Source organism: Danio aesculapii, chromosome 7, assembly GCF_903798145.1.
Source record: "Danio aesculapii chromosome 7, fDanAes4.1, whole genome shotgun sequence".
Taxonomy (NCBI): Eukaryota; Metazoa; Chordata; class Actinopteri; order Cypriniformes; family Danionidae; genus Danio; species Danio aesculapii.
The window spans coordinates 73,727,674-73,791,608 of NC_079441.1; the positions used below are offsets into that span (position 1 = coordinate 73,727,674).

General features: G+C 39.4%; 1 long non-coding RNA gene across 1 annotated transcript; it reads left to right on the forward strand.

Moving 5' to 3' along the window:
• Nucleotides 1-56,439: 56,439 nt before the first annotated feature.
• On the forward strand, nucleotides 56,440-59,794 carry LOC130233020 (uncharacterized). Its single transcript, XR_008838163.1, has 3 exons — nucleotides 56,440-56,591; nucleotides 57,946-57,982; nucleotides 59,577-59,794. It is a non-coding gene; the product is annotated as an uncharacterized LOC130233020 (long non-coding RNA).
• The last annotated feature ends 4,141 nt before the right edge of the window (nucleotides 59,795-63,935 follow it).

Consider the following 63,935-nt stretch of genomic DNA (forward strand, 5'->3'; position numbering starts at 1 on the left):
TGTTTCTCGTGACTAAATCACGGTATTTATTCTGTGAAGTCAGTGGAGACCAGGATTAAATCAGAAAGCGCTCGGGAACGTGATCAGACAGTTTTAGTGTATCCACATAATCACAGCACAAAACTCAATGTGGCTGTATACACGGAGCTGCAGGCGCTCCGCAAACTCAAGTGCACGCTGTAAATTCACCTTCAAACCCGAGCCGAGCAGGAATTATGAGGCGGAGAAGTTTATTGCCGCTCGTGTAACCGCCTAGAAATACGAGTCTGCTTTCCAGCGTCAACCTCTGCTTTAAACCGTAATCATAAAATATATATAAAATAATCCGTCGTCTTAGTGAAACATGGAATTATTAATTTATCAGCTTTCTGGACGCGCTGATTGAAACGGTGCGCCCTGAGCTCCGCGCGATGCATATTTTTTTGACATAAATCTGATGAAGAAATAAATAAGTCGGCTGGGATTAGACGCGTTCCCCCTCAGCAGCCCTGAGATACTGATGTTAATTTCATATCTCACAGCACATCATCTGATCCTGATAGAATTTCAGCCCAAAAAAAAAACAGACAGACCCGGAGACAACACACACACACACACACACACACACACACACTCTCTCTTTATTATGAGTCACTTTTGAAAAGGCCTCTGGCTAATAGTTCATCATTCATACAAGCAAATGAATTATTAAATGGCTGAAGCTCGGCAAGGCAAATAAGCTGAAAAACAACTTGTCATCATCTTTGATCCTTTGAGAGTCTGTGTGGATATAGAGACTGAGAGCAGGTGTGGACACACAACAAGACACACACACACACACACATACTTTACTCAAACACACACTCACATGCACACCCACATACTATACACACATATATATATATATATATATATATATATATATATATATATATATATATATATATATATATATATATATATATATACACCAGCAGCAACACGGTGTCTCAGTGGTCAGCACTGTGGCCTCACAGCGAGAAAGTTGCTGGTTCGAGTTTCGGCTGGGTCAGTTGGTGTTTCTGTGTGGAGTTTGCATGTTCTCCTCGTGTTGGCGTGGGTTTCCTCCGGGTGCTCCGGTTTCCCCCACAGTCCAAACACATGCGCTATAGGGGAACTGATGTACTAAATTGGCCGTAGTGTGTGAGAACGAGTGTGTATGGGTGTTTCCCAGTACTGGGTTGCAGCTGGAAGGGTATCCACTGTGTAAAACATATGCTGGAATAGTTGGCGGTTCATTCCGCTGTGGCGACCCCTGATAAATAAGGGACTAAGCCGAATGAAAATGAATGAATGAATGAATGAATATATACATACACCAACACACACAGAGTGCAAACAAACACACAATATAATCATACATACATACTCACATGCACACACACACACATACCAACAAACACTACCCCTCCACACATACAATACTCACACAGCGACACACACACATACTACACTCATATATACTGACACACACACATAGATACTATTCTCATACTGTATAAACAGAGACACAAACTCACAGACTATACTGATACACAGACATAGAGAGAGAGACACACACACACATACACACACACACACACACACACACACACACATACATACACACACACACAATATATATATATATATATACTAATACACTAAAACACACAGGCACACACATGCATATTAACGCACACACTCAAACGCACAAACATACTATACTCAAGCACACACACACACACAAAGACAACACTAAACATGCTGGGTTATAGTAAACCAGTGTTGGGTCAAATATGGTCAAACCCAAACATAAATAAACCTTTATATATATATATATATATATATAGATAGATAGATAGATAGATAGATAGATAGATAGATAGATAGATAGATAGATAGATAGATATGTGTGTGTGTTAAAAAGGGTCATTTAAATTGAACAATGATAATAAAAGAGTTGGGTTTGTCCATATTTGACCCAACATTGGTCTCAGAGACACAAGCACACACATGTACACAAACTCTCACATGCACACTCACATACACTATACAGAGTTACGCAAACAAAGCACACACACACAGTATATACACATGCACTACACACAGAGAGAAGACATGCAGACAAAAGCACAATACAAACATTTCTGTGAGTGTGTGTGCGTGCGTGCGTGTGTGTGTGTGTGTGCATGTGTGTGTGTGTGTGTGCGTGTCATCCTAACTCTTCATTTATTCTGTCTCTCAGACCATGAATTCTGCTCTTCATCTCCTTATTAAGCCCCAGATCACCCTATTTACCGCCTTCTGCTCTTATGAACGCTATTACACCGCTTATTAACTCTTATTATTAACTTTTTAATATTCATTCATTCATTCATTTCAGCTTAGCCCCTTTTTATCAGAGGTTTCCACAGCAGAATGAACTGACAACTATTCCAGCATATGTTTTACACACCCTTCCAGTCACAGCCCAGTAGGGTTAATTACCTGCTGAAGGGTTTGTTTTTTGTCCACTAGGGGGCGTTTCCATAATGCCTTGACATCCTATGAGAGCTATCAAGAAGTGTAGAGTGTGTCATTCGGGACGCAGCCTCCCTCTCTGCAAGTGAACGAACGGCTGGTCCTGCTTTATCCAGTGCTGTGTCCTGACCTTCCTCTGTCTTGATTTGGGACGGGACCAGCTCTCGGCGTGAGGGAAGCTCGCTGTGGTCCAGATAAAAGTCACCTTGTGTGGACCGCAGGCCTGTGGCGCCGCTCGGCTCCATTATAAATGAGTGGAAAACTCCAGAGAGGATGATAAAACATCTGACCTCTGACTAACCAACACGTTAACTACAGCCGCTGCTGTAACTAACACTGTTTGATCAGCACACGCGGATGAAGGCCACTGAGCTTCACTGGCTTTCACCTTCATTCTTGGGTTATTATTCTGTGTACACTGTTTGGTCTGAGGGTCAAAAATGAGCCGCCTTCACTACACTCCTAAAATAAAGAAGAGACGTTTCATTTCTATATTAAAAATCTATTCTGCATGAAGAAATGAGCTCCTCTTCATCACAAACTTAGTGAATGTCTGTGTGTTCCCTCATCAGTGTGCAGTATTTCAGCAGTGTTCACTCAGTGGACAACACTCGACGCTCACTACAGTAAAGGGGGTGTCTAATCATGATAAAAGCACTTGCAGAAGTGTACACAGTGTCTAGCAAGATGGTATTCAAGGGCTTAGTCCCTTATTTATCAAAGGTCGCCACAGCGGAATGAACCACCAACTTATCCAGCACATGTTTTACACAGCGGATGCCCTTCCAGCTGCAACCCAGTACTGGGAAACACCCATACACACTCATTCACACACACACATACACTACGGCCAATCTAGTTAATCAGTTCCCCTATAGCGCATGTGTTTGGACTGTGGGGGAAACCAGAGCACCCGGAGGAAACCCACACCAACACGGGGAGAACATGCAAACTCCACACAGAAACACCAACTGACCCAGCTGGGACTTGAACCAGAGACCTTCTTACTGTGAAGCAATCGTGCTACACACTGCACCACCGTGGCGCCTAGATGGTATTTATTGAAGTTAAACTTGGCTTCTTAGTGCGTGTGTGTGCGTGCGTGCATGTGTGTGTGTGGATGCTCGTGTGTGTGCAAATGTGTGCATGAATTCATGTGTGCATACATGTGTGCGTGCATGTGTGTGTATGTATGCATGCTCATGCGTGTATATACGTGTGTGTGTCTGTTCATGCTCGTGTTTGTGCATCTAAGTGTGCACGCAAATATGTGTGTGTGTGTGTGTGTGTGTGTATGTATTTATGCATACATGTGTGTGCATGCATTTAAATGAGTGCATGCTTGTGTGTTTGTCCATGTGCGTGTGCGTGCATGTCTGTGCATGCTCATGCATGTGTGTACAAAGAGTGTGGATGTGTGTGTGTGTGTGTGTGTAAAAACACTCTGGCAGTGGATCAGGTCTCAAACACACATCAGTACTCAGGCCTGTGCCAGCTGTGCACGGATGGACTCTGGTGCTGAAGAGCTGCCAGAGGTGTGTGTGTGTGTGTGTGTGCCAGCACTGATGATGGACATGAAGGACCAGCTGCCTGCATGAGCCTCCAAGCAGAACCGTTTCCCACAAAAAAAACTGCATCCATCACCTGTCTGTCCATCCGTCTGTCCATCCGTCTATCTCTCTGTCTGTCTGTCTGTCCATCTATCTCTCTGTCTGTCTGTCTGTCCATCTGTCCGTCCATCTATCTCTCCCTCTGTCTGTGAGTCTGTCCGTCTCTGAGTCTGCTGCGAGAGTGCTTAATAAAGCCGTAACCTTTCTCCTCATCTCGGTCTGCGGAGCGCTGCATGTCATGTTTCTCATGATGAGGAAATCAGGCTCTTCCTGGACGAGCGGCAGCAGCAGCGGCAGCAGGATGGTGTGTTTTATCAGATATTCCCACATCTGACAGCAGTGCTGAAGGAAATATCCATTAATGTCGGTTTGCATTTTCATTTGGACGCAGTGCAGGAACACAGCTTTTTTCTGCCACTTAAAGAGACAGTTCCCCCAAAATATGACCATTTACTGACTATCTACTCCCCCTCAAGTGGTTATACACCTTTATGAGTTGTGTTGTAAATACAGTAATTTACATTTTTGGGGGAACCGCCCCTTTAACAATGTGTTGTAAATACAGTAATTTACATTTTTGGGGGAACCGCCCCTTTAACAATGTGTTGTAAATACAGTAATTTACATTTTTGGGGGAACCGCCCCTTTAACAATGTGTTGTAAATACAGTAATTTACATTTTTGGGTGAACCGCCCCTTTAACAATGTGTAAATGTAACAAATTTAACAACATGTAAATGTTATTTACAGTTTTTTGTGACCTTTCCCTTTTAAAAAAAGTTGTAAATACTATAATTTACATTTTTATTAATGAACTGTCCCTTTAAGGGGCATTACAAGCTTTTATGAGTCACTCTCAAACATTTATATTATCCTACAGTACATTCACAATTAAGTCATGCATACATTAGCAAGTTAGCAAATAAAAAGTGAATTTATATATATATATATATTTAACATTTCATTAAAAAGCATTATCATTAGTAGTAGCTTGTTTTTTAAACATGATCTGGCAACATGGCCTGACTCTCATCATCTTTATCTATCGTACAATTGCATTGTGTAATAAAATAAATAACTCAAAGCAACTTTTCTGACTATAAATGTAAGTGTGAAGTGATGCCTGTAGTTTATCCTCCACAAACCTCTTAGAAAGAACCTGTATTGCAGGTAATGTATTGAATTAAATGTGAAAATAAGAAGCAGAAAGACTGGAGCTGTGCTTTCTTGTAAAGCGTAATGCAATATTCTGCTTTTTTCTGCAATCTAGGTCAAGTGGAACTGACAGCGGATCGATATAAATACACTTTCATGGCTTCTAAGAAATATGTCTGCTCGGTAAATGTATTATTTTTATTATTCACCTGACATGGACGGATAAAGTAAAAGCGTAATACTTCATCAGCTGTGTTTATCAGGCTCTACTCGACACGGATCTACACTAACTTTAAGGCTTTACGTCTGAATATGAAACGCAGCAGATGATCTGTGTTTAGTCCAGTGCGTTCGTCCCTCACAGGGAAACATCTGCGCAAACCTTTTTACATTTAATTCACAATACGCCTCGGGTGGATACATAACTAAACATATAAAGGCCTTTCAGTTACCGCATACTAGAGGATGTGTGTGTGTGTATAATCGCTGTCAAACAATTAATAGCATTCAAAATAAAAGCTTGTATTTACATATTATAAGAAGGTCGCTGGTTCGAGTCCCGGCTGGGTCAGTTGGTATTTCAGTGTTTGCATGTTCTCCCAGTGTTGGCGTGGGTTTCCTCCGGGTGCTCCAGTTTTCCCCACAATCCAAACACATGCGCTATAGGGGAACTGATCAACTAAATTGGGTGAAGTGTATGAGTGTGTGTCTGAATGAGTGTGTATGGGTGTTTCCCAGTACTGGGTTGCAGCTGGAAGAGCATCCGTTGTGTAAAACATATGCTGGAATAGTTGTCGGTTCATTCCGCTGTGGCGACCCCTGATGAATAAAGGGACTAAGCTGAAGGAAAATGAATGAATGATTGTGTACTGTGCATATGTATTTTGTATGTATATTAATAAACACACACGTGTACAGTTGAAGTCAGAATTATTAGCCTCATTACTCTCATTACTAATAGCTGATTTATTTACTCTGCCATGATGACAGCACATAATATTAGACTAGATATTCTTCAAGACACTAGTATTCAGCTTAAAGTGACATTTAAAGGCTTCACTAGGGTAATTAGGGTAAAATTAGGGTAATTAGGCAAGTCATTGCATAACAGTGGTCTGTTCTGGAGACAATCCAACACTAATATTGCTGAAGGAGCTAATAATATTGAGCTTAAAATGGCTTTAAAACTATTAAAAACTGCTTTTATTCTAGCCGAAATAAAACAAATAAGACTTTCTCCAGAAGAAACAATATTAGAGGAAATACTGTGGAAAACTCCTTGCTCTGTTAAACATCATATATATTTATGGTTATGTTTTGGTTTTGTATTTCTTTTGTATATATATATATATATATATATATATATATATATATATATATATATATATATATATATATATATATATATATATATATATATATATATATATATATATACACAATATTTGTACACAGTGAGCACATTATATAAATACAAGCTTTTATTTTTGGATGCGATTAATCATTTGACAGCACTAATGTTTAACAGCACGGTGATATTTACATTAGTTCTTATAATATATATATATAAATTTTTTCTTCTGTTGAAAGTCTTAATTATTTTAGTTTGGCTGGAATAAAAAAAATTAAACAATTTTAAGGTTAATATTATAAGGTGGCTTAATAATATTTTACTTTTAACCTAACCCACCTACACTGATTATAATTTTAAGACCAAAAGCCGTGACACCATATCCATTTTTGTTATTTTAACTTAAATTAATAAGTTATACAGATTTCAACAACAACACAAAAAATGCAAAAGTTTAATGTACTATTTCTTAGTCAGCTTGACTGATTTATTCATTTTTTTAAGTGTATTTATTATAATTAAGCCTTTAAATTACACTTTAAGCTGAATATTATCTTGAAAAATATTCTGTACTGTCATCATGACAAAGATAAAGGAAATGAGTTGTTAAAATATTATCTTTAATAATGTGTTGAAGAAATGTTAAACAACACTAAGGAAATATCTCATTCATTCATTCATTCATTTTCCTTCAGCTTAGTCCATTATTTATCAGGGGTCGCCACAGTGGAATGAACCACCAACTATTCCAGCATATGTTTTACACAGCGGATGCCCTTCCAGCTGCAATCCATCACTGGGAAACTCCCATACTTATTCACACACACACTCATACACTACGGCCAATTTAGTTGATCAATTCCCCCATAGCGCATGTGTTTGGACTGAAAACGGAGCACCCGGAGGAAACCCACACCAACACTGGGAGAACATGCAAACTCCACACAGAAACTCCTACTGACCCAATCGAGACTCGAACCAGCAACCTTCTTGCTGTGAGGCCACAGTGCCATCCTAAAAAACGAATTAAAACTTCACAGGAGGGATAATAATTTTGCCTTCAGCCGTGGATATATCCAATATTGAGACAGTCGCAGCATCTCTTTTGCTCATCCAGACAGAAGGAATCACATCTGACAGTCTTTCTCAGGTCAGAATGATTCATCTGCTCTTTGTTTTCTGTTGCAGGTTTACTCCCAGAACTTTCTGCCGTTAACAAAGAACAGTCTGTGCGATATTAATATTAACGAGGCCCGTCCAAGAAAACACACTTCTGCTTTTAAAGGGAACATACAGCATGAGACGCGAGTGCGCTGGGAGAATTTTCAGTCAGAGATGTGATAGAAATAAGTCAATGGACCCTCTTCACAAGCCTGTTATGACGTGTTTAACGCTCATCAGCATCTTAAATCCTTGAAGGTTTTTAATATTTTGAGTTTTTTGAAAAACAAATGAACATTTAGATGTATTTATGTATGGATTATATCATCTTTGCTTCAAATTACAAAAACTGAGCTATATCTGGTGCAAGGTGTGTGTAGTGCAGTGTGTGTGGATGCAGGACAGTAAATCTGACATTCTCTCCTCTAGCTGCCGTCATCAGTCTCACACTGTCTTTCCTCTTTCTGAAAGTCTTGATAACACCATCAGAGAGTTTTTCTTTTATTATTTGAGCAAATAAGCTTGTAAAAAAATATTTGTTGTACTCTCACATTCACTGCGCTCGAAGTTTTCCCAACTATGACGATTTCCGCTACTGAGAAACCCACAAATGTGAAAAGGGTCTATTAAGACGAGACGCTGCTGTGTTTTAGTTTGGGGAGGCTTTTATTTAAGCTTGTTTTTTTGGACATTATGCAGGTTTATATGTATATTTTATTTTGCTGAATCGCTATTTATGCTGTTTACATCTGACGATTTCAATCACAAATATTTAAATTCTGCTTTCTGGACGACACAGTGGCTCAGTGGTTAGCACTGTGGCTTCACAGCAAGAAGGTCAGTGGTTCGAGTCCCGGCTGGGTCAGTTGCCTTTTCTGTGTGGAGTTTGCATGCTCTCCCTGTGTTCGAGTGGGTTTCCTGCGGGTGCTCCGGTTTCCCCCACAGTCCAAACACATGTGCTATACTGTAGGTGAATTGAATAAACTAAATTGGCCGTATTGTTTGTGTGTGAATGAGTGTATATGGGTGTTTCCCAGTACTGGGTTGCAGTTGGAAGAGCATTCGCTGTGTAAAACACATGCTGGATAAGTTGGTGGTTCATTCCGCTGTGGCAACCCCTAAAGAAAAAAGTGACTAAGCCGAAGGAAAATGAATGAATGAATGAATTCTGCTTTCATAAAATTAGTTTATTTCCATTTCAGCAGCACTCACTTACCCAGCTTAAAGGTGCTGTATGTACTTTTTTGACTCTTATAAAGCATAAAAATGTGCTAATATGTTTGTAGATATTTAAAAATGCTAAATTCAGGTATTCTGCTTAAAATACGTGCGTTCTGTGTCAGAATGTCCATCTTTGTTTTGATCTCTATAACCAGCCCACTGCTAGATTAACCGAATGATACTTCCTCACCCCAGGTTGCCAGATTATGGAAAACTGTACATTTGTTTTTGTTTTTTTTAAATGTATGTGGATGCGGCTGAAAATGCAACCTCTGGAGGACATAAGCAGCCCTCATTCAGCTAATTTAATTTATATTAGCTTTAAGTTTTTGGACTTTTGGACTTAGCTTTAAGTTTTAAGTTGTTTGTCTCCATCTAGTGTCTGAATAATGCGCAAGTTAGTGTATACTCCATCAGCTGTTTTAGTCTGTTTGTCTCCATCTAGTGTCTGAATAATGCGCAGGTTAGTGTATACTCCATCAGCTGTTTTAGTCTGTTTGTCTCCATCTAGTGTCTGAATAATGCGCAGGTTAGTGTATACTCCATCAGCTGTTTTAGTCTGTTTGTCTCCATCTAGTGTCTGAATAATGCGCAAGTTAGTGTATACTCCATCAGCTGTTTTAGTCTGTTTGTCTCCATCTAGTGTCTGAATAATGCGCAGGTTAGTGTATACTCCATCAGCTGTTTTAGTCTGTCTCCATCTAGTGTCTGAATAATGCGCAGGTTAGTGTATACTCCATCAGCTGTTTTAGTCTGTCTCCATCTAGTGTCTGAATAATGCTCAGGTTAGTGTATACTCCATCAGCTGTTTTAGTCTGTCTCCATCTAGTGTCTGAATAATGCGCAGGTTAGTGTATACTCCATCAGCTGTTTTAGTCTGTTTGTCTCCATCTAGTGTCTGAATAATGCGCAGGTTAGTGTATACTCCATCAGCTGTTTTAGTCTGTCTCCATCTAGTGTCTGAATAATGCTCAGGTTAGTGTATACTCCATCAGCTGTTTTAGTCTGTCTGTCTCCATCTAGTGTTTGAATAATGCGCAGGTTAGTGTATACTCCATCAGCTGTTTTAGTCTGTCTCCATCTAGTGTCTGAATAATGCGCAAGTTAGTGTATACTCCATCAGCTGTTTTAGTCTGTTTGTCTCCATCTAGTGTCTGAATAATGCTCAGGTTAGTGTATACTCCATCAGCTGTTTTAGTCTGTCTGTCTCCATCTAGTGTCTGAATAATGCGCAGGTTAGTGTATACTCCATCAGCTGTTTTAGTCTGTCTCCATCTAGTGTCTGAATAATGCGCAGGTTAGTGTATACTCCATCAGCTGTTTTAGTCTGTCTCCATCTAGTGTCTGAATAATGCGCAGGTTAGTGTATACTCCATCAGCTGTTTTAGTCTGTTTGTCTCCATCTAGTGTCTGAATAATGCGCAGGTTAGTGTATACTCCATCAGCTGTTTTAATCTGTCTCCATCTAGTGTCTGAATAATGCGCAGGTTAGTGTATACTCCATCAGCTGTTTTAGTCTGTCTCCATCTAGTGTCTGAATAATGTGCAGGTTAGTGTATACTCCATCAGCTGTTTTAGTCTGTTTGTCTCCATCTAGTGTCTGAATAATGCGCAGGTTAGTGTATACTCCATCAGCTGTTTTAATCTGTCTCCATCTAGTGTCTGAATAATGCGCAGGTTAGTGTATACTCCATCAGCTGTTTTAGTCTGTCTCCATCTAGTGTCTGAATAATGCGCAAGTTAGTGTATACTCCATCAGCTGTTTCAGTCTGTTTGTCTCCATCTAGTGTCTGAATAATGCTCAGGTTAGTGTATACTCCATCAGCTGTTTTAGTCTGTCTCCATCTAGTGTCTGAATAATGCGCAGGTTAGTGTATACTCCATCAGCTGTTTTAGTCTGTCTCCATCTAGTGTCTGAATAATGCGCAGGTTAGTGTATACTCCATCAGCTGTTTTAGTCTGTTTGTCTCCATCTAGTGTCTTAATAATGCGCAGGTTAGTGTATACTCCATCAGCTGTTTTAGTCTGTCTCCATCTAGTGTCTGAATAATGCTCAGGTTAGTGTATACTCCATCAGCTGTTTTAGACTGTCTCCATCTAGTGTCTGAATAATGCTCAGGTTAGTGTATACTCCATCAGCTGTTTTAGTCTGTCTCCATCTAGTGTCTGAATAATGCTCAGGTTAGTGTATACTCCATCAGCTGTTTTAGTCTGTTTGTCTCCATCTAGTGTCTGAATAATGCACAGGTTAGTGTATACTCCATCAGCTGTTTTAGTCTGTTTGTTTCCATCTAGTTTCTGAATAATGCTCAGGTTAGTGTATACTCCATCAGCTGTTTTAGTCTGTTTGTCTCCATCTAGTTTCTGAATAATGCTCAGGTTAGTGTATACTCCATCAGCTGTTTTAGTCTGTTTGTCTCCATCTAGTGTCTGAATAATGCTCAGGTTAGTGTATACTCCATCAGCTGTTTTAGTCTGTCTCCATCTAGTGTCTGAATAATGCTCAGGTTAGTGTATACTCCATCAGCTGTTTTAGTCTGTTTGTCTCCATCTAGTGTCTGAATAATGCACAGGTTAGTGTATACTCTATCAGCTGTTTTAGTCTGTTTGTCTCCATCTAGTTTCTGAATAATGCTCAGGTTAGTGTATACTCCATCAGCTGTTTTAGTCTGTTTGTCTCCATCTAGTTTCTGAATAATGCGCAGGTTAGTGTATACTCCATCAGCTGTTTTAGTCTGTCTCCATCTAGTTTCTGAATAATGCTCAGGTTAGTGTATACTCCATCAGCTGTTTTAGTCTGTTTGTCTCCATCTAGTGTCTGAATAATGCGCAGGTTAGTGTATACTCCATCAGCTGTTTTAGTCTGTCTCCATCTAGTGTCTGAATAATGCGCAGGTTAGTGTATACTCCATCAGCTGTTTTTGGCTGTCTGTCTCCATCTAGTGTCTGAATAATGCTCAGGTTAGTGTATACTCCATCAGCTGTTTTAGTCTGTCTCCATCTAGTGTCTGAATAATGCGCAGGTTAGTGTATACTCCATCAGCTGTTTCCGTTTCTGTGAGCTTTGCATTTGTTTAGAGAATTAATAAACTAATACACCTCAGAACAATGTTTTGTGTGTGTTTTGTACCACATATCCATGTAATAATCAAGGTAAAGTACTTCCAGGACTGTTGTTTTTCACAGAATAAACCCTTCAGTCTTTGCGTCGAGTTGTCGATAAACCTTACAAGCTTTAATCTGTGATAAAAACCTCCTGAATGTACTTTATCCCTTACTTAACATACCTTAGAATGCCACGATTGACCAATCAGAACCAAGTATTCCAGAGAGCTGTGTAATAAAATAACACCTGACTGACCCCAAAACCAAGCAAACGCACTTTTGCAGTAAAACTGAAGCAGTCCGAGCCCGTCCTGTGAATATCTAACACAGTTTGTCCATTCTCAAGTTAATGATTGATAAAGCTGTATTATTTATCCACTGACGCACATCTGTGTGTGTGTGTGTGTGTGTGTTCCTCAGTCGATCATCTGGGGAAAAATGGCGCGACCCTGAGGGAAGAGTCTAATGGAAGTTTTTCACCACGTCTTGACCATCCAGAAGACATAAAAAAAGAGCTGTGCATGTAGCATATACACACACACACACACACACACACACACACACACACACACACACACACATCTCAGCTATCAGAGGACTTGCGTCAGATTTATGACTTCATTTTATTTGGCCTTCGGTGATTTCTCTCTCTCTCTCTCTCTCAAACACAAACACACACACACACACAATGCTCCTTCACCCCACGAGGCGCTGCAGAAGGAAAACCAGGTGAAAATTATAGTTTGAGGAAGAAAAAATAAAGCATCATTCAGCACAGCTGTCATCTGGAAGTTTGAGGACAGATCTGATGTGCGGAGACTCACTTGTGTGAGTGTGTTTGTCCACTGAGATCGGATTTATCACACACTCATTCTGTGTACATACAGTCTGGAAATAATAATAAATAATACTATTCTAAAAGTTTGAGTCTTGATACTGCACTCACCGGCCACTTTATTAGGTACACCTTATTAGTACCGGGTCAGACCCCCTTTTGCCTTCAGAACTGCTTTAATCCTTCATGTCAGAGATTCAACAAGCTACTGAAAATATTCCTCAGAGATTTTGCTCCATATTGACATGATAGCATCACACAGTTGCTGCAGATTTGTCGGCTGCACATCCATGATGCCAATCTCCCGTTCCACCACATCCCAAAGGCCATTTGAGTACAGTGAACTCATTGTCATGTTCAAGAAACCAGTCTGAGATGATTGGCGCTTTATGACATGGTGCGTTATCCTGCTGGAAGTAGCCATCAGAAGATGGAGACACTGTGCTCATAAAGGGATGGACATGGTCAGAACAATACTCAGGTAGGCTGTGGCGTTGACACCATGCTCAATTGGTACTAATGGACCCAAAGAAAATCTCCCCCACACCATTACACCACCACCAGCAGCCTGAACCGCTGATACAAGGCAGGATGGATCCATGCTTTCATGTTGTTGATGCCAAATTCTTACATCCTTCTGCAGACCTCGGTTGTAACGAGTGCTTATCCAACCAGTCTGGCCATTCTCCTCTGACCTCTGGCATCAACAAGGCATTTGCGCCCACAGAACTGCCGCTCACTGGATATTTCCTCTTTGTCTGACCATTCTCTAGAGATGGTTGTGCGTGAAAATCCCAGTAGATCAGCAGTTTCTAAAATACTCAGAGCAGCCCGTCTGACACCAACAACCATGCCACGTTCAAAGTCACTTAAATCCCCTTTCTTCCCCATTCTGATGCTCGCTTCGAACTGCAGCAGATTGTCTTGACCATGTCTACATGCCTAAATGCTGTGAGTTGCTGCCATGTGATTGGCTGATTAGAAATTTGCATTAACAAGCAGTTGGACAAGTGTACCTAATAAAGTGGCCAGCGAGTTTATATAGTTTTCAATTTTTTATGCCTAAAATAATTTCGATACTACTATTTGATGGATGTTTTTGGATTATTTTCACAGAACACCTTGCTGTTTCAGCTTATATTATGTTTATATTTGTTCAGGCATTATTTGTTAGTCGTTAATGTAAGATAAATGCATTGAGTGCAGTACAGCTCCATATCACTATGCTGAATGATTTCAGTTACTTCACAGCTACAACAGTCAGAAATCCGCAGAGTCGGCTGTGTTTATTTCTGTGAATCTTAAATAATCTTGAACCCAACTGATAGTGTTTTAAAAAACAAACCAAAAGAGAAAAGCACATCATGGTTGCTTGCTTTTAATACGATTTCACACTGCTTTTGTAGTTAGTTTTGTTTTACTGGACTCAAACTTTAATCTGCTTTGTATCTCAGATACAACATTATACAAGGTAAGCTAACGAGCAAACTGACCTCGCTGGAAAAAAGACATCTATATGGAGGCAATCAGACAGTAGTATTGTGAAAAGTAACAGAAGTTGTCGGTAACATCATACCGCCCACACAAAATGAAGCCAGACATTTGCCAGGGCATGTATTTGTGGTTTCCCGAATATGTAGCCCTGGGCACGTATCCCCAATGAGCCTGTGTTGGAATCACTCACTAAATAAAAACCTTATTAATTGCCTTGAAATTTGTAGGATGTTTTTCTGATGTAAATAGAGAGTCTGATCACGTATATAGTAACATCACACAGAGAGTCATGTTGGGTGAAAGCGTCTGCTAACAGTGCAAATGTGAGCATGAGTAACAGTAATCCTATTAATAAGCTGCTCTGTAAATGAGGCTGATTTCTGTTGCGGCCGCGGCCTTGCGGACTCACCGAAGCGCTGCTAACAATCTGTTCAGAAATCACAGCAGCTCTTTTTTCGTCCACAGAAACAGTGATGAGCAGTGCAGATGATCAGCATTCAAGCAGGAACGGATCTAAATCTGTCAGTGCGCTAAAAGCAAAGGTCATGGTGCGACGGCTTTGTCTTGTTTATCTCTACAACGACAGCAGCAGGTTATCAGTGCAGATCCTAAATCAGTCCAGACCCTCATCACATCTTCCTGCTGGGTGTTTTATTTTTTGGAAGAACAACTTGTGCTTACTATAGCAGCATTGGAGATTCATTTATACATTGAAATTAGACTTTTATAGGCTAGTTCACGGCTCACGGCTGAACCAATTGGGTCATAAATACTGCAAGAAAGTATATGATAATAATTGTTAGGGGCTATTCACACAGAACGTATCTTTGTATCTGATAATGCAAGATGCAGGAATGTTTATAGTAACATCACAACACCCCACTTTTGTTGACATCAAATAAAATGGTTGTCATGCCAACTTGCTAGCTTGAGGGTCTAGTCGCACCTCCGAGTTTTTCGAAGATACATTTTCGCTATCTAAAAACGCAGTCTCAGTGCCACTTATTTCTGCTCACAGCTGACCACGCCCACTCTGTTATGTTCTAAGATGACCACGCCCACTCACTTCTGCTCACAGCTGACCACGCCCACTCACTTCTGCTCACAGCTCACCACGCCCAACTTTCTTGTTCACGGCTGACACCACCCTGTTCTGCTTGCATCTGACCACGCCCACTCTCTAATGTTCTCAGCTGACCACGCCCACTTTCTTCTGCTCACAGCTGACCACGCCCAACTTTCTTGTTCTCGGCTGACACCACCCTGTTCTGCTTGCATCTGACCACGCCCACACTCTAATGTTCTCAGCTGACCACGCCCACTCTCTTCTGCTCACAGCTGACCACGCCCAACTTTCTTGTTCTCGGCTGACCACGTCCACCCTGTTCTGCTTGCATCTGACCACACCCACTCTCTAATGTTCTCAGCTGACCACGCCCACTCTCTTCTGCTCACAGCTGATCACGCCCAACTCTCTGGTTCTCGGCTGATACCAACCTGTTCTGCTTGCATCTGACCACGCCCATTCTCTAATGTTCTCAGCTGACCACGCCCACTCTCTAATGTTCTCAGCTGACCACGCCCACTCTCTTCTGCTCACAGCTGACCACACCCACTCTATTATGTTCTCAGCCGACCATGCCCACTCTCTACTGCACACAGCTGACCACGCCCAACTTTCTTATGTTCTTGGCTGACCACGCCTACTCTCTTCTGCTCACAGCTGACCACGCCTACTCTCTAATGTTCTCCGCTGACTACGCCCACTCTCTTATGTTCTAAGCTGACCACGCCCACTCTCTTCTGCTCACAGCTGACCACGCCCACTCTCTTCAGCTCACAGCTGACCACGCCCACTCTCTAATGTTCTCTGCTGACCACGCCCACTCTCTTCTGCTCACAGCTGACCACGCCTACTCTCTAATGTTCTCCGCTGACTACGCCCACTCTCTTATGTTCTAAGCTGACCACGCCCACTCTCTTCTGCTCACAGCTGACCACGCCCACTCTCTTCAGCTCACAGCTGACCACGCCCACTCTCTAATGTTCTCTGCTGACCACGCCCACTCTCTTCTGCTCACAGCTGACCACGCCCATTCTCTTATGTTCTAAGCTAACCACGCCCACTCTCTAATGTTCTCCGCTGACCACGCCCATTCTCTTATGTTCTAAGCTGACCACACCCACTCTCTTCTGCTCACAGCTGACCACGCCCATTCTCTTATGTTCTAAGCTAACCACGCCCACTGTGTAACGTTCTGATCATGCTCATTTAAGTTGTTTTTATTTAACTCTGAGACAGAGTTGAGCTGAAAGAGTGTGTTTCTGAACTCTTGAATCCTGGATCTCTCCACCCCACTGCGTCTGGGTTCATCAGAGGTGTTTGTTCCAGACGTCTGCCCCTGAGGGTGGATTTGTCCCTTTATGAACCTCTCTGTGAGAAAAGCACATGAGTCTCCAGTGAAGGATGAATCTCTGGCTTCTGTCCTGTGATGCTCATTGATCTGCTGTAGGAGAAAACTGCCCTTTAAGATAGACCAGTCTCTCTCTGTTGAATTCTCCAAGGAGAAGAGCCGGTAGTTTGGGTTAATGGCTTCTGGAAAAACTTCAGTCGTCATTATTTCATATTCAGAAATAAATACTCCAAAAAAAAAAGGTCTCCAAAGGATCCTTACTGAAAATGAAGTGCAGTTTAGCTGCAGTATTATGTAGTCTATTAGTTACTCTACTTAAAAATGTGTTCACCTTCAGAATGGAAATATACAACAGAATCTCATTGAAATTCTTAACTTCCTCATTCATTCATTTTCCTTCTGCTTAGTCCCTTTATTCATCGAGGGTCACCACAGCTGAATGAACTACCAACTATTCCAGCAAATGCCCTTCCAGCTGCAACCCAGTACTGGAAAACATCCTTACACCCTCATTCACACACACTCATACACTATGACCTAGCACCCAGAGGAAACCCACGGCAACACCGGGAGAACATGCAAACTCCACACAGAAACGCCCACTAACCTATCTGGGACTCGAACTAGTGACCTTCTTGCTGTGAGGCAACAGTGCTAACCACTGAGCCACCGTGTTGCCCCTTAACCTTTTGATTTAGTGGCTAATTTTTGTACGGTAATGAAAAAAATGTCAAATTTTATATGTTAATACAATTTGCTGGCTGCGCAGTAGGTAGTGCTGTTGCCTCACAGCAAGAAAGTTGCTGGTTCGAGCCTCGACTGAGTCACTAAGCGTTTCTGTGTGGAGTTTGCATGTTCTCCCTGAATTCCCGTGGGTTTCCTCCGGGTGCTCCGGTTTCCCCTACAGTCCAAAGACATGCGATACAGGTAAATTGGGTAGGCTAAGTGTATGAGTGTCAATGAGTGTGTAAGGGTGTTCCCAGAGATGGGCTGCAGCTAGAAGGGCATCTGCTGTGTAAAACATGTGCTGGATAAGTTGGCGGTTCATTCCGCTGTGGCGACCCCGGATTAATAAAGAGACTAAGCCGAAAAGAAAATGAATGAATGAATACAATTTGCTCATGCCCGAATGACAGTTGAGTTTAGGGGTGGGGTTTGGGGCCACGCCTCCTTATGAATATTCACATGTTTGTATGAATGAATTCGTATGATTCTGTACGAATTAGCCACTCTTTTTGACAATAAATATCTTTGTGAGACTTCAGGCTGAAATATCCTGATGTACTCTTCCCCTTGTTATCCAATATGTTGATTCTTTCTTTCTTTTTTTTGCTTGATCTAAAATGAGGCATTTCATAATAACGCTATTGATTTGACATTATTACAAAGCACACAGATCTCCATATGTTTACTGAAGTGGTCTTCTAAGCAACATTGTGTTATTTTTCAAATACACATACTGCGAGTGCATGTCTTTTTCCGAGTTTTTGCCCAAAAGGGATCCAGAGAGGCCTGTGAAGTGCATGTTTGTATTTGTTTGTGATTTTTCAGGGACATAACAGAGCGCTGTTGAAGGACAGCAGGGGGAAACTCGTCTCTCCAGACCAGAGGTCAGATTTCATCATTAGAAAGTGCACATCCAGGTTAACGGCTGCCAGATGTTGGACTGAATTTGTTTTCTAGCATGCGGCGCAATCTGGCCGTCTATCAGGTGCACGTCCACTGGGAAATGTGCTGTATGTTATTGATGATAATAAGGACAGGCACACGTCCTGCTTGTTGATAACACTGATGCTGAGAAATCACCGGTTTAAAGTTGTCATGAAATGGAAGTTAAGATTTAAGGTTAATATTTTTACCCCTATTATGATATATATACACTTGAAATAGTCCTGAGATGAGGAAATGGATGTTGTCCTTTAGGAACTGATTGGATCGTTGTTAGATATGGGCGTAGCTAGCAAAATAAAAGAAGATTAATGAATGGATGAAGGCAGAGCAGAAACAACACCCACTCTTATAGTCCATCCCAAAATGACTAATATCCCTGCCCCCAAATTACTGATAGCCCCGCCCCAAATGACTAAAAGTCCCACCCTAAATGAAGGATAACCACTCCCCAAATGACTAATATCCCTGCCCCAAATTACTGATAGCCCCGCCCCAAATGACTAAAAGTCCCGCCCTAAATGAAGGATAACCACTCCCCAAATGACTAAAAGCCTGCCCTAAAGTCTATGCGTTGAGTTTAAACAGATCTTATAGTATTGAGTCAAGTAATTAATTTGCATATTGAGTAATTAGATTACTTTTCAGACAAAGTAATTAGAAAAGTACTTCAAAAACAATTTTATGGATGTGATCAGTAATTAATTAATACCTTTAAGTAATTTACTTAACACTGAATATAAGAGATTTAATAGTCCTGTAATTAGTACTGCGTAGCTGATTGTCATTCGAAAGCAATCCACCAGCCACACATGTTGGTTTGATCATCCAATCACATAGCTCTCTTAATGACAGTGTCTATTTACCCCCCCCTCCATCAAATGTAAACATAAAGAATGACCACATTTGGTATGAAAATGATGTCATTAGTCTGAAATGTATCGTAATCCATGACTTTCTCATGCTGGTTTGATCATCCAATCACACGGCTCTGTTAACGGCGGTATCCAATTACAGCATTCCATTGAGTAGGAAGCCCCGCCCCCTCCGCATATGAAAGCCAGCGACGAGAGCAGAATCCATGAGCATCTCTCAGGAAATGAAGAGCAGGCTATTTTCATACAGGAGATGGAAAACAGGCCTCTTCAGATCATATCATGCGGGAGGTTATTAAAGCCCTTCACTGGCTCTCCATAATGGCTGTGATTTGAGAGCTGTGAGCTGGAGTTAATGTGGGACGCCGCTCTCCGACCCCGGCTGAACTCTGCCAGGGTCCGGGGCCGCGTTCCCCCGCTCCATCATCTCGCATCTCCAAGCAGAAAGAAAAAAAACACACACTTTTTACACTCTCTGGCGCATCCATGTGAATGCAGCGAGACGCGCCGTCATTATTACGGGTGTTTAACATCGCTCATGCTGCTCATGCTCGGGGTCATGGGGTCCGTCGAAGCGTATTACAAAACTCATTTTATATATGAGGACGGAAATGTTTTTAGAGTGTGGGATGTGAGCTGTACTTGAAAAGTGAGCATACTAAATGTGATCGCATTCCCACAAGAGGATATACTATTGGAATTTACAGTGCAGTACATTCTACAGTTACTATGGTAACACAGCCATTACAATAAGTGATCTGTTGGGGTGATCCTGCAGTTGCTATGGTAACACAACAACTATAGTAAGTTATCTGTTGAGGTGATTCTACAGTTGCTATGGTAACACAACAACTATAGTAAGTGATATGTTGTGGTGATTATACAGGTGCTATGGTAACAGAACAACTATAGTAGTGATTTGTTGTGGTGATTCTACAGTCACTATGGTAACACAACGACTATAGTAATTGATCTGTTGTGGTGATTCTATAGTTGCTATGGTAACACAACAACTATAGTAATTGATCTGTTGTGGTGATTCTACAGTTACTATGGTAACACAACAACAATAGTAAGTGATTTGTTGTGGTGATTCTACAGTCACTATGGTAACACAACAACTATAGTAATTGATCTGTTGTGGTGATTCTACAGTTACTACGGTAACACAATAACTATAGTAAGTGATCTGTTGTGGTGACTCTACAGTTGCTATGGTAACACAACAACTAAATTAAGTTATTTGTTGTGGTGATTCTATAGTTGCTATGGTAATCTCAGTGATCTTTTAAAGCGCTTTCATCTCTTCTCTCAGATATTTTTATTTTACTATGCGTACCTTTTTGTGTGTCGTTGTTAATCTCCATTATGCATCCGTTATTATGTCGTGTCTCTCGTGTTCATTCTGAGTTTTATCAAGAAGGTTTAACAGCAGAATCTCATTTAGCCTTCGCACAGACACACACACACACACACACACACACACACACACACACACACGCACACACACACACACATTCATGTTGTTGTATAATGAAGCGCAGAGAGTGTCAGCTTAGCATGGCGACAGACAGAGAGAGAGAGAGAGGAATTGTGGGATTGTTCAGCGGTTCAGTCCAGGTCACCTGTGTTTGATTGTAAGATGTTTCACCAGCAGCAGGATTTATGAAGGAGGATTATTTGTGTGAAATGTGTTCAGAATCCAGTGGATTAGTGTTACGTTAATCCCAGAGTGTCCCGATGAGAAACCCCACGCCTGTGACCTGAGGAGAGGTCAGAGGTCAAAGGTCAGAGTGCACACGAGCCTGCAGTTGTGTCCTATTGGGGTCAACTTTCCCTGTGATGTTAGTTTGTGTAACACATGCTTCAGTCAACCACATGTGTGTTCATTCATTCATTCATTCATTCATTTCCTTTTTCGGCTTAGTCCCTTATTTATCAGGGGTCACCACATGAACCACCAACTATTCCAACATATGTTTTACACAGCGGATGCCTTTCCAGCTGCAACCCAGTACTGGGAAACACCCATACACACTCATTCACACTCATACACTACGGCCAGTTTAGTTCCCCTATAACGCATGTGTTTGGACTGTGGGGGGGCCAACTGACCCAGCCGGGACTCGAACCAGCGACCTTCTTGCTGTGAGGCCACAGTGCTAACCACTGAGTCTCCGTGCCACCCCCTGTATTTATTTCAATTACATCTAATGTATTAATAATGTGTGTGTGTGCTCCTTGATTGCTGTCAGTAGGATGGAGTCACTGGTTCTGTCTGCCGCAGCATCAGCAGAACTCAAGGGCAGTGTGTGTGTGTGTGTGTGTGTGTGTGTGTGTGTGTGTGTGTGGCTCATCAGTCTCTCCATCTGCCTTCAGTCGCGCTCACACACTCCTGCTGCTCCTCTGACACTGCTGATGGTCATTCAGACACACACACACACACACACACACACACACTCTATCACACTATACATAGACACACACACACCATACACAAACAAACACATGCACTATATACAGACACAATGTATACAGACATACACAAACTATACACACACATTCGCTCATACACATGCATGCACAGACACACACACACACACATGTATGCATGCACAGAAAAAGAACACACTCACCAACACACTGACAACAGTTCAATTCAATGCATGTTTATTTGTGTGGCCCTTTCACTATGCAGAATGTGTCAAAGCAGCTTAACATAGTTCTAGTAAAGTCCAGAGTTCAGAGTTGAAGTTCAGTTCAGTTCAGTTAAGTTCAGTGTGGTTTAATCTTCACTGCTGAAAGCCCAAACACTGAAGATTAATCCATCGATGCGCAGCTCTACAAGTCTCAAACCAAGCAAGCCAGTGGCAAGATTGGCAAGGAACAAAACTTTGCCAACTGATGAAGTAACAGTCCTTACTCCAGTCCTCCAGGCGTAACAGTCCTTTGCCTGGAGCGGCAGTTCAGCTTGCTCCAGCACTGTATGCAGAGCTGCAGTCACCAGAGGCAGGAGAACGCTGGACATCCATCGTGGAGAAGCTGCAGGTGTGAGTAGGTCACGGGCGTCTGGTCAGGCTGGCCCACAGGATCAATGCGGAGACTCGTCTGTCACTGGGGTCTTTCAGAAATCCATCTCATGCTCTCCACTTCTCCATGACCCCCTCAGCATCAGCTCAGGATACGGCCTGGTCCAGGATTGTGGATACCATGGTATCATTTCTCCACAGGACAAACACACACTAAGACCTACAAACAACACAAACACACTAATATATGCATACACATACACAAAATAACACAAACATGCACACACAGATACACACACAAACAATTGTGCAAACACACACACACTTATGGTGTGTAACAGTGATGTTTCACCAGAATGATATATGTGCAAATCACAATATAGATAATTGGGTCTATATTATATGATATCGGTGGTGCAGTGGGTAGTGCTGTCGCCTCACAGTAAGAAGGTTGCTGGTTCGAGTCCCGGCTGGGTCAATTGGTGTTTCTGTGTGGAGTTTGCATGTTCTCCCTATGTTGGTGTGGGTTTCCTCCGGGTGCTCCGGTTTCCCCCACAGTCCAAACACATGTGCTATAGGGGAAAGGATGAACTAAATTGGCCGTAGTGTATGAGTGTGTGTGTGAATGAGTGTGCATGGGTGTTTCCCCAGTACTGGGTTGCAGTCAGAAGGGCATCCGCTGTGTAAAATATATGCTGGATGAGTTGGCGGTTCATTCCACTGTGGCGACCCCTGATGAATAAAGGGACTAAGCTGAAAAGAAAATGAATGAATGAATGACACTTGAATCGATACTGTATTTCTTATTTTAGTACAGCTTCCTGGGTTGTTTATAAAAGCTTGTCGACTAATCTTTATGTGCACAGTTTTCAAACCTGAAGCTTGGCTCAGACCAGCCGCCTTGTAAATGCAGTATAAACAGCGCAGCTCAATAACAGCGCCAGCAGCCGTTATAAGAACGACACCATTAACTGCTGAGTTTGTCACCTCAGTCTTGCATTTATAGGACGATTGTGGTGAGAAAGATAATTGGTTCATGTGTGTTTGGCTAAATCGCTCATTTCGAGAAGAATCCACCTCAGATGCGCATGTTTGAGGCTCCTCCGGCCGCCGCTTACGGGATTAAACCTGTTATCAGTGCGCAGGTGCTGAGGGAATTTACTGGGAATTCTGGGAATAGAGACGATGGGAAGTCTGCCGGCTGATAAGAGTGTGTGTGATGTGATTTATAAAGAGAAACCAGCTCTGCTTCTTCAAGAAGGTTCTGCAGGGCTCGGTATTGGGTCCTTTATTTATTCTTCTTTCTTTCCTCATTTTGCATATTTCTTTATTATTATAGAAAGCATTTTAGCTGCAGATAATGAAGGAATTTACTGGGAATTAGGGGAATAGAGGCGATGGGAAGTCTGCCGGCTGATAAGAGCAGGCACAGACGTTAAGCTTTAGTTCTGTTTTGGTTGTGACATCAGGTGATCAAAATTTAACGTTAATTTGTTGTCTAACACTGACGTCAGCTGACATCTAATACCGACGTCCTCTGGTGGTGATATTTGGTTAGTTTTAGGCTTTGGCATTAAATAACCAAAATCCAACATCAGCTTAACGTCATGATATGACATCCATACAACGTCAAAGTCTAACATTAGCAGACGTTTATCTTTGGCTGGTTTTAGGTTGTGTCGTCATCTTGATGTTGGAGTCTGACCTCAAACTGACGTTGGGTTCTGACATCAACCCGATTTTCCAACACAATCTCACGGCAATTCGTAACTTTTTGATTTAGCGGCGAAATCGTGTGAATTCGTACGATCCGATTTGTACAATTTAGTACGATTTGCTCATCCCCCAATGATGGTTGGGTTTAGGGGTGGGGTTAGGTGCCACGCCTCCTTTTTAAAATCGTACAATTTCATGCGACGGAACTGGTACGAAATTGTACGATTTAGCCACTAAACTGAAAAACGAAGTTAGCCAGGCATTAGAGTCTGATGTAACCTTTACATCTGTGTGATGACCGATGCTTGCTGGGCAGGTCTATTCATGAAGAGGTTCTGCAGGGTTTGATATTGGGCCCTTTATTTTTTCTTCCATATTTCACATACTTTTTAACTTTTATTTTCAAGCATTTCAGAAGCACAAAATGATGGAATTTACTGGGAATTCTGGGAACAGAGGCGATGGGAAGCCTGCCGGCTGATAAGAGTGTGTGTGATGATATTTAAAAAGAGGTTCTGCAGGGCTCGATACTGGGTCTTTTATTTTTTCTTCTATCTTTCCTTATTTCACACACCTTTTAATCTGTATTTTAAGCATTTTAGCTGCAGATAATGACAGAATTTACTGGAGATTTGGGGAATAGAGACGATGATAAGTCTGCCGCTAATAAGTGATGTGATTTAAAAAGGGAAACCAGCTCTGCTTCTTAAAGAGGTTCTCCAGGGCTCGGTATTGGGCCCTTTGTTTTTTCAGACAAATTCTTCTTTCCTTATTTTGCATATTTTTGTGTTCATTTAAAGATTTGAGAAGCAGATGATGAGGGAATTTACTGGGAATTCTGGAACTAGAGAAAAGAGGGAGACTACCGGCTGATAAGAGTGTGTGTGATATTTAAACAGAGAAACCAGCTCTGCTTCTTTAAGAGGTTCTCCAGGGCTCGGTATTGGGCCCTTTATTTTTTTCATTTTTATTTGATAATTTTGCATATTTTTTATTGTCATTAAAAGCATTTCAGAAGCTGATAATAATAGAATTTACTGGGAATTCTGGGAATAGAGGTGATGGGAAGTCTGCCGGCTGATAAGAGTGTGTGTGCAGTGATTTAAAAAGAGGTTCTGCAGGGCTCGATACTGGGCCTTTTATTTTTTCTTTTCTCATTTTCCACATTTTCATATTTTTTATTATACAACACGTTTAATAGCAGATAGTGAGGGAATTTACTGGGAATTCTGGGAATAGAGGTGGTGGGAAGTGTGTGTGAGATGTAGTTTATACAGAGAAACCAGCTCTGCTTCTTACAGAGGTTCTGCAGGGCTCAGTATTGGGCCCTTTGTTTTTTCTTCTTTCTCATTTGTTTTTATTTCTATTGAAAGCCTTTCAGCAGCTGATAGTGACGGTCACACATTTACACACTCATGAAGCTGCAGAAAATCAGCATTGAGATGTGTCAGTGCTTTTGTGCGGGTGGTCAAATCTCCCAGAGGACATTTGCGGCGACATTTAAATGAAGCATTATTTCTTGTGCCGGTGTTTTTCGGTGGTTACTGAGAGCGAGGGCGTTTCGCAGGGGAAGGTGTATCTGCATTAGCAGAAGGCAGACGCTCTGTGCAATTTTCTTCTAAAGGCAGAAGTAGGAAGTCGGGATTTCATTATTCAGCGCACTTATCTCAAAGCCTGCGTCTGTACACACACACACACACACACACTTGCGCGAGCCAGCTCTCTCCCACACAGCTTCATCTCATGTATGCATTTGGATAAAATGTATAAATAATTTAGCTGCAGACATTGTGGGTGCTTATCCAAGTCTTAACCTCCTCTCTCCCTCTGTAAGCTGAATGTTAACTAATTATTTTGTGTTATCTTGCTGCATGGCTCGCGGCTCTATCAGACTAGCGCACATGCAGAACAGATAAGACTGCGGTGGAGAAGCAGAGACAGACAGACTGAGAGAGAGAGAGAGAGAGAGAGAGAGAGAGAGAGAGAGAGAGAGAGAGACACAGAGAGAGAGAGAGAGCGTTGATTGTTAATTATGCTGTTCATCATTATTATCATCTGTTATTATTGTTTTATCCATAAATGTTGAATGGTATATATGCTGGTGGTTGTTATTGTTTATTAAGTCACTACCCATATAGCAACATTTCTCTGGCCCAGCTCTAGCCCACACAATCAGCATTTGTTTGGCCCACATGCTGCAGTGAATTACAGTAGATGACTGGACCAAATCTGGCTTCTAGACAAGGGCCAAACATGGACCACATCTGGGCCAAGACTCAGGCAAGTTAATAACCCATAACCTGGCCTGAACCTGAGATATGTTGGTGTGTCTCCACTGTAATGAAATTGATAAACCCAGGGGTGGTTTTTCTCAAAGTGACCTGATTGTATTTTAAATGTGGGTCAAGAAAAGCCAAACTTAGGTGGCCCACATATCTGTTTATAACATCTGGACCAAATATTACATTTGACATCTGGCCCATGTCTTAAAGACGGGCCACCTCTGCCACCTTTGGCCCACATGCTGTATGCCAGTGCTGGATGAATGTCTGCTGTGCCAGCTTCATGCCAAATCTGGTCCAGAATTATTTGCTACCTGGGTAGTAATATGTCATTTGTTTTCATATGTTCTATTTAATATAAACATCCCATATGCTTTAGCAATATATCTCATTTTTGTCGTGCCAATGATGCAAGTTTGAATTGAACTGAAATAAATTTAATTAAGAGACAGAAAGAGAGTTGTACATATATATGTTTGTTTATTATTATTATTATTATTTATTATTATTATTATTATTATTATTATTATTATTATCATTATTATTATTATTATTATTATTATTATTATTATTATTATTATTATTATTTATTATTATTATTATTATTATTATTATTATTTATTATTATTATTATTATTATTATTATTATTATCATTATTATTATTATTATTATTATTATTATTATTATTATTGCTATTATTATTATTATTATTATTATTATTATTATTATTATCATTATTATTATTATTATTATTATTATTATTATTATTTATTATTATTATTATTATTATTATTATTTATTATTATTATTATTATTATTATTATTATTATCATTATTATTATTATTATTATTATTATTATTATTATTGCTATTATTATTATTTATTATTATTATTATTATTATCATTATTATTATTATTATTATTATTATCATTATTATTATTATTATTATTATTATTATTATTATTATTGCTATTATTATTATTATTATTATTATTATTATTATTATTATTATTATTATTATTATTGCTATTATTATTATTATTATTATTATTATTATTATTATTATTATTATTATTATTATATTGTGTGTAAATGGGTGTTGAGTACACTGTGCCTGCCTGTGTGTGTTTCTCATTATTATCAATGCTACACTTTAGTAAATGCAGTGTTAGCTGAGCTACCCATCCCAATCGAGCTACAGTATGCTGAGCTGCACTCCAGATAAAGGAAAAACAGTTGAGTTGAGGGTAAAGTAGATCAAGCTAATCTAAAGATACACGTGTGAGTAGTATTATTCCTTTTGAATCATCTTGTCTACTAGTGAACCGTAAATATTTATCTGACTGGTAAACTGACCAGAAATATCAAAGACTCTTGTAATAAACTCACATAGAAATGGTAAATCACTGCCATTAACTACAGCCTGTCTGCTGTATTAGGAAGGACATGATATAGAATTCTATCATTGTATTATGTGAAAATGAAATATTAAAAAGTGTCTGCTGTCATTTAATTTCAACAAAAACTATATATAATAGCTAATCTGCAGTAAATGGCCATTAATTGACATAGACAATAATACAACTCATTTAATATTTGCAGACATATAACTAATTTTATGTTATATATATAAATAAATAAATAAATAAATAAATAAATAAATAAATAAATAAATAAATAACATTTTACTGTAGCATATTTACAGATATTCACAGTTAAAATATTAGTCAAAAAATAAATTTATTAATTTCAATGTTTTGAACATTCTGTCAAAATTAAGTGACATTAAAAAACAAATTATGCATCCAAACATTCAAATAAAATGTTAAATCAATGACACATAAATAAATAATAGCTGTGCACATAACACATCTGCCCAAATTAAAGGGCCAGTACACCCAACAATAAATATGCTGCCATTATTTAATGCAAAACTTGTTCTTTCTTCTATTTCTAAAGGAAGATATACTAGGATGCTAGGGGAAAACAGCCAATGACTTCAATTGTGTTTACTTTTCACTCCAAATTTACTCTCCAAAAAGTTGTGGCTATGGTAAATAATATAGTAAACATTTCACTTTTTTGTGTGTACTGTCCCTTTAAGAGAGTAAATTACAGCAGATCCTTCAACATTCACTGGCGTCTGAATAAAACCGTGCATCTAAAGCAGACATGAGTCGTGTTTGTCCTTGTTGAGCGCACAAACGCAGAATAGCATTGAGCCGCACAAGCGCTCTGATTACGGGAAGTCAATGGGGTTTAATGGGGCTTGAATGGGCCTGATTGCTCGCTGTGCTTTTCCGCTGACTTCGCTGTCCGTGAACTGCCACAAACTTTCTTATTTAAGGGCCAAACTCTGCATTCGGGAAATAAATCGTTGCTTCTGAAGTATCTGAATGTATTGCGTAGCGTTTAACGCGTCGGTGCTGCAATCAGACTGAAATCAAGAGTCTTTCAGGATCTGTCAAAACAGCGTCACCATCACTGAGTTTAATATCTACACTCATGCTGAGGATGAATATTGAACAGGGGGCGGGGTTTATTTGAAGCTCCTCCTCTATCTGAAACTTGGAGAACAGGCATATTTGCATGCTTTTGAATGATGAAGACACATTTTATATTAATAGCTGAATGCATTTATTGTTTACTTTAGGAATAGTAATGCTTCCCACGTGAAAAAAAAAAACTTTAAAGTCAATACTATGTGTTTGAACCATATGTATATATCAATACTATTTAGAATTATTTTTTAATGAACGCTCGTGAATATTGAACAGGGGGCGGGGTTTATTTTAAGCTCCTCCTCATCTGAAACTCACAGAAAGGTATGTTTTTTTTTTACATATTTTATTATTATTTTAATTGATAATATTAATAGCATGTAAAAAAATAAAGAATATTATAATGAAACTATAGTAAAATGTATTTTACTGTATATATTATAGTATTTACAATTCTTTGTTAATAAATGTTCCATTGTACTGTAGCGTTAACTGATAAACTGTAATAAATACTGTAGTATACTTTAGTTTTACAACAGTAAACTGGTGTATTGTAGTATAATATACCTTTAAGTGGTAAAAAACTACAGTATTGGCTCATTTGTTTATATTACTAGTTGTTGTGTTACCATAGCAACTGTAGAGTCATCACAACAGATCAATTACTACAGTTGTTGTGTTACCATAGCAACTGTAGAATCACCCAAACAGATCAATTATTACTACAGTTGTTGTGTTACCATAGCAACTGTAAAATCACCACAACACATCAATTACTAGTTATGTTACCATAGCAACTATAGAATCACAACAACAGATCAATTACTACAGTTATGTTACCATAGCAACTATAGAATCACCACAACAGATAAATTATTACTACAGTTGTTGTGTTACCATAGCAACTGTAGAATCACCACAACAAATCAATTATTACAACAGTTGTTGTGCTACCATAGCAACTGTAGAATCACCACAACACATCAATTACTACAATTATGTTACCATAGCAACTATAGAATCACCACAACAGATCAATTACTACAGTTGTTGTTACCATTGCAACTGTAGACTCACCACAACAGATAAATTATTACTACAGTTGTTATGTTACCATAGCAACTGTAGAATCACCACAACAAATCAATTATTACTACAGTTGTTGTGCTACCATAGCAACTGTATAATCACACCAACAAATTAATTTCAGTGTTTTACAGTTCTTAAGTGTGTGTGTGTGTGTGTGTGTGTGTGTGTGTGTGTGTGTGTGTGTGTGTGTGTGTGTGTGTGTGTGTGTGTGTGTGTGTGTGTGTGCTCGTGCGTGCATGTGCGTGCGTGTGTGTGTCACTGGCTAACAGATTGCGTGTGTTAACTGTCTGACAACAGAGTAACTCCTCAAACGGAGTTAAACAAATAAACCGATTTCAGTCCTCAGAGCTCATATCTCACACTTAATTAGCTTGAAAATCCAGATGAACATCGGTTTTTATATGTCCGCGCTCTCTAACGGCTGTATGATCTGATTAATGGGTGAATTAATTAAGCTCTTAGATGTGGAAAGACATCGGACAGCTCATTTCATCCAGGATCTTTCATCAATCGCTCTGCTTCTCTGCTCACTGAAACATCACGCTTTAAAGTAAAGCCAGAAAATCGTAGAAATGCCGACTGAATGTGCGCGGACGTCAATAAACAGATTATAGTGTCGTAGGCTTCTAGAGAGTCTATTTAGATTGCTTGAGATCACCCACTTTATTAGCACTTGAAGACATTTTTATATGGAAGAATATTTACAGTGGTGAGGAAAGTCAGTCCTGAATCCGCCTTTAACATGATGAGAATGGCTCCTGCTTCATTGACGTCCTTGCCACTCACATTATGTGAAAATGCAGTTTTGGAGTGATGAATAGATAAAGCTGAGTAGATGGAGATGTGTGATTACTGCAACGAGCCGCTCTGGCCTTAAACAGATCATTGGACGCATCCATCTTTACACAGACATATTTATTTTATGTATAAATAGAGTCATCATTCAGTACATTATGAGCTTCCGTCTCTCTGCAGAGTTTCTTTCGCACATCCTATTAAATCTCCCATTTTCTGAACTGATTTTTCCACATGAAAATGTATTTGGACACAAACAACAATGGCTGAAATATAATTGTATTTAATTAAAAATATTGCAAAGACTCTCATCAACAAGATTAAGCTTATTTCATTGGTTTATTCATTGAGTGTGATAATGATTTGTGAGTGTGAAAATGGTGTTCAGATCACTCCAGTTAATTTGTCTCGCTACAATCCAACTCGCTCTTTAAGATCTCAAAACTCAGGGCTTCTAGTAGTGCCTAAAAGAGCAAAGTCAAGTAAAGGAGGTCGAGCCTTCTCATTTATGGCTCCTAAACTCTGGAATCGCCTTCCTGATAATGTCTGAGGCTCAAACACACTCTCGCAGTTCAAAACTAGATTAAAGACCTATCTCTTTACTAAAGCATACACTCTGTGCACCACTTAGCGGTATGATACATGAATGTGCTCCACACAGGTTTCATCATCTCGTTTGTATACACTATGAACAGCAGCTACACTAATTATTCTCTTTATTCTCCATTTCCACCTGAGGATACTCATCCTGAGACCCTCAGACTATGCAGCACCACTGATTCGATCCAAGACCAGCGACGAGATGATCCCAAGGTTTCTGCATCCTGGACCAGGCCGTATCCTGAGCAGCTGCTGTGGTGGTCATGGAGGAGTGGAGAACATGAGACTGATTCCTGTGACGCTCCAAGGACAGAGTCTTCGCTGAGGTCCAGCTTCCAGCCTTCAGCGCCTTTGACACAATCTACATTGTAAAAGCGCTATACAAATAAAGGTGAATTGACTTGAATTTGATTAACTGGCAAAACAAAATTATTACAAAAATGAACAAGATGCAAAAAAAGCTTTTATGTTAAGTTTTTTGGCTTGTTTCTAGTCCAAATATCTTTTAAAAAACATTGAAATCAAGAATTATTTTTTAGACAAGTAAATATATTGTCTCAGATTTAGAAATAAGTACAAATTAAGTGGGTTTTTGGACCATACTTTAAAATCAGATTTTAAATGCAGTGATTTTAACTATAGTAAACTGATTACTTGACATAAATACTGAAGTACTTTAGTTTTTACTACGGTAAACAGTGGTGTATTGTAGTACAATATACCCGATAGTTGTAGAAAAAACTATAGTTGGATTCTTTATTACTTTATATCACTTTATAAATAAAACTTGATATTATTTAAAATTAGCTTGGCTCAGTGGTTAGCTCTCACACCAAGAAGGTCACTGGTTCGAGTCAGCTGGGTCAGTTGGTGTTTCTGTGTGGAGTTTGCATGTTCTCCCCATGTTGGCGTGGATTTCCCCCACAGTCTAAACACATCTGCTATAGGGGAATTGTTGAGCTTAACTGATCGTAGTGTATGAGTGTGAGTGTGTGAATGAGTGTGTTTGGGTGCTTCCCAGCACTGGGTTGTGGCTGGAAGGACATCCACTGTTTAAAACATATGCTGGATAAGTTGGCGGTTCACTCCGCAGTGGCAACCCCTGATGGATAAAGAGACTGAGCTTAAGTAAAATTAATGAATGAATTATTTACAATTTTATTACTGTAGTTGTTTCCATAGCAACTATAAAATTACCACAACATCTATTACTTACCCGATTGGCAGGTTATTTTATCTTGTTTAAGGAAAAACTCTGACTTATTGAACTTATTATTTCTGAAAAGGCAATATTCATTAGTTGTATAGGAAATGCATCTTGATTTAATAATTTTTAGATATTTGGACTACAAGACCAAAAACTCCTAAGTAAAGCAATGTAGCACATCACCAAATTTGCTGACACAGAATTAATTATAGGCCCGATTCCTTTTACTCAGTGTGACTAGTGCACTGATTCTGGCCACAGGCACTCGTGACCTTGCCTTCGTCCCTCTACAATTGAACATTTCATTCGTCCTCTCCAAAGAAACGCTCTATTCAAGGCAGACAAAGAGTGGCGTGCGGCCCAGATAAAGCAGACGAGGGCTCTGGGTCTAAAAGCGCTTTCTGAAAATCTGATTCAGACTTCCTCCACACTCGACCAATCAGGGTCAAGAGACGCAAGCGAGCACTCGGAGCGGTTTTATATAATAGTTCGCTTTGCTTCTTGTTTGTTTAATCGATTTCGTGTTCTGCGCTCAGAAACCTTTTCTGGGGGATTTCTGTATCTGTTTTGGAAAAGCTTTAGCGGTAAATCTGCAGCTCCGACCTCAGGCCTTGTGTGGGCTGCACATTGTTTAACCCAGCACTGATCTCTTGACCCAAAGCCCAGCAGTTTTGGGTTTCCACAAGCAGCTGGATCAAAAAACTCCAGAGCATTCCCACACTGAGAAACCACTCTGCTCCACGACCTTCTCCGTTTTTGGGGTTTTCTTGAAACCTGACCGTAATTGGATTGAACGCACTGAACCTCGGCGATCGAGAGTTCAGGAAGACAACTATTATGCGAGATGTATTTCACCAGATAAACTGCTGGAGGATTCATGCGGAGCCAAACCAGCGGGTCATTAAAGCAGACACAGGTTCTGCTGCAGTCCTCACATCCAAACCACAGTCCAAAACAAACATCGTCCATCAGAAGAGGCAGCGTAAGGTCTTTCTTTACTAGGAAACTTCCGATTTAAAGTGCCAACCTATTGGAAAAGAGTAGGGAGATTCCACTGAATGCTAACGGATCAACCTGCAGAGACCAGGGAACTCCTGTAGGAGCAAAATAAGACAATTCCCATCTAATAATAATAATTATGTCATGACAACTCTGTGAGCTTTTGAGTACAGTAATGAATATGTACATGGCAGTGTTAGTGTGTCTGGTCTTGGTGGAGTAGATCTGCTACGCTGCTGCCGCTGCTTTACTTACGTTCCGAGACTTGTTACTGCCAGTATATATACTAGGGGCTGAACGACTTCAGATTTATTGAAGCTGACTTTTATGTCGATGTTTACTAGTCGCTGGTGGTGTCTATATATATATATAGTACATTGTTTGATACCTCATATCACAGTGCAAAAACAATGCAGAATCACCATTGACCAATTTTATTGCAAGACAAATGCAATGCCAATAGTTTATTTTTGTTAAATCTGTGATCGTGGTTGGGAAAATCTGACACAGTGTGACTTTGGTCATCATTTGGTCATTTGAGGAGATTTCTTGTCAAGATTTTACACAAGCACAAATAAGATGAACAGAATGCAGAGACATTAATACTTGATATCCAACACACAATGATAGTAAAGTTATTATTTTTTAATTCACCACCTAACATCAGGCTCATCTATAAATCAGTGTAAATTCAACTGGAAAACCCCAGTGCATGATGGTAACATCAGTATCAGAAAGTTGACTAAGCTTCATCTAATTTTCTTACTTCAATATTTTCTCAAAGAATCACTGTAAACATAAACAAATCCACAATACACACAGGTTCAAGGTATAACACTAAAAAGATTTCAAGAGTTCACACTTAGCTCACGATTTATACATAGCTTGTTTGGCGTGCTGTCCCGGGAGAGAGCCCTGAGCTCAAGGTATCCTCGAGCCCAGGGCTCCCTCCTTTCACAGGGCGAGGGGAGACTGAGCTCAGGTCGATCTGAAACTCCCCCGCTGCTGAGGCCAAGGTGAACTTCCTGAGAGTAAGACAATAGAAAAAGATTTAGGCTTATTTTATCTATAATTTAGAGCACATTTGGATGGTGGGAGGAAACCATGGAACCCGGGGGAAACCCACGCGAAGAACATGCAAACTCCGCACAGGAACACCAGATGGCCCAGTGAAGACCCAACGCCATTGGTATTCTTGCTGTGAGGCACCAGTGCTAGTCACTGGGCCACCGTGCCACCCATTCTGGATAAAGGTGGAAGAAGGGGAGGAGGAGGGTTTCTTCCAAACGAAGATAGTTGTAGAGAGGAAATGAGGATATATATAGTGACTTGGGATCCTTTCATTGGAGGATCATGATTAGCTAATGTGGACCAGCTGGGTCAATCATGAGCACATGCTCCTCTCGAAATTAGTTTCAAATTTTAAACTTCACATAATATAGAATTTACATGTAATTTCTTATTCTTGACTGCTCTAACTTGTGTGATGTAGATTATGTTTGTTTTTTGGCAGTCATTTTATTAGTTTGGATCAGTATGCAGAGATGTGGGACATTCTTTAGGGGCAGATATGAATCTTGACCAACCTGACAGATCTGGGAGATTCCACTGAGAGCAGAGAGGTTTTTCTCAAATTAAAGAACTCTTGAGCTAAAAACACAAGACAAAAACACAGAGAGAGAGAGACGACTGGACACACACTTCAACCACAGCAGAATGGAAGCATTTAGTGTGTGAGATCAGATGCATTGCTGTGGTCGGGCTGTGTGTTATCCAGACATATTAGGCCTGCTCTGGTTGTGGGTTCTGACAGTGCACTGGAAAGCGGGGAGATGTTTAATCGTCCGTATGAAAAAGGAGGCAGAGGAATCCGAGGCTGGCAGAGCAGCGGGAAACCCACAGGCCTTTGGCCTTCTGTCAGAAAGCATCAGATCTGTGTGCCATTATCCGTGCACATGTGTGCCAAAAGAGAGAGCAAGAGAAATGGTCTTATGTCACACTGGGGAGCATGTTTGCCATGTTAATGAGTGAAGCCGTGGCCTCAGGATTTGTACTGACAGTGTTTGGACGGGAGAGTCAGAGGTTAGTACTGTGAGAATGCAGAGGTTTAACGCTGATGTGTTGAGAATCTGAATGGGGAAAGCGGCGTTAAAATGAGATGGAAAGTCATAATAAGGGCTCTCAAACACCGAGACATGTTGTTTGTGGGATTGATCAGCGCTGGGAACATATTTTGGGGTTGTTGGGAGAATGTTTGGGGTGGTGAATGGAAACTCCATAAAGCTTTAGCCAAACATATCTCATGTTTAACAGAAAAACCAGTCCTTGTTCCGGATTAAAATGACCCAACTTTGGTTGTTTTGCTGAGATCATGTGTTGTTGCTTAAATGGGTGACGAACTTTTGAAATGATTTCCCAAAATATAATTAGGGGTGTCATATATAATATGAATTTAATAACATAAAAAGAGGATGGGAAAATCTCTGCTTCAAAACACCACATAATGTGTACTGCTGAAATGAAAACCCATATTTCCAAAAACAGTTGTTGATCCAGAAGTCACGTCAAACTCTGTTAAAATCCCGGTGGAGTACGCCCAGAATAGACTCACAGAATGTCAATCAGCGGCATCATCAGTAAACCTAAATTTCTTTGCGATGCTTTATTTTCCAATTAATTTCCGGAGGGTGATGCAGCACAGCGGGAGCCAGCAGACGAGCAAACGGACGCTGAGTGCCACCAGTCCAAATGGGCTTTATGCAGCGAAGCCACAGTAACCCCAGGCCAAAGTCATTTACCCGTCCATTAGAGTCATCTTATTTATTTGGAGCCAAACTTCCATTTCCCTCTTTGCTTTGCATTCATTGTCAAAAGACACACACACACAGATACACATGCACACACACAGTGAATTGTTGAGGCAATCGGTTTCCCAACTGCTGGGTCCCATATTGTTAGAAATTACACTTTCAATTTGCCGCACTGCTCCCGCCCAGCAGGCACCCCATCTCTCTTTATGGCTGCTAGACGAGACAATTGAAAACACAATGGATTCTGGGGGAAGGCTGAGGGATTGGTGTCATCAGATTTGATGCACAGATATCTCTCCGTTTATTTCTTGATGCTGCAGAAAGGCCGAACCCAGACTGTAACCGTCACAAACGACCTCCGCATTCATCCGCCGGCTCCCCGCTGAGTTTTCCATGCGACTCCATTCGTGTCAGTACTTTCTCTCAAGTCACTTTTGGTTGTAGAGAATTTGTCTGGAACATAAATGCAGTTCCACCTCAGTTGGGTTAATTACGGAGATGAATCGCTCATGGATGGGATTCATTCCGATGTGCTGGAACTGCCGTCTTGTGTCCCCTGTTAAGCCTGAGATATGGAAATGGACTCGTGTCGAACTCTCAGAGATCTCTGCTGGATTTCATCAGAGGCCATTAATTCCTCTGAAACATTACAGTGGATTTTCGTTCATCTCCAACTACAGATCAGACCCGTGACATTGACAAATTAACTGTAAAACTCCCATCGTCGTCGCTTGAGTGAAGGTTACTTTGAAATCACCCTCATAAAGCGCAGCCAAATTTATGTGAGCAAAACCTTACATGGTGTATAAACGACATAGGCATTAAAAGGACAGTTCCCCTCGATAATTAGACAAGACCAAATTGTTCCCCTCCCCGTTATTTGATGCACATGCTGCTCTGTTGGTTTGTTGTTACAATGACAAAAAGTTTTAACTTCAGCGTTTAGGCTGATCTGCCTCAGCAGTTTAACATTGATCATCAACGTCAGAATGACTGAATGAGCCAATCAATCAAATAAAGTGGAGCCAAACGTGGATTCAGCTTCTGTTTTTAACAGTGAAAGAGACTGAGGTAAGATGTTTTGTTCTGTAAGTGCTATATTAATCAATTAAAAGACTCTTGTAATTTGTAACTGAATGTGACAGGAATATTTGTTGTACATTTGTGTCACTCTTAATTGAGTTGAAACTGAACACTGGGAAAAAATAATAATTAAATATTTTGTACAATTTTGTACTATGTACTTGGTGAGTTATGCTCAGGGGTCACTTATTCATTCATTCATTTTCATCTGCTTTTCCAGAGCCGGTTGCCAGGGGCAGCAGTCTTAGGAGATAACCCACTTCCCTCTCCCCAGACACTTCCTACAGATCCTCCGGGGAGATCTCAAGGCGTTCCCAGACCAGTCGAGAGACATAGTCTCGCCAGCGTGTCCTGGGTTTTCCCCGAGGCCTCCTCCCAGTGGGATATGCCTGGAACACCTCCCTAGGTAGGCATCCAGGAGGCATTTGAAACAGATACCCGAGCCACCTCAGCTGTTTTCTCTCGATGTGGAGAAGCACTCCGAGCTCCTCCCGAGAGCTCCTTACCATAACTATAAGGTGCCCCTGCCACCCTGTGAAGGAAACTCATTTTGGCCGCTTGTATCCGAGATTTTGTCCTTTCGGTCATGACCCAAAACTCATGACCATAGGTGAGAGTTGAAATGTAGATTAACCGGTAAATTGAGAGCTTTGCCTTTCGGCGCAGCTTCTTCTTTACCACAACGGACCGGTACATTGACCGCATTACTGCTGCCACTGCACCGATCTGCCTGTCAATCTCACCTTCCATCCTTCCCTCACTCGTGAACAAAACCCGAAGATACATGAACTTCTCCAGCTGGGGTATAGACAATCCATCAACCTGGAGATGGCCACCTTTTTTTAGTGGAGCACCACGAAAGCTTAATTATGCAAATTTCCAATCAGCTAATACCATGGTAGAGAAGTGATGGTCAAACCAAGCATCAAAATCAGAAATAAAAGATGTCTAAGAGACTCCGTCATGGTTGTTAGTGTCAGAAAGGCTTGTCTGCTGATCTACTGGGATTTGTACTCTCAGCCGTCTCTAGGGTTTAAACAGAATTGTCCAAAGAGTGAAGATATCCAGTGAGCATCAGTTCTGTGTGTGAAAATGTTCTGCTGATTCCAGAGGTCGGAGGAGAAAGAGCTGACTGAAGGAAATCAAATAGTATCTCAGATAATCAACCAAGAGCATCTGAGCACACCAAACAGATGAGATCCAGTAGAGGAAGAAGAAGATCACCAGTGGTGTTGCCCTTGCAAATTACAAATCCTGTCATACCCTGCGTCCGTACACCAGTTTTAAGTTCCCTCTGATTATTCACCACTGGAGGACTATCTGGACTACAACTGGACTATAAATACAGCACTCACATTCACCCATTGCTTGACCTTTTAGTCTGTTGTTACATTACAAATTGTTTCCCCTTGGTTTGTCTGTTTTGTTTTTGACCCCTGGACTGTTTATCGTGATTGTTTGCAATTGCAATTGTCTTAACTATTCACAAGTTGGATTACACTGTAGGTTTACATTTGATCCAACCCCTGATGCTCTCATGGCAATATGGAGCAGAATCTCTGAGAAATGCTTCCGGCACCTTCTTGAGTTTGTGCCATTGAGAATGAAGAGGGCAAACTCGCAAAAGTGGACCTAAAACAGTGTCTGGTGTGTGAATGTTTACACAAGATTTCAGGCAGCTAATTCCCTGCTTTTTTTGTTCAAAAGAGTTTGGCAAGTCTGAAACGTGCTTGGCATAGTTATATGTGTTAAACACAGCAATTACACACTCTGATCTCAAGCTGAGTTGCTTCTCACGAGCCTCAAACAGCTTCTTGCTGTTATCGTAACATTGTTTGAGTTGTGAAATTTAGTACATGCAGTGTAAAGTGATGTACCGCAGGGTACACATCAACAGTGCGTTCACAATCTGCTGTCAGATTGATTTAAATATATGTTCTGGGTTAAACACAAGTCAAGCTCAGTCGAGGCGTAATGGTGAGCAACACAACAGTTGAGGCTCCAGGTCTGAGTCTTCTATCAGTGTTTTCTGTGGTAATCGTTCTGCTGGTTGAGTTCACGCAGTTTGAGCTTTTAAAGAGCTGAAAATCTACGCCAATGTGTGACAGTCAGACAGAACTGTCAATGTCACACCTCTCCACCATCACAACTCTGCAGAAGTTCTGATGTCTTTCAAAAGGCCACGTTTAAGATCGTTGAATCACGCACAACTTCTTCTGCATTAGTGTCGACACAGTCGTTGAACCGGTTTCTCTCGGCTGTGTTCTCGGAGGGTGTTTTGTATGGCTCTATCTGCCGCCGTGCAGCTCGCTTCAATGATTTCATCTCCTTTTCCTCCTCCTCTTTCTCCCCTCTTGACTCTAATGAGCGATTGTTCGCAGTCTGATAAAATTAAAGTGCACGCTTCACTGCTTTGCACAACAGGTGTTTTGTGTTTTTGACACCCCTCCCTGGTGCCAGCGTCGAGCGGAGAGCTAGACGAAGGGTCTCGATGCTAATGTCTTCTGTAATTTGCCAGGGAAACGGCGGACAACTTGCACTTCCAAACAAAAAACAAGCATCATCTGTCTTGGACGTGCTGCGACGTTTGAGTTTCCTGACATGCAAGAGAGAGTTAAAAGAGAGATTTACTCCAGTTGCATATGATGTAGCACTTACGTTTATTTGATTTACTTGCTCTCGCATCATTAAACACAAAGTTAAACCAGTTTTGGGTCCCATGATTATGGTTCAATGCCTTTACACCTGCTTTTAGGCTTGGGATAAAAAGAGACCCTAGATTTTTATAGACTGGTGTGATAAATGACAAGTCTGTGTGGAAAAATGCTAGATCATTGGCTCCTGGAGTGTTCCTATTGCCTCATGTTTCTCCTAAATTAAACACACCAGATTTAGATCATTGGTAGAGACTCTAATACCTGAAATGGGTGAGTTGGACAAAATATGCAGTGTTGGGGCCTACAGGATCATGTTTGGAAACCATTGTTTTAGACTATGAGTGCATGTAAAATAGTGTATTTTCTGAGTAGGCTCTACATTGGAATAATATTTTAATTAATGTACGATTGTTATATACTTGTTGTTATGTGGGGATATATTTTAGGAATTTTGACAAAGTATGTTGTTTTTTTAAGCTATACATCAAGACTACTTTAGCATCTAATATACCACATAGCAACAGCCTGACAACCACACATAACATCTTAAAACTACATAGCAACACCTTGGCAACCTTCTAAAAACACATAACATCATGAAACCATACCACAACCCCATATAAACCACTTAAAAACACAGCAACATCGTGGCAACCATCCCAACACCATCAGTGTGTTTTGATGCCCTGGCAATATTCAAAAAACCCTGAAAACCACATCGCAACATCTTTACAACAATCTCAAAAACCTAAAAACCCAACCCAGGCTTGTTCTAAAAGTGTACCTCTATATACATTTCTGGAGAACATCAAATATGTCCCAGGAGCTACGTTTTTATTTGCAGTTTTTGTTTTCTCGAATCCGCTGTGTACGATTTTTAAGATCCCAAATTTGTCTTGCAAGTGCCATTCCCACCTGTGTTCTCTCATAAATCCACCAGAGGCCGCTGTCGACTGACTGTTTGACTGACTAAATGACTGACTGACCGATCGACTGACCCACCCTCCCCCTTCCTTAAACCTAACCAATAGTATTTTAAAAAGCACCGATTGACCCGCCCACCCTCTTCCCTAAACCCAACCGACAAATTTAAAAAGAAATTCAGAAAAAAGAAAAGCCTTCGTCTGATTTTTTTACCACATTCTCACCCTGTTGTTTACTTGTTTATTTTATTTTTTGGCTTTTGTTTTTGTCTTACCCAATTTCTGGAATTGTTCTTCACTGGACTCGAACCCCGTCGTCATTGTCAGCTCCTCTCTGTTTCTCAAGCCACCGATGTACATCGTGAGCTAACTGGACAAACTGGTAAGAGCCGAAATGCCGTCTATATGGAGGTAAATAAACAGCTGGTAAGCGAGAAAAGAAATGGCGTCCCATAATGTTTATTTAAAAATGAAATGCATACGTACGTCTGGCTACATAATTCACGATCTCCAGAAATATATATAGGGCTAAGTTTTCAGAATGCTACACCCTGGCAACCAAACATGACCCACTAAAAGCCTTAACCATTCAGCAATGCCTTGACAACGAACTCATAAACCAGACAGAAACACCCGGACAATCACCCCAACACCCTAAAACCCACTTAGAAATGTCCTGGCAACCACCCCAACAATATATAAACCACAGAGCAATGACCTGGCAACACTATTAACACCATGTAGAAATACTTTGACAACCACCCCATATAACACACAGAAACACCCTGGCAACCACATAAACACACTATAAAGCACTTAGCAACACCCTGGCAACCACCCCAACAATATATAAACTACATAGCAATGACCTGGCAACACTATTAAAACCATTTAGAAATACTTTGACAACCACCCCATAAAACACACAGAAACACCCTGGCAACCACACCAACACACTATAAACCACTTAGCAACACCCTGGCAACCACCCCAACACAATATAAACCACTTAGCAACACCCTGGCAACCACCCCAACACAATATAAACTAGTTAGCAATGCCATGACAACCACCAAAAAACTCTAAAATACATACAGCAACGCCATGGCAACCATCTCATCATCATGATCACCACAAAAAGGTTTCAAACCCAAGACTAGTTTCATCTGGTGTGTTTGATTGAGGCCGCAGCTAAACTGTGCAGGCCTGTGGTCCTCCAGGACTGCATTTTGACACCCCTGCCCTACATAGTATCAGATTAGCAACACCCTAGCAACTGCACTTGGCAACCATCCCTACCATCCGAGCACCTTCTGGCAGCGCTCCAGAAACCCTGATCATAATGCTGATGAGTTTATCTGACCCTTTATTCCCCCAAGAAAAAGAAAGCATCTTATCAAGGAAATTGGACTGGCCTGTTTTTAAATGAATCCTGTGTATTTAAAGTGAATTTCCTCCCTCACTTTACTGCTTAAGCTGTTTTCCACTTTCTGCTTCATTTGGTTTTCTTGTGAGACACTAAATAAGCCCTCCAGTCCTGCAGACAGCAGAGAAGACACAGCACTGCATGCAACCGATGCAATACACCATAGAGTCATTGCATAGCTCAAATCAACAAGCAAATAAGGTGCATTATAGATTTTTGCATCTGCATTTCACAATATCAATCCATTATATGGAATTAGGGGATTTTGGACACAGTGTGTAGAGTGGGGTGGGTGGGGGTGGCAGCACTCTGCAACTACCCATGCCTCTCTAAAACACATAGCAATGCTCTGATAAAAGCACATAACTCCTGACTAATACAAAGCCACACCCTGACAACCACCCATAACTCTCTATACCACATAGCAACACCCTGACAACCACACATAACCCCTAAAGAATATATAGCCACATCCTAGCAACCACACATAACTCTCTAAAACACATAACAACGCCCTGACAACCACACATAACCCCTGAATAATACAAAGCAACACCCTGACAACCACCCATAAATCTCTATACCACACAGCAACACCCTGACAACCACACATAACCCCTAAAGAATATATAGCCACATCCTAACAACCACACATAACTCTCTAAAACACATAACAACGCCCTGACAACCACACATAACCCCTGAAAAATACATAGCAACACCCTAGCGACCACCCATAACTTTCTATAAAACAATTCACCACTCAGACCCTGGCAACCACTCATAACCACTGTAAAATACATAGCAACACCCTGGCAACCACCCATAACTCTCTAAAACACATAGCAATACCCTGACAACCACACACAACCCATTAAAATACATAGCAACACCATGGCAACCACCCATAACTCTCTAAAACACATAGCAATGCCCTAACAACCATAACCCATTACAATACATAGCAACACCATGGCAACTATTCAACTCTCTAAAACTTTATAAAACATATAACAATGCCCTGACAACCACATATAACTCTTGAAAAATACATAGCAACAACCTGGCAACCACCCATAACTCACTAAAACACAAAGCAATGCAATGTTAACCACACATAACCACTTAAATAACATAGCAACACACTGGAAACCCATCATTACTCTCTATAAACCATAGCAACACTCTGACAACCACACATAACCCCTGAAAAATACATAGCAACACCATGACAACCACCCACAACCCCTGAGAAATACATAGAAACACCCTGTCAACCACCCAAACCTTTATAAAACACATAGCAACGCTCTGGTAACCATAACCCATTACAATACATAGCAACACCATGGCAACTATTCAACTCTCTAAAACTTTATAAAACATATAACAATGCCCTGACAACCACATATAACTCTTGAAAAATACATAGCAACAACCTGGCAACCACCCATAACTCACTAAAACACAAAGCAATGCAATGTTAACCACACATAACCACTTAAATAACATAGCAACACACTGGAAACCCATCATTACTCTCTATAAACCATAGCAACACTCTGACAACCACACATAACCCCTGAAAATACATAGCAACACCATGACAACCACCCACAACCCCTGAGAAATACATAGAAACACCCTGTCAACCACCCAAACCTTTATAAAACACATAGCAACGCTCTGGTAACCATAACCCATTACAATACATAGCAACATCATGGAAACCACTCATAACTCTCTAAAACACATAGCAACACCCTGACAACCACACATAACCACTGAAAAATGCATAGCAACACCCTGGCAACCACCCATAACTCTCTATAACTCTCTAAAACACATAGCAATACCCTGACAACCACACACAACCCATTAAAATACAGAGCAACACCCTGGCAACAGCCCATAACTCTCTAAAACACATAGCAACGCCCTGACAACCACACATAACCACTGAAAAATGCATAGCAACACCCTGGCAACAACCCATAACTCTCTATAACCCTCTAAAACACATAGCAATACCCTGACAACCACACACAACCCATTAAAATACATAGCAACACATTGTCAACTATTCATAACTCTATAAAACTCTAAAAAAACACATAGCAATGCCCTGACAACCACATGTGACTCATAAAAAAATACATAGAAACACCCTGGCAACCACTCAGAACTCTCTAAAACACATAGCAATGTCCTGAGAACCATACATGACCCCATAAAAACATTTCAACACCCTGGCAACCACCCATAACTCTCTAAAAAAACATAGCAATACCCTGATAACCATAACCGATTACAAACCATAGCAACACCATGAAAACCACCCATAACTCTCTGAAACACATAGCAATACCCTGAAAAACCACATATAACCCATTAAAATACATAGCAAAACCATGGCAACAACCCATCGCATAACTCTCTAAAACAAATAGCAACGCCCTGACAACCATAACCCATTACAATCCATACCAACACCATGGAAACCACTCAAAGCTCTCTAAAACACATAGCAAAGCCCTAACCACTCAATTTAACTTTAAAAATACATAGCAACACCTAGCAACCATTAATAACTCTCTAAAACACATAGCAATGCCCTGACAACCACATATGACCCCTGAAAAATGCATAGCAACAGCCTGGAAACCACTCAGAACTCTCTAAAACACATAGCAATGTACTGGCAACCACCCACAACCCCCTATAAGTCACTTATGACATAAATATGACATATATGAAATCCAAAATGCCTGGAGTGATACTGCGAGTTTTGTAAATGACATTACCATATATGGTTCTTTTCCTGATAAATGTTTAATGGATTTCTTCTTTTTTAACGCACATCTGCAATCTGCAGGAAACATTAATCCGCCGTGATCAAGCCCAGTCATTTTATATTATTACCAGTCAAACAATCAGACGTGGCTCGCTCAGGTGAGCAGAAGAAAATGCAGCAATAAAAGCCTTATAATGTGTCACACAGAAATAGGAATGGAGTCTCCGCCAGCTGCCGTGACTTTCTTCGTGATTTCTGAAGCCAGTGATTTCATTCTGTGCCTGATGAAGATCCTGTGTCATTAACAATAAAACAGACCATTAAAGCCCAGTGTGTTTCCCAGGAGAGCAAACCTGAGAGAAGACACAATCTCTTCATGAAGCTTCTGTAACCTCACAGAGAATATTCCTGCTGCATCTCAGAGCAACACCTTTATTCATCAATATATACCAAAGTCCCTTTGAGGCGGTAAAGTCTAGATTGGATATGCGGCCGGCCGGAAGTGCGACGTTCACATTAATTTAGCAGCATTTTTTATGACACTGTATAACAATAATTAATATTTTTACAGTACTGTGATGGTTGGGTTTAGGGTTGGGTTGGGGGCAGACGTTAATAAAATACAATAAATGGGAAATTTAATAAATAATATAAATAATTCTCGTTAACTGCCGGCTGCATCCATATCCGATCTAGCAACAACCCTTTAAGGCAAGTCATTTCACTCGGCGGCCATCTTTGAAGTGCCTCTCGGGGAGTATGCACAGGCATTCTGCCTGAACGGGGAAACATAATTCTTCGAAGCTGTTTACCAAGCTTATGATTACATTACATATATGGAATCAACAATAAAATTAAACAACATCTGTCTCATAAGTTTCATTTCTAAACATTCGAATCAAACTAAATCAGCATATTTTCAGGTTGCCCAAGCTAATGCACATGCGCACTCGAAAGGAATGGGATCACGACACCAACCTCATTTACGGCAGTGTTACACATTGGCTGTTTCTCAATTCCAAGAACGCAGAGGTCGAACGTGCGTTCTTGTGGAGACCGGTGTTGCCAGGTGTCCTCGGAAGAACGAACTCGGGAGACCGCGTGGGCAGAGAACGCATCCTCTGAGAAATGAGATGCTGCGTTCTTCCTGATGGTAACATGACCTTCACAAGTTTTAAATGGTAAATTATTTATATTAAAAAACTTTTGTTTTCAAGTGGACTTGGTTCATTTAACAGTAGAGATGTCAAGCTTTGTGTGGATATGTTTCTTATGTGTGTGAAGCAAGTATTCGCTGAGATTCCACTGTGTTTGTTGTCCACCAAACTATCTTAAAAGCACACATCTATTCCCCTGGAGAAACGCCAGTCTATAGCGATTGATGATTGGCTCCTGTGCTAGTAGGCGGGGCTTCATTTGCCATATTGACCCATTCAAAACTGTACGAGTGACTTGTCTTGTGTATTCTAGAGTCTTTGTATATACTGTCTATGATACTTTAACAAACATTTGACTATTCATATACAGTACTGTATATGTTAAAGTTTCATGGTTGTCATGGGTTATGCAGTGTTCAGCATGTTACTTTAAAAAAAGTAAAGTAAAGTTAGTTACTTCTGATACAAATAGATTTCAACCTTATGGCTGATATATTAAATTTTTTATTTATGTATAAAATAGATTTATTTTGGGCATCATGGTGGCTCAGTGGTTAGCACTGTGACCTCACAGCAGGAAAGCCGCTGGTTTGAGTCCCAGCTGGGTCAGTGTGTGTTTCTGTGTGGAGTTTGCATGTTCTCCCCGTGTTGGCGTGGGTTTCCTCCGGGTGCTCCGCTTTCTCCCACATGCACTATAGGGGAATTGATTAACTAAATTGGACGTAGTGTATGAGTGTGTGTGTATGGGTGTTTCCCAGTACTGGGTTGCAGCTGAAAGCTGCATAAAACATATACTGGCAATTCATTCCGCTGTGGTGACCCCTGATAAATAAGGGACTAAGCTGAAGGAAAAATAATGAATAAATGTATTTATTGTGTGTGTGTGTGTGTGTGTGTGTGTGTGTGTGTGTGTGTGTGTGTGTGTGTGTGTGTGTGTGTGAGATGACCAAACAACACCAGAGGACAAAGTGTTCTGTATATCCATCACTAGTTATTAAATATTTTTTAGTAATTTGGATCTGGTATTTCCTTTGCGTTATTTATATTAATAAATATACATACATAATGTAAATATATTTTCACAACGTAATTTTGAATGCAGACTGTAATCAAACAATTAAATAATAATAATAATAATAATAATAATAATAATAATAATAATATATTTTAATCAATAAAATAATAAATTCATTCATTTTTTTTTTCGGCTTAGTAATCTGGGGTCGCCACAGCGGAATGAACCGCTAACTTATCCAGCATGTTTTACACAGCAGATAAATACAATAATATAATAAATTATTAAATATAATAATGAAAATAAAATATCTGTGTGTGTGTGTATATGTATATAGTGTGAAATCCTTATATTCAAATCCTGAAATCTGTCATTGAATGATTAATAATTTCATGACTATAAGAAGCTAATCAGGTCAGATTTGTGACCCATGAAACTGCTGCAGGACTTTAAAGCCACAACCTCCTATTTTCCACTTGAATCGCCCTTTTCCCACATTCCTCCATAACCCAGAGTCCGAGTTCATCAATGTATTGTGCAGGAATCCTAAATAAAACGCCGAAGCACTGGCAGCATGCATGTGATTAGCGCTGCGCGTCTGACGTAGCGTTAGCATCATCCGTCCTCTCCATCCTGCTGTTCTGCTCTCTCCAGGCCTCTGTCGCTGTATTGATCCATTAGTGTAGGGCCAGTAAAGGTTAATGATGTGAATATTGATCTAAATGAAGAGTTTTAGTCTCCGCAGGTGTTGGTTTGGCCCCTGCAGCTGCTGCTAATGCACTGAGTCTCGCCGCCGGCTGCGTTCATTATCCCATCAGAGACCAGCGTTTCCTCGCGCTGACCGGCACTTCGGCTACAGGACGTCTACACTAATACTGATAAATCTGAATATGGTGTTTCTGTCTAAAAATGCTCTACAATTTAATTTTCAATTCTTTACGTCGTCCACACAAGGCCAGAAATGTTGGTGGACCTTGGTGAAACAGGATGGACCGCAGCGCCTACTCTTAAAATAAGTGTATAATGACTACTTACTTATATCTGTACATTTTGATAATAGAGTAATTAATCTAACGAAGTGTGAGCTGATATGTTTGAGTAAAGAAATATTAGCTGTCTTGAGCAATTGTTTATTTAAGTTAGATTGCATAATCTCAAAATATGAAGTAAAAACATCATACCAAATGACTCTACATAATGTACACGTTTCTGCCAGTAGATGGCGCTTATAGATCCGTAATGAACCCATCATGAACACTGAGCTGCTCTTCATGTGTGATCTACACATTTACATGAAATCAGCTGAAGCACATATGTATATTGAATTAAGCGCGTTTATAAACATAGTAATACATATACATAGACATTTAATAACTGCAAATAAGATCATTAACATATCTCTTACTAATATTTTCAGATTTCTTGAAACATTCATTCATGCACTTTTTTTTCTTTGGCTTAGTCACTTCATCAGGGGTCGCCACAGCCGAATGAACTTGTCCAGCACATGTTTTATACAGCGAATGCCCTTCCAGCTGCAACCCAGTGCAGGAAATCACCCATACACACTCATTCACACACACACTCATACACTACGGCCAATTTAGTTCATCATTCATTCATATTCTTTTTGGTTTAGTCACTTTATCCATCAGGGGTCGCGGCAGCGGAATGAACCGCCAACTATTCCAGCATATATATTTTACACAGCAGATGCCCTTCCAGCTGCAACCCAGTACTGGGAAACACCCATACACACTCATTCTCACACACACACTCATACACTACGGCATCTCATTTCCTATAGCGCATGAGTTTGGTTTGTGTGGTAAACCGGAGCACTCAGAGGAAACCCACACCAACACGGGGAGAACATGCAAACTCCACACAGAAACACCAACTGACCCAGCCAGGACTTGAACTAGTGATCTTCTTTCTGTGAGGCCACAGTGCTAACCACTGAGCCACCATATCACCTGGGCAAATATAAATCATCAGTAATCACATCCAAAATAAAAATTAGTTTGACATAATCTTCCTCGCACTGACGTCCACAGCGCAGTAGAGGAGGCAAGTCTGGGTCACTTTGGCTGCGTCTACACTAATCCGGATAAATCTGAAAACTGCGCCACCGTGTTAGCTGAACTGGTCACACGACAATACACATACCCATACAATAAACTGTAGCATTAGTAACTTATGCCATACTCATTTCAAAGTAGATAACAGACTATAAAATGCACCCTAAGTAACGTATTTCAAATTTGTAAAATTGCTAACAGCGCCCTCTAGTGGATTTATCAACTAAAACGCGCAACAAAACATACTCTAAATGACGTATTATAGATTGATAAAAATGTAGACAGCGCCCTCTAGTGGATTTGTCAACTAAAACGTGAAACAAAACATACTCTAAATGACGTATTATAGATGAATAAAAATGTAGACAGCGCCCTCTAGTGGATTTATCAACTAAAACGCACAACAAAACATACTCTAAATGACGTATTATAGATAAATAAAAATGTAGACAGCGCCCTCTAGTGGATTTGTCATCTGAAAAGTACAATAAAACATCCCTTTAGCAATGTATTTTACAGTTTGGAAAAACATAGGTTCAATGAGCCTGCGCCGCAATATTGGGACTCGTTTCACCCTTGTATAGAGTCTTTCTGTAGTTTATTTCAGTGTAATAATGTGTGTCGTGTGTCTCTGTGAATTTATCAGTGTTAATAATTTGATTCTCCATGTTTTTTTATTCTGTTGCAGAGGTAATGGAAGAAAGATAGCAATCAAACATATGAACGGCCAAGCAGAAATCACCTGATTTGTGTGTTTTTAAAGACAGACGGAGAGCCAGTTTTGTTGTGTGTTGTTTATCATGTCAGTAAATCACACTGAACTAATCTGTGGAGGGAGAGACACGCTGGAACGGATCAGTGGTTTCCTGGCAGCGTTCTTGGCAAGTCTGTCATCAAAGACGGCGGATGGAAACGACATTTTCTCCTTCTCGGCGACTCTGCCAGCGGCGACAGAGAGAAGAAAAGCAGCGGGAGAGAGAGTCTCTGCGACCCGGACAGATCCTCTTCTGTCAGCTCCATCAGGGGGGAATGCCATCAAATGCTCTTTTGTCAGATTTACACTCTAAAACTCTGGTAATCCTGCAAATTGCTCCGAGTAGTCACTTTGATATTTTGTGTGTTTCGTAGACATGGGAGAACAAGGATTATTTTCTGCTTAAAAATTAGCAGTTGTAGTGTTTGCAGGAGAGCAGGAACTACTTTATATTAAATTATTGGTAAATTAAAATGATGTTATTATTTATTCTCCCTCATGTTGTTTCAATCCCCAGAGAGATGTGTTCATCTTCAGATGCTAATTCCAATATTTTCATTGAAATGCGAGAACTCCCTCATCCTCCATATATTGTGGTCATATGAAGCTCCAAGAACATTTTTGCGTGCAAAAAAAGAATGAAAAACAACTTTGTTCGCCGATGTCTCCTGTGTCAGGTCAGGGTGTATGTTTACTATAGGCAGTACGAAGCTTGCCTGTTGTTTTTAACGCTATAATGGCCTATTGTATATATTAAAATGGCCTTATTGCTGGACCAAAGGTCCTAGTTTGTATCTGCATCACAGAGCTACCTAGAAACTTCTACAGTTAATTTATAGTCAACACTAGATTGTTTTTGAACCATACCATAGCAAAGTACTTGAATTAATCTGTTGTGGTATTTCTGTAGTTGCTATGGTAACACAACGACTATAGTAATTGATCTGTTGTGGTAATACTACAGTTGCTATGGTAATGCAACAAGTCTTGCAATGGATATGTTGTGGTAATTCGGTAGTTGCTATGGTAACACAACAACTAAAGTAATTGATCTGTTGTGGTTATTATACAGTTGCTATGGTAACACAACAACTGTCGCAATTGATATGTTGGGGTAATGTATAGTTGCTATGGTAACACAACAACTAAAGTAATTGATCTGTTGTGGTAATTCTGTAGTTGCTATGGTAACACAACAACTATAGTAATTAATCTGTTGTGGTAATTATACAGTTGCTATGGTAACACAACAACTGTAGCAATTGATATGTTGTGGTAATTGTATAGTTGCTCTGGTTGCACAACAACTATAATAATTGATTTGTTATAGTGATTCTATAGTTGCTATGGTAACAACAACTCTAGTAATTGATCTGTTGTGGTAATGCTATAGTTGCTATGGTAACACAACAACTTTGCAATTGGTCTGTTGTGGTAATTGTATAGTTGCTATGGTTACACAACAACTGTAGTAATTGATCTGCTGTAGTGATTTTATAGTTGCTATGGTAACCCAACAACTATAGTAATTGATGTCTTGTGGTTATTCTACAGTTGCTATGGTAACAACAACTATACCAATTGATCTTGTGTTGATTCTACAGTTGCTATGGTAACAACAACTATAGTAATTGATCTCTTGTGGTGATTCTACAGTTGTTATGGTAACACAACAACTATAGTACTTGATATGTGTAGTGATTCTATAGTTGCTATGGTAACACAACCACTAAAGTCATATAAGCAGATGATTAAATGCTGAAGTTTTCTACAACTATAGATTATTTTATACCACAGTTTACTGCAGTAAAAACTAAAGTATACTACAACTATTGATTACAATTTAAGTATTGATTACGATTACAATTTAATCACAATACAGTTTGTAAAGTAATATTTTCTCTCTTTTCTGTCTTCTGTCAGAAGGCTTGCTTTGTTTACCAAATAAAGTGGATCTCATTGGATTTGCATTGTAAACATTAATACAAGTTAAAAAGGTATTACTTTTTAGTTCATATATTAAGGTTTTAGTTATGATACTCCCAAAATAATTCTGCATAAATCCACAAGTTTTGTACAAAATTCTGTGCAGAAATAACAAAACATGTCCGCAGATTCCGTCTGGCCCTAGTCATAAGTACTATAATACACTTTACTGAAGTAAATACTATAAATGACTATTCATATATATATATATATATTTCATGTAGAGGGTTTAGACTTTTAACTCATGACACTGAAGAGAAAGATATAATTCCTTTCTTTTGAAAAGCACACGACACATTCATTGTAGGCCATCATCGGCAAAACAATTAGTGTAGAAAAGCGATGGTTGACGGAGCTCTGACAGATCGCGCTCATAAACGCCTAACACCGGGGTCACTGGATGCACACACACAATCAAACGCTCCATTATAGCGATGTTTGTGTCTGTCTGGACGGCGTGATGCTGGATGAACCGTACTGAGGGCTGGAGGAATGAGATGAGCGTTAACAATGACACATTGATACGCCGGCGTTTAGCGTCGCCGGTAAATACAGCCAGCTGATCAATGAAAATGTGAGAGGAATATTAAAGGCGCTTCACATGAGCCACTGCGGCTTTTATGGGGAGCTTTTAAAAAATAAATGGCCTTCACTCAGTGCTGGACGAAGAACACAATCAAGCACTTGAGTAAAAGTACTGATAAAAGATACTCCAGTAAAAGTATAAAGCCCTTTTTTAATTTTACGTACCATAAGTCAGCCCAAATACTGTGTTGAGTGTGCGTGTGTGATTATCAACAAGTGTCATGATTGACAATATACATTCAGTTATGCAAGTACATTTAAAATGTTCTTTACAACCATAAACATATATAAACACTATATCTGTGTGAAAAACAGTATTAGTTCACTTAAGTGCTGTTAACATCAATTTAGCCTATGCTTTAATAAATGTCAGCATAAACAGCATGCATACTGTATTCATTGTGCCCATATATACAAGACACAGGTGAACATAATCAGTAACGAGGAAACTATGGCATATGCATGTGAACTAAATAAGACACAGGTGAACATAATCAGTAATGAAAAAAATGACAAGTAAACTGACAATACTGAATATAAGAGTCCTTGTGACCATTTTATTTATGTAGTTGCATATTATGTTAATTGTAATCACATATCTAAGGACACAGGTGAACATAATCAGTGAGGGAGAAACTGTGACAATAAAGTAAACTGACAATACTCAATATAAAAGTCCTTTTATATAAGTATTTGCATATTAATTCACTGATTTGTGAACTGAGATATAATTAGTAATAAAGAAACCATGACAACAGATTGATTGTTATCAAACATACTGATTATGTTCACCTGTGTCTTATTTAGTTCACATGTATGTATTAATGTAATATACAAGTAAACTAAATAAGACACAGGTGAACATAATCAGTAATGAAGAAACTATGACAACAAGTAAACTGACAATACTCAAAATAAGAGTCCTTGTGGCTATTATATTTATGTAATTGCATATAATATTAATACATATACATGTAAACTAAATAAGACACAGGTGAGCGTAGTAATGAAGAAAATATGACAACAAGTAAACTGACAGTACTCAAAATAAGAGTCCTTGTGGCTATTATATTTATGTAATTGCATATAATATTAATACATATACATGTAAACTAAATAAGACACAGGTGAACGTAGTAATGAAGAAAATATGACAACAAGTAAACTGACAGTACTCAAAATAAAAGTCCTTGTGACTATTTTATGTAATTGCATACTATAATAATACATATACTGTAAACTAAATGAGACACAGGTGAACATAATCAGTAATGAAGAAACCATGACGACAGATTGATTGTTATCAAACATACTGATTATGTTCACCTGTGTCTTATTTAGTTCACAAGTATATGTATTAATGTAATATGCATGTAAACTAAATAAGACACAGGTGAACATAATCAGTAACGAAGAAAATATGACAACAAGTAAACTGACAATACTCAAAATAAGAGTCCTTGTGACCATTTTATTTATGTAATTGCATATTATATTAATACATATACATGTAAACTAAATAAGACACAGGTGAACGTAGTAATGAAGAAAATATGACAACAAGTAAACTGACAATACTCAAAATAAAAGTCCTTGTGGCTATTTTATGTAATTGCACATAATATTAATACATATGCATGTGAACTTAATAAGACCCAGGTGAACATAATCATTAATGAACTATGACTACAAAGTAAACTGACATTAATCAAAATAAGAGTCCTTCTGACCGTTTTATTGATGTAATTGCATACAATATTAATACATATACATGTGAACTACAGGTGAACATAATTAGTAATGACGAAACCATGACAAAAAAAGTCAACTGACAATACTCAAAATAAGAGTCCTTGTGGCCATTGTATCATGTAATTGTAGATTAAGTTAATACATTGCATATCAATATACATTATTACTACTTCATCACTGTTATGTTTATTGTAGTTTTTTATGCTTATGTTCATCCCGTTGTTTCTGTTTCATAAAACCGTGCCCTTTCTGCATGACTTTCACACATAAAACTGTGAGTATGTCCTTCCTCATAACACATGCCAGTAAATTCCCATCTATAGCTGTGTTAGTTTCTGTCCTCCATCACACATAATGAAATCATTTACTCTTAGATCAACATCCCCTGTCCGATTGTTGTTTACGTGCTAATCATCTGATCGTGATCATCCCGTTGCGTCTCTTTCAGGATAACAGCCGGATGATTGTATATTATCCCTCAAAAATCTGCCGACAGTTTTCTGATGGGCCTGTGTTATATTTCTGTCAAATGAGTAATGAGATTATGATCAGGGAATAAAATGAACTATTAGAAACACAATTCGCAAGCTGAAATGAACGACGCAGTGGGACGGTGGCGTCAATAAAAGCTCTTTATTATCGTTTCTGTTTTGTTTTTTTGGAGAAATTATTACATTTGGAATAAAAAACGACATCAGAGTGAGTCGCACATATTAGTGCAGTCTGTCACCTCGGCGTTAAAAATTCATGGCTTGTTTTTGTGCTGGCTGTTCGTGGCGTTCCCGCCGTGAGGAAACATTTGTTTAGTGAGGCGTTGGGATCCGTCCCTCAGGGTGAAGCCGCTGTGGATCCGTGAATTTACGCGCTGCCATCCGAATGGGCTGCTGTTTAAAACAAACGGCCTTTAAAACACATCTGAGCTCCAGCCATTCACAGTTTAAGAGGTGCTTAGCCATCTGTAGACACATTAGCTGTGTGTGTGTGCGTGCGTGCGTGTGTGTGTGTGTGTGTGTGTGTGTGTGTGTGTGTGTGCACTCGTGTGTTTGTTTATGAATGACAATATACACTACACTAGTACTTGGACTCATCTTAAGAGTTAATAAAGTTCATACAAGTGTTATTAAGGTTGATTTAAACTCTTAGTAGCATACATTTAAGTGTCATTGTTGACAATAAACATTCATTTAATCAATCACTGTGTTCATTTAAGTGCAATAGTCAGTTAAGCAAGTACATTTAAAATTATTTTTACAGCAATAAACATGTATAAACAATGTAACCATGTGAGATGTAAACATTTCTATAGATGTAAACTTATATTAATGTCATTTAAATGGACATTATGGAGTAATGCTCACCTTAATGCTGTTAACATCAATTCAGCCTGTTTTAATATATGTCAGTGTAAAGAGCATTTATACTGCATTTATAGTGCTAGTCATTTTTATTTGAGTTAATTTAGTAATCTTCAGATAGAACTAAAGCAGCACTTGAGTGAATGTTAATGTTAAAATTGACCTTATTAGCCTTTAAACAAATGTTCAAGCTGTTTCTATAATACGGACCAACTGTACAGCATCATGACAGTGTGTAAGGCTGCCTTGAACGTATAGTGTGTATGTGAAAAGATCAAAATGAATACATTGTATTCTCAATCAGCATTTCTAAATCTATCTACGAGTATCTGCTGAAGAAAAAACTTTATTCTCTCGTTGTAATAAAGCCTTAACTTTCCCAAGTGGACCGAGAGCATTCGCGGGACTTTTATTGTAAAATGCGAAAACCGAAAGCCGGAAGAGGGAAGGGTGTGCGATCATGGAGGACTCACGGGCCGTTCTTCCGTCTCTGCCCAAACATTCGTACTGGTTTGATTTCTGGATCTTCCTGCTGTTCGACGTGATGCTGTTCTGCGTCTTTTATTTCGCTTTTCCCTGAGCGGTGAGTGCTGCTGTTTATGTTAGGCAGAGTATTCAAGTTTAGGGCATGACGCGAGCAATCACGTGATCATAAGCCTGATCTCAGACTGTAGGTTTAAAGTATGTTTAAATTATAAACTTTTACAGCTTTAACTTATCAACATCTTGTATTTTAACGCTGGAATCCTATTTTACTAATGTGTAAAAATATTACTTAAACAACCTTTAACTTTGATTGCACAACAGATCAAAACACAAGGGTAAATAAGTAAATAAGTTATTTAATGCTTTAAGGCGTGATTAAATAAAGCATACTCGGGTTTTGTGTACGTTTTATTTAGCTATATGCAATATACATTGCATTTCTACTAGTTGTGTGCTTTTTAAATGATTAAAAACCAAAATATGATACTGGAAAACCTTTCATTTTAACTAATTTTGTATTTATTAAGATTTTCTGTGTTTTATTTAACTGTTTTATTCTGTGAGGGTCTTATAACATGTCTTCCAAACATCAAATACATGTGTTGTCACTTCGAACTATTTCAGTTCATTTAATGAATTTATATTGGATTTATTTTTAGAGAATAAGAGTTGTTCATTGTTGTTTTCTTTTTGTTATTACTGAAGTTGGAGTATTTCTGCAGATATATTAATGTCTTAAATATTCTATAATTAAAACATCGGGATTGTGTTGTCTAAACATGTTTTTCTTTTTGAAAACATAATTTTCATTCATTTTCTTTTCGGCTTAGTCCCTTTATTAATCAGGCGTTGCCACAGCGGAATTAACCGCCATCTTATCCAGCATGTGTTTTAGGCAGTGGATGCCCTTCCAGTTGCAACACATCACTAGGAAACACCCATACACTCTTGCATTCACACACATACACTATATCCAATTTAGTTTGCTTGTGTTTGGACTGTGGGGGAAACCGAAGCACCCGGAGGAAACACACGCCAACACGGGGAGAACATGCAAACTCCACACAGAAACACCAACTGACCCAGCCGGGACTCGAACCAGCGACCTTCTTGCTGTGAGGCGATTGTGCTAACCACTGCGCCACTGTGATGCCCTGACTTTTTTTTTATTATATCCAAAAAATAAAATCACTAAATAATTTAAACTAATTGTGAAGATACGCCATCTGTACTTTACAGAATAAAACAGAAATGATATTTCACTCAATGTATAACCGTAATTGTAAATGCAAGAAACTTCTAATTGTCAAATTGTTGTTTAATTCCTTCCATAGCTTTATTTCAATACACTAACTTAAATCTATTCACTTTATTTTATAGGGAAACTTGCCGTGTATGACCTTATCTGTTATGTGTGAGTTGATTGCCATGTGTTTGTGTTTGTTTTGCAGTGTTCTGCGCCGCTCCGGCTCAACCTCAGCTGCTATGGTCAGTACTGTACACATGATTTCAGTCTCACGCCACTCTGGGTTATTTTAGACAACATTTACTTCAGTCTCACTTAGGGCTGTGCTTTATAATGCATTTATAGTGGCAATATATTATAGTGGATTTATGATATACTGCTTATATGTAAATTATAGTATATGCTGAATTATGTAATTATGCTATCAGAAAGTTTAGTGTAGTATATCAGTCTGTCATCCCAAATAAAATAAAAAAACATAATATTATAAAGATTTACGGTAAATAATGTAGTGTTTTCTAACCATTTTGTTCTGTGGTAGTAATTCTACAGGTGCAATGGTAACACAACAACTATAGCAGGGAGTCTTAAAGTCATAAAATGTCTTACATTTCTAAATTTAAGGCCTTTAAAAGCCTTAAAATCACTGAAATATTGTGTTGTAGATCTAAAATCATTTTAAACAGGTCATAATTTACTAATGTCCAGGTAAAGCTACCTTATCTGGCTCACACACGACACAACTTTTGTTTATATTTAATTTTTATAGCAAAGAAATGCAATTCAGCTGTTAAGACATGTTTAATGGAAATTCTCCAAATTGTTTTCCTAATCAGAGAAAGAAAACTAAAGTAACACATCCCTTTACATAATCTTTCATTAATGCAAAAACTACAGAAGTAACTGGGCCATTTGAAAATAAAAATATGTAGTGTTTAGCCCTGTATCAGTCTAAAATTTCATTCATAATGGTCTAAAAAAGACTTCACTTTGACTTGAATAAACCTGCAGAAACCCTGCTATAGGAAATGACCTGATGTGGTGATTTTACAGTTCCCATGGTAACTCAACAGCTACAGTAATTGATCTGTTGTAGTGATTCTACAGTTGCTATGGTAACACATCAACTACAGCAATTTATCTGTTGTGAAAATTTGACAGTTGCTATGGTAACACAACTACTAAAGTAATTGTTCTGCTGTGGTGATTCCACAGTTGCTATGGTAACACAACAACTACAGTAATTGATCTGTTGTGACTACAGTTGCTATGGTAACACAACTATAGTAATTGATCTGCTGTGGTGATTCTACAGTTGCTATGGTAACTCAACAGCTACAGTAATTGATCTGTTGTAGTGATTCTACAGTTGCTATGGTAACACAACAACTATAGTAATTGATCTGTTGTGAAGATTCTACAGTTGCTATGGTAACACAACAACAATAGTAATTGATCTGCTGTGGTGATTCTACAGTTGCTATGGTAACACAACAACAATAGTAATTGATCTGCTGTGGTGATTCTACAGTTGCTATGGTAACACAACAGCTAGGGTTCATGTCCGTGCATTTTTTATCAGTCCAAAAACAGTTAATAATAAATGAGCCGTTTTTTAGCATTGCAGAAACGCTTCGATGGACACACACTCTAATATAAACAAATAATCCGATACTATAGTTTTCAACCCCCTATAATACATAGTATGGATTTAAACTCTGTTGAATTTACTGTAGATTACTACAGTATTTTTTTAATGTGAGATATCTGTGGTGGTAGAATGCGTGTTGTGAATAATGCTGTATTGATGTTTATTATTGGTGGTGTTTCTGGCAGGACGGATCTCCAAAACATCTCCCTCTTCACTTCTGCTACTGTAAACAGACTGAAATACCTGTAATGTCCTAAAACGGTCACTTCATGATTCACTGTGAGGAAATGTTGACTGGAATGAGGAGATGCACCTCCACCTGTTCGGATGCTTAAAACTCATCATCATGTAATATTACTGGAGCATTAGCTATGATAATTAAATCTGTGTGATTTAAAAAAAAAAAAAAAAAAAGTGTGTCCTTTCTTTAGTTTTTTTTTACAGAAAAATATATAAATGCAATGCAAATCCAACAGAATGACGAGCACATTATTCCATTTATTTATTTTAGTTTAGTTTTTGCATTTTTAAAAAGCAAATAAGTCTCATAGGATGAAGGGATTGTACTTTATTTTTGTGTTATTATGTCTGAGTGAGCTAATTAAAAAATGGAAAAATAATATTTATTTGTTGTTGATTTTATTTAATTTTAGTTTCATTATTTGTGACAGTCACATCTGCTACATTTTACTGTAAAATCTTTTTTGTACTGTTACTATTATTATTATTACTGTTATTACTATTATTATTATTATTATTATATTTTAGTCATAGGTAGCACATTTTTTAAATTATCTTTGAGCTGCAGTTGATGTATTAAAGGCATCAAACATGAATACCTAGCATTATAGTAAAATAAATGAATTCATCAATAAATAGTAAATACTGTAAATTTACAGAAAAAATAGTTTATGTATTACTTTTAATATTATAAAAAAGTAACATCATTTACATTTTTGAAATGTATATTTTGAATTGAGAATTATATCTGTATGTGTGTGTGATATGTATCGTTTTAAATAAGACATCTAATTAACAACTTTATCTTGTATTGTAAAGAGAATTCACCATGGATAATGAGAATAAGGATTTTAGTGAATAATATATTGTTTTTAAACCATACCATGGTAAAGTACTTGAATTAATCTGTTGTGATTCTTTAGTTGCTACGGTAACACAACAACTATAGTAATTGATCTGCTGTGGTGAGTCTATAGTTGCTACGGTAACACAACAACTATAGTAATTGATCTGCTGTGGTGATTCTATAGTTGCTACGGTAACACAACATTTATAGTAATTGATCTGCTGTGGTGATTCTTTAATTGCTACGGTAACACAACAACTATAGTCATTGATCTGTTGTGGGGATTCTACAGTTGCTATGGTAACACAACAACTATAGTAATTGATCTGCTGTGATGATTCTATAGTTGCTACGGTAACACAACAACTATAGTAATTGATCTGTTGTGGGGATTCTACAATTGCTATGGTAACACAACAACTATAGTAATTGATCTGCTATGGTGATTCTACAGTTGCTACGGTAACACAACAACTATAGTAATTGATCTGCTGTGGTGATTCAATAGTTGCTACGGTAACACAACAACTATAGTAATTGATCTGCTGTGGTGATTCTATAGTTGCTACGGTAACACAACTATAGTCATTGATCTGTTGTGATTTTTTTCTACAGTTGCTATGGCAATACGACAACTATAGCAATATAAATAAATCAGCCAATCCTGTAGTATTCTGCTGTACGTGTACGGTTCATTTCACTACAGTTTATGGTAGTAAAAACTGAAGTATACCACAGTATTTCAGTCCACTATAGTTATAGTAGTTGATACTACTCATTTGCAATGAAGGTGTAATATAGGCTGTACAGTATTGTACACTTTACTAACTACAGTATGGTTCAAAAACACACACACAGGTGGTTTGAAAACACTTCCAGTCCGCCAAAGTTACACCATGCAGGTTTTTCTGGGATGTCTGACGGCGGCTGTTGTTGTGACCTATTGTCTGGTATGGAGTCTCGGGGCATCAATTATACTCCGCCTTTACCATTGGCTCCAGGAACAGACCCGAGCCTGAAGCAGAAACGCAGAGCGGGAAATTAATGGAGGGTCCGTGAAGCCGCTCTATCATCATGTGCTGCGTTTGTGTCCAAAGAAACACTTCATAGTCGCCTCAAACATAAAGATTAGAGTTTTGGTCTAGTTTCTAGTCCAAATATCTTAAATCAAGAAGCATTTTCGAGACAAGCAAACAATATTGTGTTGTTTTCAGAAATAATTAGCTGATGTTAAGCAAGGATTTGGAATATACTGCATTTTAAAGTCTGAAATCATATACAATTGGAACACACTGGAATACTTGCTTCACAGACATCAGAAATATATCTAAATAAAGCTTGACATCTCTACTGTTAAATGAACCAAGTGCACTTGAAAACAAAAGTTTTCTGGTTTTGTAATCTGTATGAAACGAATGTGAGGTACAGTCCGTCCTGTCAAACGCACGTCACATTGTAAACAAAGAGTCGCTGTCCTTTCTGGAGGAGATTCCCCATCAAGACCAGCCTGTAGATTACTTCAGAAGAGCAGTGCGATCTGACGAAGCATTATCCAGTGGATGATCATGTGTAGAACAGCCATAAATGAGGTTGGTGTTGTGATCTTGTTCCTTTAGGCTGTACTCAGACTATGTACAGTTGCCTTGAACCAGGCCGAATCACGCTCGTGCCCCCTCTCCTGTCTCCCCCGACAGCCCGCACTCACATTACATTCGAGCCTGGGCACTCTTACGTCATCGATGATGTGCTGCTTCAGCCCGGTTCAAGGCCACTGTACAGTGTGAGTACACTCTTAGCCTCAAAGCAGACTCCACATGGCGTGTCTAAAACACTATGTTATGCATTTTCATCATATTATTGTTTTTAAAGAGTGAATTGACGGAAATATGACAGTATCAGAGTCCACACATAATTAATCTACTATTGGTTAATCCTAAACATTAATGAGAGAAGATTAACAACACGCCTTAATGCCTTTCAGAGTTTCCCGCCACAACAAGTGACATCACTTGGAGCAAGTCACATGTTTTCTAAATGACAAATAATTCAATAAGATCTGTGTTTCATGCAAAGTAAACAGAGTAAACACTTTTTATTGCAATTAATATCAGACGACAACTGAAGCAGAATGTGTGATTTAGGAGGCAGAGACAATCAAAAATAAGTATAGCGAGAGTCTACATTAATATTTCCAAGACAACATGTCTCTAATTCACATACAAACATTATTATTGCTTTAGAGATAACCTATTATTCTAATCTGTTTCATCAACGTTTTGATTTTAATAGAATATTAGCAGGTTTACGCTATGCAGAGTGAGTGTCATCAGCATATTGGCCTGTTGCTGTTTCTCCTGTCTGTGTTTTGCTGGATTCTCTTCATGTAATGCTGTGCTTTATGTGGAAGTGTTTCTCTTCAGCCCTGAGTTTCCCTCTGGATTTCACTGTAATGGATTGAAAAGGTTAAACACACATCAGTGTAAATGTCCTGATGTAACAGCGCTAACCCTGAGGCCGGATCTCTCAGCGCAGGTTCATATTGGCAGAGAACATCAGTGTTTTATTTTGCTTCAGATCATTATTAATTGATCATGACTGAGCAAACAGACCCTGCGCTCCAAATATACACATTCATTCACTTCAGTCATATTTCTACTATATATATATATATATGTGTGTGTGTATGTACATTAGCCGGCCACTTTATTAGGTACAGCTTACTAGTGCCAGGTCGGACCCCCTTTTGCCTTCAGAACTGCCTTAATTCTTCGTGGCATCGAATTAACAAGGTACTGGAAACATCAAAAGTGGACAAAGCAGAGCTCAACATCCCATAATGCAATTTACAACCACAAATAAACACAAAACACGGAAATTGTTCATTAACAGATGCACTCACTGGCCACTTTATGAAGTACACTTGTCCAACTGATCGTTAAAGAAAATGTCTAATCAGCCAATCACATGGCAGCAGCTCACTGCATTTAGGCATGTAGACATGGTCAAGATGATCTGCTGCAGGTCAGAGCGAGCATCAGAATGGGGAAGAAAGGGGATTTAAGAGACTTTGAACGTGGCATGGTTGTTGGTGCCAGACGGGCTGCTCTGAGTATTTCAGAAACTGCTGATCTACTGGGATTTTCACGCACAACCATCTCTAGGGTTCACAGAGAATGGTCCGACAAAGAGGAAATATCCAGTGAGCGGCAGTTCTGTGGGCGCAAATGCCTTGTTGATGCCAGAGGTCAGAGGAGAATGGCCAGACTGGTTCCAGCTGATAGAAAGGCAACAGTAACTCAAATAAGCACTCGTTACAACCGAGGTCTGCAGAAGAGCATCTCTGAACACACAACACGTCCAAGCTTGAGGCGGATGGGCTACAGCAGCAGAAGACCACACCGGGTGCCGCTCCTGTCAGCTAAGAACAGGAAACTGAGGCTACAATTCACACAGGCTC